Here is a 72,089-nt window from a genome sequence, read left to right as displayed (position 1 = left end):
AAAGATAAAGCAATTACACTATGAAGAAATAAGAATGTAATCACAGTACAATAGTCATCCAGACAATAGAATATCCAGACAATAATGTAAATATTGAATACCAATTTAATAAAAAAATTGTATTATAATCAAGAAAGGATGCTGTATTTTGTCAAATGCTTTTTCTGCATCAATTGAGAGGATCATATGGTTCTTGTCATTTCTTTTATTAATATGATGTATCATGTTGATTGATTTGTGAATGTTGCACCCTTGCACCCCTAGAATAAATCCCACTTGGTCATGGTGAATAATACTTTTAATGTACTGTTGGATCCTATTGGCTAGTACTTTGGTGAAAACTTTGGCATCCATGTTCTTTAGGGATATTAGTCTGTAATTCTCCTTCTTGGTGGGGTCTTTGGTTTTGGGATCAAGATAATGCTGGCCTCATAGAATGAGTTTGGAAGTTTTCTTTCCATTTCTATTTTTTGAAACAGCATTAGTAAGATAGGTATAAATTATTCTTTAAATGTTTGGTAGAATTCCCCTGGGAAGCCATCTGGCCCTGGATGCTTGTTTGTTGGGAGATTTTTGATTACTGCTTCAATTTCCTTGCTGGTTATTGGTCTGTTCGGGTTTTCTATTTCTTCTTGTTTTAGTTTTGGTAGTTAAAAATTTTCTAGGAATATATCCATTTCTTCCATACTTGTTCATATGTTCTTATAATTGTTTATATTTCCTTGGTGTGGTCATGATCTCTCCTCTTTCAGTCATGATTTTATTAATTTGGGTTTTTCTCTTTTCTTTTGTATTAGTCTGGCTAGAGGTTTATGGATCTTACTAATTCCTTCAAAGAACAAGCTTCTAGTTTCATTGGTCTGGCCTACTGTTCTTTTGATTTCTATTTAATTGATTTCTGCTCTAATCTTTATTATTTCTCATCTCCTGCTTTGTTTAGGCCTTACTTGCTGTTATTTCTCCAGCTCCTTTAGGTGAAAGGTCAGATTGCGTATTTGAGACTTTTTAATTTTTTGAGAAAGACTTGCTATGTACTTCCCTCTTAGGACTGCCTTTGCACTATCCCAAAGGTTTTGAACAGTTGTGTTTTCATTTTCATTTGTTTCCATGAATTTAAAAAATTCTTCTTTAATTTCCTGGTTGCCCCATTCAATCTTCAGTAGGATGCTCTTTAATCCCCAAGGATTTGAGTTCCTTCCAAAATTCCTCTTGTGACTGAGTTTAAGTTTCAAAGTATTGTTGTCCAAAAATATGCAGGGAATAATTCCAATAGTTTGGTACCAGTTGAGACCTGATTTGTGACCCAGTATGATATGATCTATTCTACAGAACATTCCATGTGCACTTGAGAAGAATGTGTATTATGTTGCTTTCAGATGGAATCTTCTGTATATATCTGTGAAGTCTATCTGGTCCAGTGTGTCATTCAAAGCACTTGTTTCCTTATTGATCTTCTGTTTAGAATATCTGTCCATTTCTGTGAGTGGGGTGTTGAAGTCTTCTGCTATTATTGTATTATTATCAATATGTTTCTTTAATTTTATTACTTATTGGTTTCTATACTGGCTACTCCCAAGTTAGGAGCATAAATATTTGGAACCCTCTTCCATCACTGGTGGGAATGCAAGCTGATACATCCACTCTGGAAAACAGTATTGAGGTTCCTCAAGAAGTTAAAACAGAGCTACCCTATGCCCAGAAATTGCACTACTAGGTATTTACTCCAAAGATACTAATGTAGTGATCTAAAGGGGCACCTGCACCCCAGTGTTACAGCAGCAATGTCCACAATAACCAAACTGTGGCAAGCTGGGGTGTCCATTGACACATGCACAAAGAAGATGTGGTATATATATATATCCAATGGAATATTACTCATCCATCAGAAAGGATGAATACTTACCATTTACATTGACATGGATAGAACAGGAGGGTATTAGGCTAATCAAAATAAATCAATAAGAGAAAGACAAATATTATATGGTTTCATTCATGTGGAATATAAGGAACAGCACAGAGGGTCATTAGGGAAGGGAGGGAAAACTGAATGGGAAGTCACCGGAGAGGGAGAAAAAGTATGAGACTCTTAACTACAGGAAACAAACTGAGGTTGCTGGAGAGGAGGTCAGTAGGGGCATGGAATAATTGTGTGATGAGCATTAAGGAGGGCATGGGATGCGATAAACACTGGGTGTTAAACACAACTGATGAATTACTGAATTCTACATCTGAAACTAGTGATGTTCTATATGTTGGCTAATTGAATTTAAGTTAAAAAGAAAAACACCCTGTATTATAACTCTACTGGGAAGATGGGGAAAAAAAGAAGAGAGGATGGAAGCACAGGAGAGCTAAATCTTCACTACCATTCCTATTGACCATAATAGGAAGTCAAAGGACAGTGTCAAAAATAAATTAATGAAAAAGATATTTAGAAATTTGTAGATAGGTAGAGAGATATATGAAAGCCAGAAGACATAGATAGAAAAGGAGTCCAAAATTTTTGCCTCTGGGGAGGAAGACTTGAGGAAGTAGGAAGGAATGGAGTAGAAAGCCATTATATTTATAATAAGACTTCTTTTTTTTTTTTTTTAAGACTTCTATTACTACTTGATTTTTTATTCTTACTGCATGCATTACATCAATCAAAATCCAAAATAGTATTTAAAATCCCTGGGTTCCAAGAGCGGCTATAATGCCTGATTTTGGCCTATATTTAAATTAGATATTCACTCTGAATACCCAGTTTTATCTCCCTTTATAAATGCCCACAGTTTATACCACCCTCCGTATTTTCTAAATGCACAATGAAATCTCATGAACATAGAATAGGGACAGGCAAACTATAGCCATCAGGCAAAATTGGCCTATTTTTCTATGAGCTATGAATAAAAATGGCTTTTATAATTTTAAATGGTTGAAAAAATCAAAAGGAGAATAATATTTTGCGACACATAAAATTACATGAAATTTATATTTCAATGTCCATGCTCATATGTTTACACTTTGTTGATGGCTGCTTTTGTGCTACAATGGCACAGTCAGTAGCTGTGACAGTGACTGTGGCCAGCAAAGCAAAGAATATTTGCTATCTGGGCCTTTATAGAAAATGTTTGCTGACTCATGACTTAGAAGCTTAGTAAGACAGGAGACCATCTCTCCTCTGTTACCACCTTTCTGAAATCATATTCTGGAAATATATGTACATATAAGCAAATGCACACTCCAAACTATCAGAAAATCATCTCCCCTAGCTTCACCATCAAAGTTTTTTTTTTTTTTTTGTCAGATTTCATTATAGCAATTCCCTGGCAGTCCCTACTTCTCAGCACTATGATTTCTGAATTAACTTGTAGCCTGTCATCTTCTCAATAAGAAACAAAGAAAAACTTACTTAGGACCTGACTATAAGAAAATTGAGGACACCATCTTCCAGTCTCTAGCATTGCTGTTATCAGAAAGAAAAGGAAACTAGGAAGGTGAATGATCTAGAAAAGAAGAAAGTAATTAGAAATAAGCAATAATATTCTATTTTTCTTTACAAGAGGGTTTATCTCCTCAAAGGTAGTACTATATTAGCAACCATAGGAAAATGAAAACTGAAATGTATTTTTAATGTTTTTTTTTTCATTATTGATTTGAAATCCAGATCTGTTCTCCATAAAATTGATTCTAGAAAGACAGTCTGCCTTCAAGACCTTCTGTTGCTTGGCCATAGGGTGGTCCAAAATTGAATTTGCATTTCAGAAAGTGAGATTAAGAAGTTTGGGGTAGGGGGAGAAGGATAAAGGGCCTATGCTGTTTTCTGTCTTTACTGGGCTTAAACAACTGAGACATTTCTACTCTCTTACCTGGGCCTTCCCTGTTCCTCTAACCTGGGATACAGATATTGTGATGCCTCCTGTTAGGGAAGGTCTTCAAATTATGGTTTAGTTTTTTTGTACTAGGAAAGTCAGTGATGTCAACTCTACCAAAAGAACTCCCTGGTCCTATTTCTGGATTGAGACTTGAATGCTGTAGCATTTCAGGGTAAAGACTTCTTAGAAAGCTTGCTTGAGTTATGCATAGACCTGAGGAATAAGAGAAGGGGAAAGAGAAAATAGAGTCCTGTTTTCAGGGATTATTAGGAACATTAAATATTCCAAAAGATTCTGACCTAAAGATAAAGCTAGAATCTACTGAAATACAGGGTACTGAGAGTTAGCAGAAGTACCTTCTAATATCTCCTAAACTTTGTTTTGTTATCCTGTATTATCCCTTTATTTTCATGTTATCATCATGCCTCTGCTATGCTGATGTAGTTAATAACTACAAACAGAGACAAATTAGTATTAGAGGTATGGAGACTTAGGAAAGAATTGCAAACTTCTTCTCTGAAAGTATTAGAAGCCCAAGAAAAATATAAATCTTTATAACACAAAGGAGGGATACTGGCCCAAGGACACATAACCTCCTTCCTCACTGCTGCTCATTGTTTTCCTTTCTGGCAGAAAATCTTCAGTATTCCACATACTGAATTTGTGTGTGTCCTTATGGGAAATAAAGAAAGAGGAAATGAGCCCCAATCCTTCTCTTCAACTCTGCTCTTTTAGCTTCCCTCCCTTCCTGATCAACCAAGTGCCCCATCTTACCTACTATGTAAGCTTCTAGGCTTTTTCTGCCAAGTTTTCTCTTATGTCATGGTTACGCATTCCTCATCATTTTTTGTATTCTGCTACTGAATGCAGAACTAGATATCCTTGGGCACAACATTAAGAATTTGATTCTGTCACTCCAGGATCTGTTCCTTGGTGTGGTTTTGACCTCAACCCCGTAAGGCATAGTTGCCAGAACTGAGTCAGAACTAATTCAAACAAGCTATGGCAAGAAACCTTGGGCCAAAAGAGTTCCCACTTAAGTTGAACTCCTGATCTAGGGAGGATGTTCCTGAGTTTCAACACAGGGTACTCTTATGTCTCCAATATCTGGCCATTGTCTAGCTCAGAGGACAACTTCAGGCCAGAGGGGAAGTCAGTTTTTAAGAAAAGACATACAGACTTTCAGAAATATATCCTGGTACATACAGGAGCTCTATGGAAATTAAACACCATCTTAATCTACATGCTGGCATTCCAAATTTTGGTTATATACCCCCAGCTAACCATTCCCTCAGTGAAAAAAATCTTCCCCAGAACTTCCTCTAAACAATTCTATTTGTGTTTTTTACTTTTCTAGTTCTCCAACTATAATTCAGGGACATTTGGGGACTGAAGCTCAAAACCCTTGAAACCAGTGGACCCTTTACCATGTGTTAAATGTTTTACTTTGGTAAAAATCTCACTTGTGTTCTAACACAGTCCTATGAAGTATCAGTACCCCATTTATAGATAAGAAAGCTCAGAGAAATGACTTGCTTATGTTAGATTCAATGATAAAGCTAGGACTTGAATCTAGGCTTTTCTAAAGCTGGCCTCTGCTCTTTCCAAATCTTATGCTGCTGGTCATCATTCAATTAGTAATTCAGTTTCTAAAGGTATCTAAGAAGAAAAGAGTAAAATCCTCTAACTCCATCATTTCACAGGTTCGCTTAGAACTGATAATAATCACTACAAGAAAGAGGGAACATGAAAAGGATACTATAGCTTAGGCTGGAGCATAGGATACAACTGAATATGTCTATCAATTTCAGGGGTCCCAGGCTCCTTACCACTGGAGATCAAACAGTTATTCCTCACCTCCCAAAGCTCACAAGAAGGGTAAACTTGTTTTGTTTTGTATAGCCAAACTACAATGGAGAGTCCCTGGAGCAAGAGACATCCACTTGTTCAGCTAGAAAGGCCAAAGCTCTGGTAACGCCTTTTCCTGGCACTGCCTCCCTCACCTATAACCACCCTCAGAGGTGTGAGAAGCTGATATCCACACTCCACTGGCTTGCCTGTAGGTGAATCATTGGAGAACAAGCCCTGGGTACTAATTTCAATGCTGTTGCTATGTACCGGTGGGACCTTGATCAGGGCTCTTTATCTCTCAGTTTTTTTCTTCTGTGAAATGAGGGAATGTTCAAGATATACTATGGGGAGCCTAATGAGCAAGGACAGACCCATGGATTCTCCAACCCAAACCATATATTTCTTTCTCTCAAGTCCCTACCCCACAATGGGTAATCTAAGAGCTCTTTACCATGTTAGATTCAACACAGGCCATATACCTACCTACTGGCTTCTTTGTGCCAGCACTGTCCTAAGCATCTTCCTCAAGCTTTCCCATTAGCACTCTTTGGGAGAAAAAACAAACAAACAAACAAACACAATCCCACTCCTTCACTCCAACGCTAGGTGACCAAAAGTTCTAGTCAGATTCTGAAACCCTCGTTTCAAAGGAGGAGATGGAAGGAGATGAGAGCCTGTTTAGGGTGAAGTTTAGGAAGCTGCCAAATTCTATGCCAGATTGCTTTTAGCTATCTTCTCACAGATTTCTCATTTTTCTATATCTCATTAATAAGAAGCCTAACAGCCTCTTCCCTCTGAGGCAAATGAGTAAGACGGCATCTTGGGGCAGAATGGCCTCTTAGCCCCATCTTAGACTAGGGACCCAGAAGCCGCTTAGAGTACATTCCCCACAAGACACCTCTCTGCTTCCAGTCTTCCAATTTTCTTCTTAGGGGGCATGCATGCTCTGACCATTAGTGCAAGATCCCCGCGATTGGAGTACAGGCCAGGTTACACCCACTCAGCCTTCAGAATATGGGAAAGTACTCAAAAGAAAGGCAGCGTGGGCTTTTACCCATTCTGAGCACCCAATCTTTCTTCAGCATCTCTTGCAGTAGCCTCGGGATGCCGCATGGTTCCTCAGTCTAATGCCTGTGGTCACTGGAGGACAGGAACCCGCTGCGTGTGTCCCCTTAGCTTTAAGGCAAGAAGGAACCAGAGCCCCAGAAAGGGACTTTGGCGAAATTGCAGATAAATTATTCGTGCAGCTTGAATAATTTTAGTTTTAAGTGTAGTAGGCAGGGAGAAAATTGTGAACAGGAGTGAGGCAGGTGGTCAGTTTCTTAGCCAATCATAAAGCACAATTGATGTTGCAACCTGAAAACCCCGCCCCGTTGCCACGGCAACAGTCCAGGGACTAAAATTTCTGGTTTCTTTCATTCTCAGATCAAATCTTAAATACTTCGGTAAAGGTCCACCAAATAAGATCTGGTCTTTGCTCTCCAGTAGATGAAGTAAGGAGGGCAGTCGATAAAAAACTCCTACAGTGTAGGCAACATACTAGACAATAAGGTTAAAACAAACGCTGCCCTTGCTTTCAAGCAAATTTATCTAAGACAAAAGTGATGATTGCTGTGATGTATCAGGACAAAATACAAAGACTCCTAACCCAGACTGTCAAAAAGGAGAGAACGAAAGGTGCCCAGAGAAAGTAATGGGTGTGAATAAAGTCCTAAAGTGTCCTAGATTTGCATAGAACTTCAATCCTCATTATCTGCACACAAATTTAAAATCCAATTAGATTAAAGAATGAAATATTTAAAAAAATAAGTTTTAAAAGAAAATATAGGATACTATTTTTATGACCTAAGGCAGGGAACTAAGTTACAAAGCTAAGAAGCTATAGAGGAGACTGATAAAACTGACAACATAAAATTAGCAACTTATTAATAGAAGATACCATAAACAAGATTAAGAGATAAGAGAAAGGGCAAAATATCTGCATTGTGCTTGAGAGCAATCAATATTTAGATGTCTATGCCCACCAGCCCAAAGTGCCAGGAAACATACCTGTAGGCAAGCAGAGTTGGGTTTTACAGGTTGTAACAAAAAAGACTATGTACCATGGAGAAATCTTGGACATCTCATAAGAGGTGGTTAAGAAAGAATTGTCTTTTAATTTGAGCTTGTGTTAAGTTTGGGGACAGTCTGCCAGAAAGTGAGGCAATTCCATGATTGGATAACTTAATTATTATCTAGGACATGGTAGCACTTGAATGGAGCTAAAGTTGTACTTGATACAGCAGTAGCAGGCCGTCATTTGGCTGGGAGAATATGTTTGGTCATTTTTTTGGTAATTTTCACCATGTTCTTGTCCTTATCTGTGCTCAGATATGATTAGAATGGTTGCATTTTTGTCTTGCTCCAAAAGAGTCATGAATAGTTTTGTTTGATGCTATTGTTCTCTGAAATTGTTTCTGTTAAGTAGGGAACTTCTGGGCCTAGGTTCTAGTTACAGGCTTGCTCTTATCTGATACCTGCCATATTCTCTCTTGTACAATATATAAAGAGTTCCTACAAGTCAAGAATAAAACAATATAAAACATTATGGAAGGATAGAAACAACAATTCACAAAAGAAATACAAATGAATAATTAAACTCACGGAAAGATGTCCAGCTGCACCAACAGGAAAATGCAAATTAAAACAGTAAAACACCATTGGCATTAATTTAAATTGGCTCAGCCTCTTTAGAGGGCAATTTGACAACATCTACCAAAACATTATATGCATATACTTTAACTAGGAATTCCATTTCTAAAGATGTCTTCTAATGAGTTATATGCACATATACACAAAGAGGACTATAAAGAGAGACTTACTGTAGCATGTTTGTAATAGTAAAAACTGTCTAAAGCGAATAATTAAACTCTGGAATATTATGCAATAGTTATGTCAACAGGCACTAATCCAGACTAGCTGGCTTGGCTAAATGAGTGTCAAAATATAGTACTTATACAGAAAACAGCTCATATGGGAAAACAGGATTTTCCGAAAGTACTCAGACTCTGTAACCCATTTTAAAATTACAGACGGTTTGCAGGTAGGAGTCTGCCAACATTCTAAACTGATTTTTGTGACCTTAGTGACATGTTAATATTCTTTAAAAAGCTTTTGTTATTTTTAATCACCAAGCAATATGAGCATCAGGCCCTTTTATTTTATTCCTGAGTCTTATTCCAATTCTGGGCTTTGCCAGAGAGGGTCAAGGTTTGGGTTTTGAAGAAGAAGGTCAGGGAGGAATGTATTTAATATACATAGGATATATAATCTATTCAATAAAATATTTAAACTGTTTCTATAGACCTAGCTTTTATTAAGGTTTACTTTTATAGTTCCACTTTCTCCTGGAATATTTCCTTTTATTAACTCAAATGTAAAGTGCTCTAAACCAAGCATATAATTTCCTCTCACAATGAGCCATTATTTAATAATTAACACAGAACTTTCAGAAAAAATATGATCAAACTCAAGGCCTATTCCATCTCACTGTAGAAAGACCAAAGCATAACGAGCCTTTTTAAATCTTGAAAAAAGTTTATCCTATAGTTGCAGATCTTATCTGACCTTATCCAAGTCGTTCCACCTTAAAGAAGAAAATGAAAAATGAAACTAAGAAGCAAGTTCAAGGAGGCCCAAGTGCTAAAGATGAGTTAGAGCAGGACTCGGGCATATCTCAAGGTTATGATGTGGTAAGGATCAGGCTCCAAGTGAAATTGCCATAGACTTTGAAGTGGTTTTGTAGAGAGATAAGAATGAGGGTTTCAGTGGCTTCACTGAAGGAGTTCACTGTAGAACACTGTGGTGACAGATTTGATGATGGAAAGCTTATGAATATACCCAAGAGTTTAGAACAAATTAGAAGATATAAGCAAAGCACAGCTACTGTAATATGATTATATCCAAATAGTATTATAACTAGATTGGTATTACAGTTCTAGAGAATGAGAAAATGGTCCAGCCTCATTGGGTAATTTCATTTGGGCTTCACTTTAATCCTTAGGAGAATAAAAATAGTGATAATAATAATACATATAAGAGCCAAACTTTTTGCGTGTTTAATATGTTGAAAGGTCATAAGTGCTTTATATTCATTCATTTAACCAATATGTATTGATCACCTACTATGTTCTTGTCACAGTGCTAGTTGAGAATAGAGTGGTTAACAGACAAGATTCTTGCTCTCATTGGGCTTTTTCTTTTTTTTTTTTTAGTTTCAGATGTAGAATTTAGTGATTCATCACTTACATACAACACCCAGTGCTCATCACAAGTGCCCTCCTTAATACATATCATAACCCATCCCCCTACCCACCTCCCTTCCAGTAACCCTTTGTTCTCTATAGTTAAGTGTCTGTTTTCTGGTTTGCCTTTCTCTCCCTGCCCCCATTGATCTGTTTTGCTTCTTAAACTCCACATGAGTGAAATCATATGATATGCCTTTCTCTGACTGACTTATATTACTTAGGAGAATACACAGTAGCTCCATCCACACTGTTGCAAATGTTAAGACTTCATTCTTTTTTGATGTCTTTTATATTCCACTGTATATAGAGACCACATCTTCTTTATCCATTCCTCAGTTGATGGACATTTGGGCTCTTTTCATAATTTGGCTATTGTTGATAATGCTGCTATGAACATCAGGATGCATGTTATCTTGCTGAATCAGTATTTTTGTATCCTTTGGATAAATATCTAAAAGTGCAATTGCTGGATCATCTGGTACTTCTATTTTATACAAACACACACACACACACACACACACACACACACACACACACACATATTTTTAAGTAGTCTCCATGCTGGGCATGGAGCCCAACACAGAGTTTGAACTCATGACCCTGAAGAGTCAGGCGCTTAACCAACTAAGCCACCTAGGCACCTCTCTTCTCCCCATTTTTAAACTGGATTATATGTTTTTTGGGTGTTGAGTTTGTGAAGTTTGTTGTAGACTTTGGATACTAACCCTTTATGATATATGCCATTTGCAAGTATCTTCTTCCATTCTGAAGGTTGCCTTTTACTTTTGTTGTTTCCTTCACTGTGCAGAAGCTTTCTACCTTGATGAGGTCCCAACAGTTTATTTTTGTCTTTGTTTCCCTTGCCTCAGGAGACATATGTAGAAAGAAGTCGCTATGGCCAATGTCAAGGAAGTTACTGCATATGTTCTCTTCTTCAGGTCTCACATTTAGGTCTTTCACTCATTTTGAATTTATTTTTGTGTATGGCATAAGAGAGTGGTGCAGTTTTCCCCAGAACCATTTGCGGAAGAGACTGTCTTTTTCCTGTGGATATTGTTTCTCTGCTTTGTTGAAGACCAGTTGATCATATAGTTTTGGGTTCATTTCTTGGTTTTTCTATTCTGTTCCATTGATCTATGTGTCTATTTTTGTGCCAGTACCATACTGTCTTGATGACTACAGCTTTGTAATATAACTTGAATTCTAGAATTGTGATGCCTCCAGCTTTGCTTTTCGTTTTCAAGGTTGCTTTGGTTTTTCAGGGTCTTTTGCTTACATAAAAATTTTAGGATTGTTTGTTCCATCTCTGTGAAAAATGCTGGTGATATTTTGATAGGGACTGCATTAAATATATAGACTGCTTTGGGCAGTGCAAACATCTTAACATTTGTTCTTCCAATTCACAAGCATGGAATATTTTTTCCATTTCTTTGTGTCATCTTCAATTTATTTTTTTTATTTTTTTATTGGTGTTCAATTTGCCAGCATATAGAATAACACCCAGTGCTCATCCCATCAAGTGCCCCCCTCAGTGCCCGTCACCCAGTCACTCCCACCCCCCACCCACCTCCCTTTCTAACCCCCCTTGTTCGTTTCCCAGAGTTAGGAGTCTCTCATGTTCTGTCTCCCTTTCTGATAGTTCTCACTCACTTTTTCTCCTTTCCCCTTTATTCACTTTCACTATTTTTTATATTCCCCAAATGAATGAGATCATATAATGTTTGTCCTTCTCTGATTGACTTATTTCACTCAGCATAACACCCTCCACTTCCATCCATGTTGAAGCAAATGGTGGGTATTTGTCGTTTCTAATGGCTGAGTAATATTCCATTGTATACATATACCACATCTTCTTTATCCATTCATCTTTCAACAGCCACTCTGGAAAACTGTGTGGAGGTTCCTCAAAGAGTTAAAAATAGATCTGCCCTACAACCCAGCAATTGCACTGCTGGGGATTTACCCAAGATACAGATGCAGTGAAATGCCGGGACACCTGCACCCTGATGTTTATAGCAGCAATGTCCACAATAGCCAAACTGTGGAAGGAGCCTCAGTGTCCATCATCTTCAATTTCTTTCCTAAATTTTCTGAGTACATATCTTTCACCTCTTTGGCAAGGTTTATTCCTAAGTCTCTTATTGTTCATGGTGCAATTGTAAATGGGATTAATCCCTTAATTTCTCTTTCTGCTGCTTTATTGTTGGTGTATAGAAATGCCACAGATTTCTATATGTTGGTTTTGTATTCTGTGACTTTAATTAATTCATGTATCAGTTCTAGCATTTTGGTGGTCTTTTGGATTTTCTTCAGAGTATCATGCAACTAGTGAGAGTTTAACTTCTTTGCTTATTTGGATGCCTATTATTTCTTTTTGTTGTCTGATCCCTTTGGCCAGAACTTCCAGTACTATGTTAAATAATAGCCACAAGAGTGGATATCCCTGTCTTGTTCCTGGTTACAGAGGAAAAGCCTTCAATTTTTCCCCATTAAGGATTATAGCAACTATGGGTTTTTCATATATGGCCTTTATGATGTTGAAGTCACTATCCCTAATTCATTAAGGATTTTTATCGTGAATTGTTGTCATACTTTGTCAAATGCTTTTTCTGCATCTATTGAGAGGACCATATGGATAATATTTCTTTATGTGTTTCAAAGAGTTCTTACACTGTTCAAAATGCAGTAACTTCTGAGGGGAGAAGAAAGGTCCCAGTCACTACTCAAAAGGAAAACTTATTCTTAGGTCTGAGATTGATTAGAGAGCCCTTCAACATTTGTGAGCCTGAATTTTATTTTTCAACACCAAGAGCAAAGAAAAATTACCTTTCATAATTCTTAAATGAGAAACATCTAATGTAAGGTTTCTACAAATGGAATGTAGTGAGAAAGAAAAATAACTATCTCTAATAACTAGCAACTGATTTGAAACTTATAGCTAAGCTATGTTGTTTTTTAATCAGACATAAATGATCTCAAAAGAACATCCACTTCAGACAAGAGCATTGTACAACCCACAAAATGCCAAAAATTTCTCTATCAATTAAATGGATGAATGCTACTTCTTTACCAATTATATCTTTGCCCTTACTCTAGTTTGTTTTCTCTATAGATAAAATTTACTTAGATACCCAATCACAGTGTTACTTTGTGAGATCATATTATGTCTTTCTCTGATTGACTTATTTCACTTAGCATAATATCCTCTAGTTCCATCCATGTCATTGCAAGTTGCAATGATTTCATTTTTTTTTTGGATGGCTGAGTAGTAGCATATATATATAGAGTGTTTGCCAAGACTAGAGGAGGCAAATGGTACCTAGTTTTCTCTTTGTAGTGTTAACAGCTATTGATGCATGATGAATCAATCTCTTAATTTATCATGAGTTGCAGAATGGTGATATTCTAGTTTTTTTTTTCCATATGTTAGTTGGGATACTTTTATATAAAGAGATACTTCATCCATTTCACGTACTATTTGGGTATGCAGTGGTATGGTTCATATGGGAAAGGCCAGATGAATGCTTGATTCTTTCATTTACCAGGTAATGAATTGGTTCCTATTATCTTCTGTGAGTGGCCAATTCTTTCCTTTTTAAATACCTATTATGAACTCACGGTTTTAAACATATTTCATGGGTTTCAATCTATGCTTTTCTTATCCTTATTGATACTCGAATTATCCATTCTTTGGCTAGTGTATTATCTTCAGGTGGCTGCTGGGGTCTTTTGATATGACCCTAGTAGTCTTTGAAAGCTTCATAACTATCCCATGTCTCAAGATGTTCCAAGCTTATCTTGTACATTTCCTGCTTAAGATTGGAATTGGCTACTTCTATAAGAAGCCTTGGTTTCAGGGACACTTGGGTGGCTCAACTGGTTAAGTGTCTGCCTTAAGCTCAGGTCATGATCCCAGGGTCCTGGAATTGAGCCCCTTGATGGGCTCCCTTCTCAGCGGGCAGCCTCTTCTCCATCTCCCTCTGCAGGTCCTCCTGCTTGTGCTCTCTTGCTCATTCTCTCAAATAAATAAATAAAATCTTAAAGGAAAAAAAAAAAGAAACCCTAATTTCTTCTAATGTGAAGTGGTATTTCAAGACCACAAATACAGACACTAGGGATACTCACGGTGACTGTTCTTTTTATTTTCTTTTCCTTATTGTTTTTAGGCATTTCCAGTGGATGTAGCAGCTATATATTTGTATTTATGTTTATATTTGTACCTTGTGAATTCATGCTGATGTTTCCAATTCAAATTCAAGACTACGGAGTTTTTAACTCAACTTTTTTGGTATTACATCTATACCTCCTTTCTCCTACGTTAGTAATCCTGATTATTATTAAGGATGAAGAGACAATAGAACTAGAAAATGTCATAATTATTCATTTGCTTTATCCCACATCAATACATTCTCAGAATAACAATGCTAAGACTACCACCATAATAATTGCTGAAAACACTAAACATTTTGGGTTTATATTATTGCTTAGTTTTGCCTGTTTTGAACTTCATATATATGGGATCATACAAAATGTATTCATGTCTCTTTTCTTCACTCTATATAATGTCTATGAAATTCACACTAATTAGAGGCTTTTCTCCATTGTTAGGTAATGTTCTATACAATTCATAGGAAATGAATAATTATTTAGAAAAATTTATCTGGTTCAAGTGCAGTGATCATTTATCATTCATAATAGAAGTCCAAGAATTTGGCCTCAAAGACCACATATCTTGTGCTCTCTTTGAACTGGTCTCCAGATACCAAAAACTGCACTGCATTTTTCTGAACTCCATTTTTACTTCTAATTTCTGTTTCATCTCTGGGCAAAGTAAAGAACCAGAGATATCGATGGCATTATCCTACACACTCAAGCCTCAGTCAGTCCAGTTATGATTGATGTAGTACAAGTTTCCATAACCTTATGTCAGCACTGTGCCTATAGGAAGCCATACCTTCAGAGAATCATATATGTTAAGAGGAAGAACCTTGAAAATCAACCATTTCTGTGGTGTCAAGCCTGTGGTCTCTAAACCTTTAGGAGTTAATTAACAATTTTCAATATTTGAAATGTTGTAACAGAAATCTCATAACTACCCATATAAAATCTTGTTTTTCTGCCTTTGCCTGACATCTCAACTCAGGGTGGCAATCATGGTTCAATCTAGTGCTAACCAGAAACAAAAATGTCTTTAATTAATAAGAAATATAAAACAAATAGTTTCATAGCAAACACAGTATTATGCAAGACACAATCTTTCAAAGCATGGGACCCACAGAGGAAAAGTAGCAACAAGTTAGGGTTCTTGATGGTCTAACTGCTGTAGTCCAATATGCCCATGTTGAAGAGAGGTGAAATGATTCACCCACAGCTACTCTTCTAGGAACACAGTTCAGTAAAGGTACTAAAATTTTTTTAATTGGGTTAAAATAAACATAAAGCATACTATCTTAACCATTTTTTCACTGTACAGTTGATTGGTATCACATATGAATATATATATATTCATATTGTTGTGCAGCCATCACCACCATCCATTTCCATAACTCTTTTCATCTTGTAAAACTGCAACTATACCTATTAAATAATAATTCAATATTATCCCTTTCTCCTCAGCCCTGGCCACCAACATTCTACTTTCTGTCTCTATAGTTTTGATTACTCTAAGTACTTCATATAAATGACATTGTATAGCTTTTGTCTTTTTGTGAATGGCTTATTTCACTTAACATAATTACCTTCTTGTTTAAGGCTGCGTAATATTCATTGTATGTATATGCCACATTTTACTTATCCTTTCATTTATCAATAGACACTTGCGTTGCTTCTAAATTTTGGCTATTGTTGGGACGCCTGGATGGCTCAGCGGTTTGAGCGTCTGCCTTTGGCTCAGGGCATGGTCCCAGGTCTGGGGATGGAGTCCCACATCGGGCTCCCCATAGGGAGCCTGCTTCTCCCTCTACCTGTGTCTCTGCCTCTCTTTCTGTGTCTCTCATGAATGAATGAATAAAATCTTTAAAAATAAATAAATAAATTTTAGCTATTGTGGATAATGCTGCTATGAACATGGGTGTACAAATAAATCTCTTTGAGATGCTGCTTTCAATTCTTTTAGCTCTATACCCAGAAGTGGAGCTGCTGGGTCATATAGTAATTCTATTTTTAATTTTTCAAGGACCATCACACTGTTTTCCATAGCAGTTGTACAATCTTACATTCCCACCAATGGTGCACAAGGGTTCCAATCTCTCCACATTCTTCCCAACACTTTATTTCTGTTTGTTTGTTTGTTTGTTTTAATAGTAGCCAAACTAATGGGTGTGAGATGTGATACTGAGCATCTCATATGTTTTTTGGATGTTTGTGTAGTTTTGGAGAAATGTCCTCTCAAGTCCTTTGCCCATCTTTGAATCAGGCTGTTTCCTTTTTTGTTGTTGAGTTTTAGGGGTTCTCTATATACTTTGGATATTATCTGGATACCCAGATAAATGATTTGCAAATATTTCCCCTCCATTGTACAGGTTGCCTTTTTACTCTGTGAATAGTGTTTTTTGACGTATAGATTTTTAAAATTTTCATGAATACCAATTTGTCCATTTTTTCTTTTGTTATCTGTGCCTTTGGTATCATATCTAAAAAATCATTACCATGTCCAATGTTATGAAACTTTATCCTATGTATTTTTTCTGAGAATTTCATTGTTATAGGTCTTACATTTAGGTCTTTGATCCATTTTGAGCTAATTTTTGTATATGGTGCTAGGTAAGGTTCCAACTTTCTTTTACATGCAGATGTCCAATTTTCCCAGCGCTATTTGTTAAAAAGACCATCCTTTTTTCTATCAAATGGTCTTGGCACCCTTGTCAAAAATCATTTGACTGTATAAGTGAGGGATTATTTCTGGGTTCTTTATTCCATTGGTTTGTATGCCTGTCTTTATTAGCAAAGGTATAGCACAAAAGTGTTCTCTCTGCCTGCTTATTCTTTAGATCAAAGAAGAATATGAAGCTGGGGTCCAGCTTGAGGGTGGAGTGGTATGTTTTTGTAAATTGCCGGCTTCTCTAAGAATGAGTAATCTCAGTCATTATCCTCAGCCAAGTTTATTCCCTGTAAAGAAATATTAACCCCATCTGTTACAGTTTTGATAAGAATTGCATGTAAAATAAATCACTCATTTTAGTTCAGTGCCTGAACTTTGGTAATTTTTTTCTTTTTAGATATGCTAGTCCAGTGGTTCTCAAAATGTGGTCCCCAGAACAGCAACAACAGCATCAACTGGGAACATATTAAAAAGGCAAAATCTTAAGACATACAGATGGCCAACATGAAAAAGATGCCCAACATCACTAATTATAAGGAAAAGCAAATCAAAACCACAGTGAGCGATCACCTCATACCTATTTTGATAATAGCTATTATCAAAAAGACAAGAAATAATAAGTGTTGGTGAGGATGTGGAAGAAAGAACACTTTCATGCCAATGTTAGGAATGTAAATTGGTGCAGCCACTATTAAAAACAGTATAAAGGTTTCTCAAAAAACTATAAATAGAACTACCATATGGTCTAGCAATTCCACTTGCAAGTATTTATCCCAAGAAAATGAAACTCAAAAAGATATCTGCACCTCCATGTACAGGCAGCATTATTTCAATAGCCAAGACATGGAAACAGCCTAAGTGTCCACGGATGGATGAATGGATAAAGAAAATGTCATATATATTTATTCAGTAGATATTATTCATCCATAAAAAAAGAATGAAATCTTTGTGTTCTATCTGTGACAATATGGGTGGAACTTCTTCAAGTTCCATGATGCTAAATGACATCAGTCAAAGAAAGATATATATATCACTCATTTCTGAGATCTAAAAAAGAAGGAAAAAAGCCCAACTCAGATACAGAGAACAGATTGGTGTTTGCCAGAGGAGGGGAGGTGGGTGAAATGAAGGAGGTCAAAAGGTCTAAATTTCCAGTTGATAAGTCATAGGAATGTAATGTATAGCATTGTGAGTATAGTTAGTAACACTGTATTGAGTATTTGAAATTTGCTAAGAGTATATGTAAGTTCTCATCACAAGAAAAAAAATTTGTAACAGAATGATAGCAAGAGAGCATGGTGATTGTTTCAAAATATATACAACTATCTTTGTGTTGTATACCTGAAACAAAACAAATAAGTACAAATTCTTGGGCCTCATCTTAAACCTACTAAATCAGAAACATGGGGTAGGATCCAACAAGCTCTTTTCTTAACAAGCCCTTCAGGTAATCCTAATATGCACAGCCAATGTTTCAGAATGAAGTCCCACCATGACAAAAACAAAAACTGACATTCTCCTGGAGGTATCTTATTCACATGTATCTTGGTGTGTTTATCATTTACACATCTTTAAAGGCATAAACTAGCAGTAACACTGGGAGGGGTCTTTTGTTGTTTGGTTTGGGTTTTTTTCTTTTCTTCTTCTTTTTCTTCTTTTCTTCTTTTCTTTCTTTCTTTCTTTCTTTTCTTTCTTTCTTTCTTTCTTTTTTGAGAGAGAGAGAGAAACAGAACATGTGGGCCGGGAGGGACAGAAGGAGGAGAGAGGGAATCTGAAGCAGACTCCAAGCCCAACTCTGAGCAGGAGGCCGACTCCCATCTCAGGATGGAGAGATCATGACCAGAATCAGAAATCAAGGGTAAGAAACTTAACCCATTGGGACGCCTGGGTGGCTCAGCGGTTGAGCGTCTGCGTTTGGCTCAGGGCGTCATCTCGTCCGCAAGGGCTCCTGCAGGGAGTTGCCTCTCCCGCGGCCTGTGTCTCTGCCTCTCTCTGTTTCTCAAATAAATAAATAAATAAATAAATAAATAAATAAATAAATAAATAAATCTGTAAAAAAACCAAACCAAAACAAAACCCACTGAACTGCCCCAGCTCCTTTTGTTGTTTTCTTTGGCTTTTTTGTGTGGTTTTTGTGGGGGAGGGAGTTAATTTTAATAACATGTCTGAAAAAAAAAAATAATAACATGTCTGGTAAAAAGCTTGCTAATGGGCAGGAGAATGAGGTAAGCAGAAAGGCTGAGCGCTCAAGGCTGCTATAGCACTACATGGAGCCCACAGTAGGAAAGATCAGAAGATGAAGGAGACACAGGAAGAAAAAGGATTTTTTTTTTTTTTTTTTTTTTTTTTTTGTGAATTATCCAGAAATACGTGTGGTCTGTGTACAGGAGCAAGGATGTCTTGTGGCTCTGCCCATGCCACCCTTTCTGACCAGATGTTTTGTTCCCTGTTCTCTGCACACACCAGACCTTTCATGAGTCGCTTCCTCACCTCCAAGAGTCTCGTGGCCGTCCCCTTGGCCAGCACCTTCCTCCCCCCAACCCCGCAGAAACAACCTTCATTCTCAGCGTTCCTTTCGCTTTTTGGACTTACCCTGCCAGTCGCATTTCTCCCCTGGACTGCCACCTTCCTTTTCTCGCTCCCGCTATTCCCCGGGGGAGGTGCCCTGTGAGCGCCCTCCTCGGGGCTCTGAGGAGCCGCGGGTCTCCGGCCTGAGAGAAAGGGCGGGAAAGCCCCTGGAGCAGCTGCTCTCATTGGCTAACGTTTGCCGTCGTCATCATGAGGGGCCTGCTGGGAGCTGAGTCTGAGGCGGTGTGGGGGTTTTCTTTCTCTTCCCACATGGTAGCTCCGCCCTAATGACTGGGCTTGGAGGCGCCTGGGGGTGTGAGTTCCCGGCCTTCACGGCCAATCCGTTATCTTCCTCTGTGGGCCGTGGCGCTGTGGGAGGCTCTGCCCCTCTCCAAAGAGGATTCCCTGGGAACCATCATTTTATTTATTTATTTTAAAGATTTTCTTTATTTATTCACGAGACACACACACACACACAGAGAGACAGAGACAGAGACACAGGCAGAGGGAGAAGCAGGCTCCCCGATGTGGGACTCGATCCCGAGACCCCGGGGTCACGCCCTGAGCCAAAGGCAGGCGCTCAGCCGCTGAGCCTCCCAGGCGACCTGGAACCATGTTTTAATCTGGACTCGTCTGGCCTTCTAAGGGCCCCTCCACCTCCCAGGCAAGCCCCTGCCTGTGTGCCTGATAAATCTTAACTGTTGTGAGCCTTCATTCACTTCTGGAGGTGAGGAAGAGGGCGAATTTTTGAAGGATAACTTTAGAAGACCCAGAAATGGAGATTTTCTGAAGACAACTATTCTACAGCAAGGAAAGAGGCAGGAGACTTAGGTGATCAGGGCAGGTAAAGTGAACAGGACTAAGGGAGAGTAAGCAGGGAAGGTGCTGCCCACTACATTTTCTTTGGAAAAAACTTCAGCCCACAGCAGAATTGCTTTAGATATGCAGACATAAATAAAAATAAATATAAATTTTAAAATAACTATTTAAATATAAAATATATAAAATAATTATTTTGCTACTCAGAGTTTTAAAAAGAAGGATACTCAAGGATTGAAATTTAATAAAATTATAATTTTCATGGCTTCATCAAAGGTATTTCAAGTAAAACTTGTTTCCTTCCCTTCTTTTCTATCAGCGTTTAGCGGTAAAGAATATAGTGTCTTCTAGTACAGTTTGGTGCCACTGCTTTAACTCACGCTCAGAGACCAGCAGTTTTACCTGCTATTGGGTTTTGCACTATTGAAGTAAATGTCAACACAGGTAAATAATGTCTAAGGATTATTTATGAAAAGTTTTTACCTTGTGATAGTCCCTTGAAAGGCTTGATTACAGTTTGAGAATCAGTGCCCTAGGGAAGAGTAAGGCCTTTTCTTTTTCTCTCTAAACCTCATTCAGAGAAGGTGATACGCTTTAGTAAATTATTCAGTACCTCCTTTTCATGTGTACAGTTGTTCATCTAATTACATGCAAATACCAAATTCAATTTGCCACCCACAGAAGAGATTTTAGAAGCCATTTGGACCAACAACTAGTCATTTTAAAGATTATTTTATTTTAGAGAGAGAGCGCCTCTGAGCAGGAGCAAGGGGAGGAATGGAGGGGGAGGGAGAGAGCAGGAAAGAATATCAGGCGGATTCCCTACTGAGCCCCCACTAAGGCTCAATCTCAGGAGCCTGAGATTATGACCTGAGCTGAAACCAAGAGTCTGATACTTCACTGACTGAGCCACCCAGGTGCCCCAATAACAAGTCATTTTTAAATGTTCCACTAATTTCTGGCCTGACCACCATCATTTGACTGTTTACTTAAATGTAATGTCTTGTATTTCTTTGTCTGCTTTTAAGATTTTTTCTTCAGGGGCACCTGGGTGGTTCAGTCAGTTATTCAGCTCAGGTCATGATCCCAGGGTCCTGGGATCTAGCCCTAAGCCAGGCTCCCTGCTCAGCAGAGTGCCTACTTCTTCCTCTCCCATTGCCGCCTGCTTGTGCTTGCTCCATCTTTCTCAAATAAATACATAAAATCTTCTTTAAAAAAAGATTTTTTTCTTTCAATTTTAAGCTATTTGATTATGATATGCCTGACTATAATTTTAAGTTCATCTGTTGGGTTTTGCTATGCTTTTGGATCTGTAAATTTATACTTTTCACCAAATTTGGATAGTTTTCAACCATTTTATATGTATGTATTATATATTTTTTTCTGCTCCAATCTTTTTTTTCTTTCCCTCTGAGACATCTGTGACATGTATATTGTTCCTTTTGATATTGTCCTACAGGTCTCCAAGACTATTTTCAACTCATTTCATTTTTTTTCCTTCCCTTATTTATACCGAATATATTTATCTTCAAGCTCAATGACTCTTCCTTCTGTCATCTCCATTCTGCTGAGTCCCTACAGTGTTGGTATCCAGAATCTGCCACTGCTGCACAGCGGGAAGGGGGAGTAACTCTGCTCTTTTTTTTTTCTTTAAGATTTTATTTATTTATTGGAGAGAGTGAGTGGGAAGAAGAGGGGGAATCTGAAGAAGATTCTGTGCTTAGTACAGAACCTACATGGGGCTCAATCTCAGGACCCAAGATCATGACTTGAGCCAAAATCAAGAGTTGGACACTCAACCAACTGAGCCATCTAGGCACCCCTAGTTCTACTCTTTATTAGCACTTCCCTGGTAGAGAATAGAAGCCTGAAATAGGGCTTTGGTCTTCAGGAGCTACATCACTGCTGATGGGGAGGGGAAGGAGTGCTGCTAGTTTGGGGATAATCGCCTGGAGTGGGATGGGTATAAAAATCAGAAAGTTTCCATCCCACAGTCCTCCCTTGCCAGTCTTTTTTTTTTTTTTTTTTGAGAGAGAGAGAGACAGAGAGAGAGTACATGCAAGAATAGATTCTTCTCTCTCTCTCTCTCTGCTCTCTCTCTCTTTTTCCCCTGTCAGGGCCATTGGAAGTTCTGGGTTTTTAGGCTGCACTAGCATCTAGGCAGGAATATTTATATATATATATATCCTATGCCTAGCTCAAAAAAGAAAATCCAAGGAACTTGCAGCTACTTTGTCCCCTAAGTCCTGAGACCCTTAGCCTGCTTGCATCTGCTTTTTGGAGTCTTCTGGTAGTTGTTTTACATATTTTAGTCCAAGGTTTTTAGTTGTATGAGAGGTTGAATGGAGTGTGATTAATCTGTCTGATCTAGAAATAAAAGTCTCTTATCTCTATGTTTTTATTAAAAAATAATCTTTGTTACTTTGATAGGTCAAAAATCATTACCTATTTTGTTGTTTTATTATAGTCAAAGGAAGAGCTTATTTTTCACGTATTAGTCATTATTTTCATGACATTTCTTAATTTGGAGGTTTACTCTTAATTTTGGAATAACTAATAGAGTTTTGGGGCAGATTTTTCCTCAGTTTACTTTTTTACTCTTCTTTTACTTTTTTAATGTACAAAATTTTAAGATTTTTATATAATTATGTCAGAAATTTCCTCTGTGAATTCTTCCATTAACTTAATGCTTAGAAAATGTTTCTTCTTAAAATCAGATAAATATCTGAACTATTCCCTGCTTTCATTTTTCTATATTTAACTCTTTGATCCATATTAATTTTATTCAAATTTGGTGAAACAGGAGTATTTTGTTGAAAAAAATGTCAAGTTCTTAACTATTATATCATATACATTTTTCTCATTAGTAGTTACTCCTAACTTGTTAAAAGTTAGGTCTAATGACAAAGAGATAAAAGCTTCAGGATCTTTTTTAAAATAGTGAAAGTGATTTTAAGGATTGGAATTTTACTTATTTATTTTTAAATAAGTTCTACACCCAATTTGGGGTTTGAACTCATGAACAACAGTTTCATGCTTAGGGAACCTGGGTGGCTCAGTCAGTTAAGTGTCTGACTCTTGATTTTGGTTCAGGTCATGATCTCATGGTCATGAGATTGAACCCCACATCAGGCTGCATGCTGGGTGTGGAGCCTCCTTAAGATTCTCTCTCTCCCTCTCCCTCTCCCCGCTCCTCCACTGTGCATGCATGTACTCTCTCTCACTCTCTCTCTCTGTCTCTCAAAAAAAAAAAAAAAGTTTCATCCTCTACAAACTGAGCCCTCCAGGTGCCCAGGTTGGAATTCATTTTAAAAATATAAATGTATTTTTCAGTGCCACCAGTGGAGAATTCAGAACTGTATATGTGGTCCTAGAGAGTGGTAAGACATGGCCCAGGCCAGGGAGGCATACGTTGGGAGTGGAGCATGAAGTAGAACTAGGTACATTTTGTCTTGTTCTCTGCAGCTAAAAGTGCTAGTCCACTTGAGTTGTGCCTATAAAGCCACACAAAAATAGGCAGCAGGCTGGTTTGGGCCCATGGGCCAGTTTTTCAACCTCTGCTCTAGAAACCTGGTAAAGAACAGAGAACCAGAACTAGAAGGGAAAACCCTCTTGTCCCGCAAAGTCTTTCTAGTACCCTTTACTACAAAACTTAACATGATCTTAGCTGAAAAAGGAGAAATATTTAAAAGGCCCAGACGAAATAAATAAATAAATAAATAAAATAAATTTAAAAAAATAAAAAATAAATAAAAGGCCCAGATCCATTTTCACATTCAGATAACAAAAGCAATAAATTGGCAACTGGCATAACTAGTATATTGCTGAGGATCCAGGATAGTTGGAGGCAACCATGTGAAGAAAGACTGAGTCTCACTGAATTTTAATCTGAGGGACAGGGGGACCAAGACTCAGACTCACCACTAGCATAGTGGCCATAGGAATTATTAACTTTGGGAAGCAGAGGAAAAACATGTTGACTTGAAGAGGTAAATGAATAGGCCATTGACTCAAGGAGTAGGGAGTGGAGGAGCTGTATCTAGAGAACCATGTGGTCAAGAGTTGTGTGCTGACTCTGGACCTCACCTATCCCCAGTGTGCTGAGGACTATGAGATTCAGTTCTCAGATAGGCTCCGTAGCTGGTTCTCCACAGTATATGGTAGAAATTATAGTGAGGAAGGAGAATTGGAATTGCTTGCTCAAAGCTTTGATTAGTGAAATGATAGAAGAAAAGAGCTAGTGTGGCAATTCCCTTACTCTAGGTTGAGGATGAAAAAATAGGAATCCTTTTTGGGTTTACCTGTGAGGTATAGAGAATTCTCATTCCAGACTTCTCCTTTGGTACACCATTTACCTTCTCATCTGTAAATGTGAATAATATTATCCAATTTTCAGTGTTGTTGAAAGAATTAGTGATAGTTTAAACACAATACCTGATCCATTGGCCTTCAATAAGTAAATAGTAGCTTTTTTTCCCTAAAGGATCAAAGGCTGAGAAAAAGCCAAGAGAGAAGAGTAGGTTTAAGATAGAAAATTAGATGTGATTTTTAACAGGAAATGGAGAGGTAAATGTGTTTGAAATGAAATATTTAGGACTGCAGTTTTGAAGGAAAAAATTGGGAAAGTTATGCAGTATAATTCCAGAATGTGTATTGTGAATTGAGAATGCAAATTAGGCTTGCTCTTGTTCATATTCCTGAGCATGGACATTTATTTACACCATTTAATTTGAAGGAAAGCAATTTTTAATTAGTGAATTTGGATTTTCTGGTATTTTAGATCTGTAGAGATTAAGATAGAAATAAGCTTCTCTGTAGTGAGTTGTAGTTCTGGGATATTTCAATTCTCTGACTACAAGAGTTACATATATATGGTAAATGATTTTTACTCTACCATTGTGTGTGTGTGTGTGTGTGTGTGTGTGTGTGTGTGTGTGTGTTTATGCTTTGGGTTCATTTGTACAATATTCTGGGAATTGACAAGGGCATGGATGGCTGGGAGCAGTTAACTATGACAGAATTGAATGTTGCCCAGAATGTAGTGTTATTGTGGGACTGCAGATTGTCTATCTTGGAATGCCCTGAGCCTCATATTGAAAGTAAAAAACCCCAGAGAAATGGGTTTTCAGTTTTCATATTTAAGTGCTATAGTAGAATGGTTCTTAGAGGTCCCACATTGTGGGCTCATGGAAAGACTTAACTATTAATAATGCTTGATTCAATTTATGAGGGATTTAATTCATATAGGACAACTTTGAGTGGAAAAAAGGTACTTGGGTAAGATTTTGCCGATAGCAAAGCCCTTATTTCTCTCTTGTCATTTTTGGAGGGATGAGTATAGATTTTATATTTGTGAGGAGGGGTGTGTTACACTGGTTTTTTAGAGCTTCTTGGGAGGAGTCAGGGAGACTGGACCTTCATGTTTTCAGGATAATTGCTGAGAGATTTGCCTGATCCTCCAGTAACATCACCTGGATCTAGATTCTCTAGACTCACTTCTAGAACAATTGTGCTGAGGATTAGAAGGATAAATGCCCAATCGCTATTCTGTCTCCATACTTTTATGAAATCTTGCTATTTTTATTTTCACATTCTTTAGTGTAAACCACTTTAGTTCTCACAAAAGCCATGAGTAGACTAGTGGGTTTGTTTGCTGAAATGACCATTGTGGGGTTATTTGCATTAAAGTGGAAGGTATATAGTGGTTCAGGAGAGGAAAAGAGTCTTTTGGGGGAAAACCAATTAGCAGTTTAAGGTTAAGTCAGAGTGTTGTAATAGATTGTAGAATAGGTTTATATCATTTGGTTTTGAGAAAGATAAATTGATCAAATACAAGGTATTTGAGTAAGCAAGACCTAGAAACTTGGGGTCCTAGGTATAGTTTGAAGTTAGATAAAAGTGTGCTACTAAATTTTGCTGTACTCTTGCATGGAGTTATCCTTAATGAAGTTAGAGCTGCATAACTCTATGTGAGGAAGTGAGATTAATAAAACCTCTGACGTTCTTAGAATTTTGTATAGTAATTAAAGGTTGCTATGCCTAAATCAACCAAGTTCCTCTGGAGACCTAACAGTCATGACCACCACAGAAGAGTCTTGTTACCAACAAAGAATAATATGATCTTGAGATGCCTGGGTGGCTCAGTGGTTCAGCATCTGCCTCCGGCTCAGGGCGTGATCCTGGAGTCCCAGGGTCCAGTTCCACATTGGGCTCCCCATGGGGAGCCTGCTTCTCCCTTTGCCTATGCCTCTGTCTCTCTCTATATATATCTCTTATGAATAAAATAAATAAAATCTTAAAAAAAATAATATGATCTTTCCTGGAACTTGAAGCAGAAAGATTTAGGCTAAACATTATCACCAAGTATCCTTTTACCTCCTCTGCCCCCTCCCTTAACCCCAAGGCTTCCAGAAATTAAGAGCAATGGATCTTTCTCACAACAGGGTAGTGCTAGGTGCTTACTTCTGTTTTATAATCATAGATGATTAAAATTGGAAGGGATGGTTCAGTCTTGTCTTTCTGGAGCTGGAGTTGGTATCTCCTGATTAGAGGTATGACACTGGCTTGTTCTGACTCTTTTCCTAAAGAAATTGTTTTTTCTGAAGTATCTTTTTCCTTTGGGGTGTCAGAAGAGGTCTGGCAAGTAGATTTATTCCAAAGGGGAACAAAAGAACTCTGAGGGATTGGTGCAGCAGAAAGTTTCTATCAGGTAGTTGGCTTTTTTGTCTTCTGAGCCAGCTTAGTGGTAGTGAAGCATTTTGTTTCTTACCTCTCATTTTTTGTTATTCTTCCATTACTTATAGTATATTTACACAGAAATGTATAAAGAAATGGTTATGCATAAATGAAAATTTTTTGTTTTGTTTGCCATGTTGTTTTTTTTTCTCCACAAATATTTCTTTTCCTTTGACATCAGCCTTTCCCAGAGACTTCTAATTGTCCTCTTTTGTCATCACAAGGGTATCAATAAACATGGTTGTTTGATTTGGTTTTTTTTTTTCCAGACATGGGGAGGCAGGGTAGAGAGAGAGGGAGAGAAAGAATCTTAAGCAGGCTACATACCCAGTTTGACGTAGGGCTTGATGTGGGGCTTGATTCAGGGGCTTGATTCTTAGTCTCACAACCCTGAGATCATGACCTGAGCCAAAATCAAAAGTCAGATGCCTAACTGACTGAGCCACCCAGTGCCCCTGATGTGGTTCTTGTCTTTTTTTCATGATGGTTGTCCCATCCTACAGCTAGTGGCCTACACAACCAGGAAGTATAGCCAGACCAAGAGACTACACAAATGAGAGAAAACCTGGTCCATGTGGTTCTACCTTTCTGCCTGGTAGCTCTTCGTTGGTGCACTGTCCCTGTGCTGATGTGTTAGTCTCTTGGACTAACACAGTACCTTGCTCTAATTTAAATACTGGGAGAAAGTACAGTGAGTGCTTGTAGATCCTTCTGATTCTGAACTGTGATTGAGAATATAAACTTCTTGCTCTGTGGTGGAGATACATAAAGGTCAATCTTGGAGAAAAGGAAACCTAGCTCCATAGTTAATAATTTAGTCCTTAGAATTAAGTAGACTTACGTATGAACCCACACTCTACCATTTACTGCTATGTGACTACTTACAACTGTGTCATTATGTTACATGTCCTTCACACCTTGGCCCTAATCTACTTTTCCAGTCTAATCCCCTGCCACTTCCCTCTCATTGTCTACTCCTCACTCCCCAACAGTTGTATTTTAATCATATGGAACTACCGAGGAGTTTGTTGGAAAGGTAAAACCTCTGGCCCCACCCCAGACCTAATGTACTGGAATCAGTATTTTATGAAGTACACTAAAGTTTAAGAAGTACTGGCCTAAGCCACTTCCTAGCACTTTGATTCCTAGAAGAAATGATGTCATAGTCCAGCCTGTGACTGCTGAGTATATCGAATGTCCTTTGGAGAAGTATGATATGCTTTTGCAATTTGAAGTATTCTTTGAATAATTCCCAACTAGACTGTGTCCAAAATAAGAAGTCCTTGAGTAACTAGCTACCTTGGTCCCCTTCATTTCAACTCTTTAAGGATCATCCTGCTCCTTTCTCCTGATTCCCTGGGAGTTTCCTTTGAATCCAGAGAAAGCCGCCTTACCAGAGGAGCTTACAAAGACTCTATTAAATGCCTGCTGGGTATAATGAAGGATAGTGTTAGATGCAGCAGGGGCCATAGAAATCCAAAGGCTATTTGGCTCTCTGGAAACTTTATTTAGTTGGAAAGGCATAAGCATTCAGAGTAAAATTAATTTTATGCCTTATATTTGGGTAATCCTTTGTCATCTATCATAACCTCTAATGAACCTCTCGAATAATTCTGTGATGTTGGTAGGAAGGGATTATTGGCCTTTTTTTAAGATAAAGAAGTCAGATCTAAAGATATGGAGGGGTTTATCGATGCCATATCGCTGTTAATGAGCTGAGATATGTGTCCATGTCTCCAGCTCTAAGTCCAGGCTGTTTTCTTTTTAAAACTAGTGTGCTGCATTATACCCTCTAGTACCAAATTCATTTAAATTAAGTAAAATGCAGTGTAGGATTGCAAAAGTTTAATGTGGTAGTTAAGATGAGAGAAATCATTTGAAAGAGTTGAGGAGGCTTCAGTAAGGAAAGGATTTAGCAGGTCTTTGAAAGATAAGCAGGATATATCCGAACAAAGAAAGGGAGTGAGCAATCCAAGAGGAGGAACAAAAGGCAGAAAAGCAAAGTCTGGTCAAAGAATAATGATTAGACCAGAGTTCTTAGTCTGTTTGGAAACTGGTTGGTTTCTATCCACCTAAATGAGGCATCTGAATTTCCCAGGTGTGGGAATCATTGTTTAGGGTAGAGGGAGCACAGTGGCTCTTTCTTTCCTTCATATTCTTGCACAGAATCCACCATGTGGAGAGTCAGGGAGACGTGACTGTAGATCTCTAGCCGGTGAGACCTAAAGGTGGGAGTTTCTAGATCAGGTTTTGTGTGATAGGCTACCACATTTATTTTTTAAAGGCATTGTATTACCTGTTTTAGATAGTTGGGAGCAGCTTCTTTCACTTTAGGGAAATGTGGGTAGATGGTGTTCAGGACCACAGAAAAACAGTGAACTTCAGAAAGTGGTTAAGATCAAGGTCATGAGAAGTGGGAGCATAACAAGGGCAGGGAACAAACCCCGGAGATGATAAAGGTGATTTTTGGGGGGTGCATAGACGCCACGATCTGGATTGGTTTAGACCTAGAAGGAAGTGGAGACTGACGGGGCCCCCCACCTGGGTGGGGTCTGGCGGCAGCTCCCTAGCCAGGACCGGAAAGTCAGGCCTGCCATTGTGACATCCGCAGCCAGCCTCAGCTTTAGCTCGCGCCGCGGCGTGGGAAGCCCACAGCAGCGGCCCCGCAGAGGCGGGAGCGGGGCCATGGCTGAGGTGGCTGGGCCCACTGGTGATCCCAAAGCCACTGAAGTTAAAACCCAGCTGGGCGCCGAAAAAACCCTGCCGCCACCGCCCAGGAGGGGCCCGCGCTCGGTGCTCAAAGTCTCCCAGCTGCTGCTCCGAGCCATCACTGCGCACAAAGGGCTGACCCTTGCTGCCCTCAAGAAGGAGTTTGGAAATGCTGGCTACGAAGTGCGCAGGAAGTGCTGCCGGCCCTCGGGCGAAGCGCCCAAGTCTGATGTGAAGGGCACGCTTCTCCGGGTCAGCGGCAGGGACGCCTCGGGCTACTTCAGGGTCTGGAAGACTCCCAAGCCCAAGAGAAAGCCAGGACGCCCGAGGTTGGCGGAGGGCGCGCGCTCTTCGAGGAGGAGCCTTCCCGGGCCGCGGAGCCCACGGAGGCGCAGCACGCATCGCAGGGCGGCCAAGAAGGCCAGGGAGGTATGGAGACGGAGCACCAGGGCAAACGCGGCGGTGAGGAAGGTAAGGGCAAGAGCCAAGGACTCGGTGCGTTCCAGAGCCAGGGAGGAAGCGAGGGCTAAGGTGATGGAGGAGAGGAAAGGACGGACCCTGAAGGAAGACAACAGGCCTAGGACCCGAGAAGACAGGAGGAGGCCAGGCTTGAAGCCCAGGGAAGAGAAGCAGCAAGACCAGGAGAAGCCGGTAAAACGCACCCTCCAGAAGACAACCTTGGTGAAGACTGACCGCGATTCTAGCAGTCAGGGGAAGACTCGTGAGCCAAGGGCTGCCCGCACAAAGACTTCCACGAAATGTGAAAGTGCTCGGAATGCAGCCGGGTACCTGTAGGGTGGGAGCAATTGCCCTTCCTCCAGGCACAGATGCCTTTCCTGTAGGCTCGAATCAGAGCAGCTCTCACACACTGAAGTGGACAAAACTATATACAAGACCTTTCCACTATACCGTGTCCGTTTTGTCTTTGCCGCACCTGGAAGGGTAAGGGCAAGGGTGGGTGTTGAGGTGAGATCTATAGGCGGGGCAGAAGGGGTGAGGGGACAAAAAGATGTGGTGATTCTGCTCCTGCCTCAGGCCCCAGGCCAATGCCTTTCAGAAGGAAGAAAGAAAACAGGTAGAAGAAAAGCAGCCACTTGAGGGGATTAATGTTAGACACCTGGTCAGATCCAAATTCAGTTTTGGGGAGAAGGGCATGTAAAGAGAGAAGTAGGGGGCATCATTGGGACAAGAGAAGAGTAGGCAACCTTTATAGGATGAGTGGTTCCACTGACCCAAAATGTTCTTAACTGAAATTCCTTTAGGGAAAAAGGCCCTTCTCCCCAAGTGGATTGTAATGGGTTTGTAGTTTTTACCTGACTTGATATTATTTTAACTTTAAAACTTTCTTATTATGTTAATCTTCAGCTAAATGGGTGTGTGTGAAAGCATCTAGCACAGGGCTTGGCACAGGGTAGGTGCTCTTTGATGAGAGTTAAATAAGAGTATAAATAGTTTGTGATGATGTGATAATGAGCTATGTCAGAAAACTCTACTGGATCAGCACTTAATGAGACCAGGATTCTAGTCAAAGTTCCACATTCTGACCTTGGCTGAGTTGTTACTTAACTGTTCATAGTCTTGGTTTCCTTCTCTAAAAAAAGGTTGGAATTGGGCTAGGATGGTTTTAGGGGCTTTTAAGTGTTAGCAAAATAAGGACTTAAAGTATCATGATGTCGGCTTTGACAAAATGCAGTGAGGGAATTGTCAACGGGGAAAGTACTACTAACGAGAGGAAATTATGAATATTTATAGGATGCATATCAGAAATATAAGATGAGAAGGCCAGGTAATGAATAGCTAGATCTTTTACTTTTCTTAAAAAACAACATGTATTGAGCATCATATGCCAAATATAGAGCAAATGTATGATTTCTTTTAGCTCCGAATGTAGAGATTAAGAACAGAATGGGAATGATTCTAATGCCATAGGACAAGACAGAACACAGAAATGGTTCCTAGAGAAGTAAAAACATCAGAGTAGTTGATTCAAGGAAATGACTTTCTGTTTCCAGCTGAATCCAAAGGAATAGGAAGAAGGGAGACACTGGGAAGGTGCTTTCATTCTTGTAAAGAGGTGAGAGTGATGGTGGGAGGTGGAAATGTGTTTGAACAAGGTGGGGAGCTTTTTCAGTGTATCTGACCAAGCTTTTCAGAGAGTGTGGTATCTTCTACAAGGGGGGAACAGGTATGTGTATTTACACACAGAAAGAAAAGGAAGGGAGGATGGAAGGAGGGAAGAAGGGAGGAAAGGAGGGAAAGAAAGCTTAAGTGATGCTAATATTCACCTTCTCACACCCTTAAATGAGAATCACTGCTTTAAACCTATGCAAAGCTAATAGCAAAATGCTTGCTGTTGTATCTCATCTATAGATGATCTGAACTTTGAAATTTCCCCCTGCTATAATTAGATTTACTGTGCACTTGAATTGTCTTTGAATAGAATGAAGCGACCAGAATCAGAGACGAGGGAGCCATCTGAAAAAAAGGTAGTGGGAAACTTTGTTGAACACAGTTAGAGCAAAGTTAATCAGATGTCCTTATGATAGCCAGATGTATTGCCCCGTTATAGTCCTGGGAGGTTTTTACCTAAAGAATCAGATGGTCAAGAACTAGAAACCTTTTCTCCTAAAATGGGATGAGAAGGACACTGGCAAATTTTTTTTTAGATTTCCTAAGAATCATCACAGTTCCATTTACATTATGATGATTTCTTCATTTAAGCAAAGTTCCAGTCATTCTGGTCAGTAAATTTGACAAATGTATTAAGTGTCAGGCCCTGACCATATGTAGCTATATATGGTCATTTCAGGTTATTTTTCATTGGTAAATATTAAGGTGGCTATACTCCAGTAAAATACAGGAAATGACTTTAGCTCATTAGCTATCCACATTATCTAGTTTGTAATGCTAGCTGGGTACTTCTCTGAAAGGAATTCCCAAGAATAGTTCATCTTATACCCAGTATTCATTAATGATGAAATGCCTGCAAGATTCTGGGCACTTTGCTGAAGATGGATAAAGCATAATCCCCACTTTTCACTGCTCACATTCTAGTGGCATATTTGGGTATTTAACTTTAGTCAGAGCAAATGGAACATCTCTGACCTCAATTCTTTGCTCTCCTTTGATCTCAACTGCCTAGTGCGATGATCAGAAAATTGTTGGACTTTAGATTTGTAACAAAGTTCAGATGCCCTCTAGCATCAGATATTCAATGGTTGTTGATAAAACAGTTAACAGGAATGCAAATGGCCCTTAAAAATATGGAGAAGGTACAATTTTACTCATAAGAGAGATGCACACTAAAACAGTAAGATAACATTTTTTAAAATCAAAGGTTTTGAGAACCTACTCCATCAGTGAGGCTGTGGAAGATCAGACACTCACACACAATGCTAGTGAAAGTGTAAATGGCAGGAATTTGTCTTTCACAATTACAAATCCAAATATCCTTTGACCCAGCAGAACCACTTTATCTTTCAGATGTAAGTACATTTATGAAAAGACTTATGTCCAAGGTATTCAGTGCAGCACTGCAGTAGCAAAAAAGGAAATAATCTAAATATAACTAGGGGACTGGTTAAACAAGCTTCTGTATAGTGAAACTGCATGCAGCTGTAAAAAGGAGGAGTCTCTACGTATTATGACAAGCTCCCAAAGATAAGTGAAAAAACAATTCCGGATAAGGAAGTATACCATACTACCTTTTGTGTAAAATGAAGGAAAATATATGTCTTTGTAATTGTATAAAACTCTGGAAAGATACACAAAAATTAACTGGTTCTGTATGGAGACGGGAAGGTGATGGGAACTGTAGAGGATATAGAGAAATGAGACTCTTTACTATCTCTTTTTTTTTTTTTTTTTGGTATTTGTTTTCAGAATCATGTAAATTGTAACTTGTTAAAAAAGAAGGTAAAGAATTCCACATAATTGTCAGTTGCAGCTTTTTCATTTATAATGTGGTTTGTACTTTTGCATGCATTGTTTCATTTTCACCTCAGTCCCTTAGATCTCAAGTGAAAAAGCTTAATGTTTGGAAAATGTGCACTTTGGAAATTGACTTTTAACTGTGCTCTCTTGTCTACATGCCGAATGGGGCCTCACCATCTACTCAGTAACTCTCCAAGACATCTTTTCTATGTAGGTAGAGTCAGGAGTTAGAATTTATGCCCACATTGAGTGTTGTAAAAATTTGAGGTTTCTTGTGGTGGATGGTGTTCTCCAACACATTACAGGCTCTGTTTTCAGAGCACGCAAATGTCTCCATGTGTCAGTGGTCTCAAAACAGTAGTTCTCTCCTATCCCCTATTTCTGGGGAGCCCTGTGGAGACAAGGCTTTGTGGTTGGGCTGGAGATAACTCCACCTACAACCTAAACGTCTAGAAGGACAGGAAGACATTCTGGGAAATTAATATAGGGGCACCATGTCTGAAAGGGAGCTTTAAAAAGAGAAAAAGCCAAAGGATTTGAAAGAGAGAAACCAAAGACTGAGGGGGTGTCAGCATGAGGCCTTGGATGAGGCTGGGAAAAGCACTGATAGAAAGGAGTAAGGAGAGGAGGTCAGGATTTCAATAGACATCAACTGGAGATGGCAGAGAGAACAGGGACCTCAGTGAACAATGACAGCTGTGTTTCTTTTCCCCCTTTTGTCAGCTCTTTGCCGCCGCCTCCTTTTTGGTTAGGAGAAAGACCAGATTTGTCAAGAGTATTACTTCAGGTGACTGGAGGAACTAAGAGTGAACACATGAGAACAGGGAAACATGAAGCACCAAGGTAGGTGCCAGAACAGCCGGGCTGGTGTTCATGTTCAGGAAGCTGCACAGGTGGATCATCCCTAAACAGTAGGCTCCAAGCTCCATTTAGGCAACTCGCATGAAGGAAGAGCAAAGCCTTTGGGTTGTACTCAAGGCCTGCAGAGGGGTTCCTTCCCCTCTTCCCCACACTCCATGAAGCTCCACAGGTGGAAGGCGGTGTCAGTGGATTAGAGGCTGGCAGTTTCATGCCAGCTCCCCATGTTTTCTCCCATACTTTTTTTCTCTTACTTTATTCTTTTGATTCCCTCTGCCATGTGCCCATCCTCTTTATCTACAAAAGTATGTCCTGGTGGACCCAGCTCCTGCTTACCCCCATCTGTGCATGCCTCTTCTAGCGCCCCCATCTCCAATTGCTGTAAATTTGCCTAGGGGTCAAGTCACATTCGCCACCATCACAGTCTCTGGACTTACCACTTTAAGGGTATCCCAAGAGTGGCATCTTCACTTGAATGACCCTGAGATAGAAGGCCTCCTTAAATTTGCTTCCTAGGCCTTTACCCACCTTACCCTAGGCCCGGTCCTGATCAGCACTCTGCTTCCCCCATTTCCAGGTTGGATTAAGACCAGCTAGCTTGGGAGGGACATCTGGAAGCCAGGACACCAAGAGGGAAATGGGGAAGCCAAACTTGTGGCATCTCAAGGTTTATGTTTTGGGGAGTGGCAGTGAAGGGGCTCACGCATGGCTCTGTGACTTCCTCTAAAGCTATCTGGCGTCTCCCCAGCTCTGCTGCAGCTTTTTGATCAAGAGAAGAGCTGAGAATGAAAGAACATATTAGAAACCGCTAAGGATACAAACAAAGGTCCATCAGAGAGAAATTCATAGTCCATCAGAGGGAACCAAGTCAGACAACAGCTAGAAATCTGGCAGGCACAGAGCAGTTGGGCTGGATGGCATGTGGACACAGACCTCCAAAGTTTCCTGTATGAGGGTGCCTTTGTGACAGTATCATGAGGCATGGCAGAAAAGTGGTGCCAAGGAAGGGCTCAGCTGAGGAACATGCTGAGTACAGGGCCTGTGGCTACACTTGATCTCCCAGGCTTAGAACAGACAGTGTCTGGCATGTAATGAGCTCTCCAAAAATGGCTTATAGAATTGAGACTGATTCTCAGAAGCAAGAAGCAGCAGGAAGGGACTGGGTAAATCAAAGTAGCAACAAGTAGAAATCCATTTTGGAAGCTACATCAAGGGAAGAGCCTGCAGGGAATGGAGTGCAAGGCCTGGACTTGGCGGTATAGACAATCCACTGGCCACGTCAGCATGTGGGGAGGGGTAAGACAGAAAGAGAGGAAGAGACGCAGAGTAGTGGGATGGCAGCTGAGCTGCTAGAGGGATTTTAGGGAAGAAAGTAGGAAATATGAGTAATTGATCCTGCTTTGTAGGCTTAAAGCTGACAAACTGGACAACAGGCAGAGGGACAGGGGGCTCATGATGGAACAGAATTGACTAGAAGCCTGAAGAGAGTAACTATGATGGAAAGAGGGTAGGGAGGAGAAGAACAAATATCCCCGTGAAGGTGAGGCATTCCCCAGGCAAAACACAAATTCCAAACCATCAGAAAAAGAGAAATGGGAGAGAAGAGTGGAGAAGGAGCTCCATTTATCGGGAAATGGAGGTAGTGATTGGAAAGGCAAGAGAGAGACACCCTGAGGCCTGGAGTTGAAAACTGTAGCCTTGGGGAGCCTTGGGGAGAGGGGCTGATCACCTCCCCAAAGTCCAACCTTTTGACTTTGGGAGAGCTCCAGAGGTGGTAGGTTTGTAAATATCAGTTCAGTATGTCCTCATGGATTTGGTTAGGAGAGGAGCTAGAGAAGGTAACAGAACCAGGGCCTGCAAGACAGGTTCCTTCCTGCAGCCTGAACTGAACAGTCTTCAAAGCAGGAAATGCATTTTTGACATAGGTGCTATGGTTTAATTGATTATAACTCTACCTGGTAAATAGACTCTGGGTTCAAATCTCACTTGTGTCACATATTACTAAATGAGCCTGGTTGTCTCGTGTCCTGGGGACTCTCCAATGCTTCTGTTTGCCCTTGCCCATAGGGTAGGCCAAATCATAGTTGGGAATCCCTTTCATGGTACCTCATTGTCTCCAATACAATTATGAGGCTGGAAAACTTGGTGCCTTAAGGGCTGGGGAGAGCTGGCCTTACTCTCTATTCTGTGCTAAATGTTCACCTTGCATGCCTCCAGACCAACTTATTAGACCTTGAGAAGGAGCAAGTAACTAGCACAGGAGGACTATTTCCTTGGATGTTGGTTTTTCAGTTTTACATTGGATTTCCCTTCTTTGAGGTGTTTGCTCCTTTTTGGTCCTTTAGATTTCTGTACCTATGAACCCTCTATGTCCACTGTAGAAGCTCTAGCCCCAGTCAGTCACAATAGCTAGGTGCCCTACCATGGTTTTTAAAATTGTTGACTAACCCAGTCCTTTCACAGATTTAAGCGTGGGGACTCAAGCGAACCAGAACAAGGAGAAACTAGCCTTGAGGGGTTGCAGAAAATAAACCTGACAACAGGAACACAAAGATTCCCCTCCCAATTTGAAGAGGATAAGGTACTACTGATTGAATCTCCTAGCAGTGATTCTCAAACTTTGGCATACATCAGATATTCTGGAAGGCAAGTGAAGACTGATTCCTGGGCTCCACTCCCAGAATTTCTGATTCAGTTTGTTTGGGGTAGAGTCTGAGAATTTGCATTTCTAAAACAAGTTCTCAGGTGATGTTGATGCTGCTGGTTCAGAGAGCACATTTTGAGACCTAAGATCTAATATAGCACTCCAGGAAATTTTGCCAGCTCAGGATCACTAAAGACTCTAAAGGAATAGATTTCTGTTACTACCCAGCCCCACTCATCCCTGTCCAGTGCACTCATCTGAAGAGAGGTGGAAAGAACACACGTCTTCTGGCATTTCTGGTTCTGAGTAAGGGCTCACCTTGCCCTTAATGGAAATAAGGAAACAGTGGTTTGAGTCCAGAAATGTAGGAAAGGAAAGGATTTTGTCACAAATTATTACCCTTTTAGCTCCCTGAAGATATAACATCATTTTGACAAGGGAAAAATTTTTCCTTCACTTCTATCAGAGTTAAGGCTTGAAATGTAAGTAACTCTGGGAAGAGCTACCACTTTGAGTTATATTATCTGGTATAAAGGGATTCTTTGCAGACATACTTCGATGGGATAAAAAGGGAAGAATATTTGGGCCCTGAACAGGGTAAAGGCACCACAGAAGGAAAAGGTGATAGGTTTCTAAAGATGGACTTCCCCAATTTACATTTGTCCAGAGAGAACACAGACACAGTTGTGTGTTTGGTTTTTTGTTTTTTGTCTTTTTTTTTTTTTTTTTATTTAAAGGGAATAGGGTGGACATGTGGCAAAGCCAGCTAGGAGAAAGATGGGAGTTTGAAGCTGATTCCCTGTGGGAAAAATCTTCCAAATCTATTCACCCATCTAATGGCTGTTGCTTATTTTATTTTTCGTCCAAGGGAAGTGGTGTTGGACCGAGGTAGAGAAGACAGTGGTGTACCAGAAATGGCCTAAATGGATGTCCTTTCTGCAGAAAGCTCTTAGACTCTATCATGCCTTTCATTTGGATGCTATGGCTGCACCCACACTTTGGGGACTTCTCTTGCTATCCTTATAATTACTAAAACAGACCGATTGCTGGAGGTTAACATTTGGTTATTAAGATGTGTGATCTGACAGTACAGAGAGTCACTTCCCACAAGTCTTTAAAACAAGGTTTGTGAGGAGCTCAATTTGTCAGCATGTCATCTTTTTTTAAAAAAAAAACAACAAACAAACAAAAAACAGAGTAGAATGTCAGCAATACTCTCCTAGTCATTAAAGACTAGACTCTGTCTTTATACCCTACTGCCTCTGATATCTTAGTCCTTAAAATATTTAGTGACCCTTGCCTTGTAATTCTTGACACAAATATATAAATGACCATGTTGGGTCAGAGTAACTCCCTATGATCCTGGTTTAGTGATTCCATGGATGGGCTCTGAACCTGCTAAATGTGTATATAAAACAGAGTGAATTTCTAATGCCCGTTTTTCTTAAAAGTGAGCTTCTGATTTTTATCAGAGTCTCATAAGGGTCTCTGATCTAAGACAGGTTCTGAACCCCTGCTTACATAGAGCTGATCTGCATTAATGAATGAGGCATAGTGGGAGGGTAAAAGAAATGGCATAGTCCAGTTTTACCACTGGAATCCAATACTCTCCTATTCCCTGGGGTACCTCCTAATATTAATCCTAAAATGCTCCTATTTCTGAGGACCTTAAAAAGGGCTGGCCATTTTGCTCTATTCGTACGAACTTAAGCAAGAGAAGTGCATCCCAGGCAAAGAAGAAAGGCTCCTCTGTGCGGCAAAAGGGAGGTGGCAGCTGGGTTGCTCAACTCATATCCACTCTAAGAAGCCCGGTCAACAAGATGACCTTATTTTCAGCTCTATTTAGGTCCAGAACTCTGAGGAGCTGTGATTCACCCAGTTTTTCCTAAGCAAATGGGATAATCACTAAACTAGATTGTTGCAGCTTACTTCCTTTTGCCTCAATGGTTAATTCCACCAAATTGTGGTTAAGAAATAAGTATGTTAAGGAAAAACCAGAATGTAAGCATTAAAGAGAAATTATCCCACTTTTATCTGCTTTGCTCCTCTCCTTCCTAACCCCAAACTGCTCTTACATACAAGATAATTTTTAAATTATATGATTGGTATTAACACATTATCAATAATGCGAAACAATGACCAACTCATCAACCAATAGATACTAGAATACTTATGCAAGTCCTGGAGTTAAGAGTCTTAGTGTGGATACCTTCCCAGAACTGGGAAGAAAACCCAATGCACTACCTCCCCACCACATCAGCTGAAAAGCTAAACCATAGCCATTTCCCCTAACGTTCCGTTTCTGGGAGAATGAGATCCTTAAGAAAAACTGTCTCCTTGATGAGGCAATCAAGGTCAAATAAGAGTGATGACAACAACCTGCAAGCACTGTGATTCCTGTCCTAATTTTCCAGCACTAAAACAAGACAAAGAAACCCACTCAGCACAAAGCTTCTATAAGCACCTTACTTGAAATCAACAAGAAACAGCTCACCTCACTGAGGATGTGTCTGTCTTTCTCTCTCCTCCTAGGCAAAAAGAATCTGTGGCCCAGAGATTCAGACCTATACATATATATCCACAGTTGTCTTGATCTCAGTAATACAGGGGTAAGCTTTATACCTCAACTCCCACAACTTAACCCATCACTTAATCCTTTCCATGAGGGCGCCCTTAATCGCTCAGCTTACTTCCTATCTTGAAACAAAAAAAAATCCCATACAATCCCTACTACCCTCACCCCCAGAAAACAGCCCCTAGAAAATCTAGCTTGTACAGTTTGCACATTGCATGCTCTCTTCAAAGACCCTGCACACAGATACACATAGACACATAAAGACACAGTCAAGAGGAGAGGGGTCTGTTCAAGGGGATAAAGTTTTTTTCTTCTGTGTGGGCCTGGGTTCCTTTGGGAGTGTAAGTCCATCTCAGCATTGTAGTGTGATCCCTCAGCTGGATATATGTATGAGGAAGATGAAGGGAGTCTGAATAAGGGAGTGAAAAGGTTCTTGTTTCTATTTTTCAATAGGTGGGGGTAAGAGGTGTGATGTATATTTGGATGATCAGGGTAAGAATGAGAATGGACCCACACAGGAATGAGGTCTGCCCCTCAGCTTTCATCTGGATAAAAAAGGAGGACTCTGGGTGCCTGATCACTATCTCTTTCCCGTTTCCTCATTACTCCCTAACCCAGTGTTCACCAGAGTGTGTTTCATGGAGTCACCAGTTCTGCGGGAGGTGAGATAGCAAGGACTCTGAGGTCAAACACATTTAGGAAACACTGCAGTAAAAGAGGCCTGACAAGTCTTTGCACACATAAGTTCTCAGAGCCTTCAATATGCTAATATGGTCTTTCTCTCTATATACAGAGAGGATATAATAGTTACAGTATACAAAGGTGTTATTCAAATATTCAACTGGTACGGCATAGGCTCCAACCACTCAGGATGGACCGCAGCCATAAACTGCTGATTCTCAAGTGGTACCCCTGAGAATGGGCTTCGGCTGAATATCAGCATCGTTTCCTAAAAGTTTTGCCCAAAGAACTCCATTTTATGTGGAATCTCATAGAACTGGTGAGAAATGTTTGGCCAATGTTGGAACCTCATCTTTCTAAGGATGGAGCCAGGGTTCATGATTCTGGCCACTGGGGTGCAGGAGAGGGGCAGTTCTGGCAGAGACTCCTGGTAGCACCAGCTGCTGATAGATGTGACCACAGCTGTAGCAGAAACAGATTTCAAAAGATAGATGTCCCTCTGTCCCAGCTGCTCCGGGGACTTTGTCCCTGGTGGGTCAGCAGGTGCCTGTCCAGGTGATGTTTACGGCCAAAGCTCTTTTCACAGCGAGGGCACTGGAAGGGCTTCTCCCCAGTATGGGTCAGCCAGTGTCTCACCAGGTGGTGCCGTCGGCCAAAGCTCTTCCCACACTCAGTGCACACATGGCACTTTGGCACTGGGGGGGCACGCTGCCGTTTCCTAGCCCCCGGGCTCTCTCCAACCTCTTGGCCCTTGCAGGACTTGCCTTCCGCATGCACTCTCTGGTGGCTGGCCAGATGGGAGTTGCATCGGAAATTCTTGCCACACTCAGAGCACCTGCTGGGCTTGTCATGTAGGTGTGTTTTCTGGTGCCGGATCAGATGGTGTCTTCGCCCGAAGCTCTTTTCACACTTGAGGCAGCTATAGGGCCGCTCCCCAGTGTGTGTTTGCTGGTGCCTGGCAAGGTGGGAGCCCCACACAAACTGTTTCCCACACTGGGGGCATGTGTGAGGTCTTAACAGGGAATCCATCTCTGTGCTACATAGAAGGTTTGAGAAGCTATCTTCCTGAAGAAAAGGTGGGCCCAGGAGCATTCCTCTGGAGCCCCTGGGCATGGAATCCCAGCTCTCATCCTGCTCTGGGTTCCAGAGAACAGTATCTTCAGACACACTAGATAACATTCTGGGAGGTTCTGCTTCTAGTTCAGGGGTATCACCCTCGTGCTCACTTCCATCTCCTGTGGAGAAGGGAAAATACCAACCCCAAGAGGGGAGTCACAAGAGAGTACCCCAGGACCCAAGTCACAGGTGAGGTTGTCTGATTCCTGTTAGGGCCTAAACCTCACCCCACAAAGGCTGGAAGAACAGATTCTAATATTGTTCAAGACAGTGCAAGAAGTGTAGAAGTTAAAAGCCTAGGCTTAGGAGGCAGATTCCCCAATTTTGAATCTCAGCTTTCCCACTTAGCTTCTGTAAGCCTTTTCTCTTCTGTAAAATGGCAATGATTATAAGATAGATGTTATAAGACAGACAGTATAATACCTGCACATAGTGAGCATTTAGTAAATGGTCTATGCTATTGTTATTTATTTATTTATTTATTTATTTATTTATTTATTTATTCATTCATTCATTTATTTATTTAAATTACTTCCATCTTCCTGTCTAAGCATAGATGGAAAGAGTTAAGAAATGTGCTGCAATCTTCATGGGCTGAGTGACCATCTGTCAGCAATACTAGAGGCACCCTGGAAAGCATCTCCACAATGAGTGGGATGTTGAATAATAACATCAATAACAACAACAACAACTAACATTTATATTGAGTGCTTATTATGTGCCTGGTACTGTTCTATTCTGTTAACATATTTAAGTCTCTTGATAATTTACCAATGAGGAACCCAAATGCGAGCTAATTACATTTCCAAGATTCCCAGGTGTGGTCCTGGTTTCAAATCCACAAAGTCTGGTTTTAGAGCCTGCCTTCTAAACCTTTCTGCTACACTGTCTTGCCTTTGAAGAAAAAGATCTCAACTTTTTTGACTCTGTAACTCACTGAGTGGAGGAGGGATTGGATGGACACACAATGATGACTCTCCAAGAGGGTTGAAGGCAGTGGCTGAAAATGTATTCTAGGTGTTTACCTGTGTATGTGACCCTTAGGATGTCCCTCTCCTCCAAGTCCTGGGGGTCAGGGACCCATTGTTCTTCCCCTCCTTCTAGTTGAGAAAGCATGTCCAGTTTGGGAATTGGAAATCCTGTCCATGGGAAAGGAAAACAGAGATGTCAGTGAGTTCAACTGTAATTTTCTATTTCTGGAAAAAAGCTGTTTCCTAGATTATTCCTTGGAACTGGAGATAAAAGGTCAGATATAGGCCTCTCTCCTGTCCCCATTTCTGTTAAGTTCCTCTTCTTTCTTTTAGAAAGTCATATTCTCTTCCCTAGTGTGTCTGTTCTCTTCCACTCAGATTTCAAATACTTCCAGCCCACCTGTCCTTAACTTTACTTAATTAGCCCAACTACAGCTGTCCTACTTCCACTCCCATTTTACCCTAGATGGCTTGCTGAGTTTCCAAGGACTCAGTTCTATCACTTAAATGTCCTTCCCCCTCTTAATTCCCAACCAAGAAGAGCCCAAAGTTCCCTTCTCCACAATTCAGCATTATTTTGTTGTTGTTTTTAAGAAATGACACTTCATTTCTATTCTCTTTGGATTAGCCCTAATGCTCTTTCTCTGGTAAAAGTGTAGACAGACTTCCAGCCAAGGAAAGAACCCTAGATAGATACTATCTGATAGCTCTGGAGCAGATGACCCCATCTTCCCAGAGTATAATCTTTTAAAAGTGGCTAGGGAAGATCATGCTTACTTAGAGAGACCACTATCCCACAGTTTTCCTGCATGACATATTCTCCATAAAAGTCTGTCTGAGAAGGGTCCAGGCTCCGCCATTCTTCCTGAGAGAAGCACAAGGACACATCCTTGATGGTTACCAGGCCCTGAAACAAAATGTAGCATCATCTGTTAGTAACTGTTCCTTAAGGAAAATGTGATCCCAGTATAAAAGGCTGAAGTAGTAGAAGAGAGGGCATGAGAGCATTTAGGGAAAGAATTCCCCCAGAAGTCTTTGTGTAAGGCACATAGTTTTGGTGAAAGATAAATGGAGCCGAGGGGCGAAAGTAATGGTGAGTGAGTGAGGAGGATAATGTCTCTTGAGGAGTTTCCCACTGGAACCATGAAGTTGGAGGCACCATGAACTCATTACTCCCTCTGATTAACTACAGATGTCTGCCCAGTCTCACCTCACTTGCCTCGTTCTTTTCATTGCAGAAACTGGGTACTAGCTTCCTTTTCCTCCACTTGACCTTTCCTTTTCTATCAGTACAAAATCATATAGATGAAACATTCTTTTTTGACTTCTACCCATCATGCCATATCTTTATCTTTGGAGACAGTATATAGTATAGTGGTTAGGATTCTTAAGCCAAATGACTCCTAGCTCTGCCATTTATTAGCAGTTTTGTCCTTACACAAGTGCCCTAATCTCTTCCTACCCTATTTTCTCACGTGTAAAATGAGCATATTTGGTTTTCTCTCAGAGTTAAATGGGTTAATATACATAAAGCATTCAGAGAGACACAAGCATGGTAAGCACTCTGGGAGTATAGCTACTACTACTATTATTATCTTTCCATGAGTTTCCTATTGCCTTCTGAATCTAAACCTATTTTCTCTCTCTGGCTCTGCCCCTCTTTACATCTTTCTATCTTCTCTCCTTTTCCATATGCTCCATTACCCACCCAGTCCTGCCTACTCTATGTTCTATCAAGCTTCCCTCAGGTCCTCTTTTCCTAGTCTTTCCAGATTTTTTTCTTAAAGAACATTAATAAATTGTTCTTAAAATCCATATAGGAATGGCACAGCCGTCCATTAAAAACAGCTTAACCTCTAGGAATTCCCTTTTCTTGTCATGCCTTCACTCATTTATTCAAGGGTATTATGAGCCCTTTGGAAGGGGAAAGAATCTGTCCAGTTATAAGATGAAGATACCATTGGTGATCATGTGAGATAACAAATCAATAGGATGATGGTGAGCCTACAGAAAGGTAGCAGTGATGAGACCCTGGGAGAGGCCAAGGAAAACAGCCCACCTGTGATCCTGCTGCAAGAAGTGCAGCTGCCATCTCCCAATCTCCGGTGCTCCCCTCCTGGGGAATGGCAGGAACCCAGGGAGCTGACTGAGCTGGAGAGAAAAAAGAGGAACCACTGGAGATGGACCATCCACCCTTTCCCAATAAGGGCGCAATGGACCCCATGTCAGAGGAACTTAAGGGTCATATTTTCCTGAATCTGTATCCATTGGTAAAATTCAAATGCATACATAGAGTGGAAGAGATCTCCACTTAACATATTTTGCAAAGGTGTTAAGTGGTTTTTAGTAAAGCTTATATGTCAGCCATCTCCACTAGACTAGTTGTGGTTTGAATTTATATTATTTGAATGTAATTTTCACCTAGTAAAGTGCATCTTACTGGGTGTGTTCTCAACAGTAATAGGAGTTGTCACTTCCTTTGTCTCCCACATTCAATACCACTAACCATGCACTTGCAGCATGTGGAGGGAGTAATTATGCAAGAAATAGGAGAAGTGCAGTTTCATGGTTTACAGAACCCAGGAACTCCTTATATTCCTGTGACCAGAGCCCAAGAAGAATAGACTAGTCCTGGTACTGGTTACAGTACTCAAACACACATATACATTCCAGGCTCTCACCCTTCTCCTGAAGGGACTGTGGATCCTCTTCAAGGTCACAGCACAGGTGCTCCAGTGGCCCTGGTGCTGTTCTCCATGGCCCCTCTTCTTGGCTTCCCCTTTCCACCTGAGGCTCTGCTCCATCCAGCTGGACATTCATTGACTCCCATCCTGTACCCAGGACTGCTGTCTGTTCTGAAAGCATTTTTGCTGCAAACCCAAATTGTGACCTGGAACAAATTCATTATCAGCTGTGCCCATTAAAAATGGAAAGAGGTGATATTCCTAAGGGAGTTACGGAGAACAGCCTGAGGGATAAAAGATGAAACCAGATAAGGGGAGCTTGATGGAAGATGAACTTTAAAGTTTGGTGTGTTCCAATCAACTGAGCCTGGGCCAAGCTTCTTGGAGGAACTAAGAAATGAGCAGGTGCTAAATAGCAAAGTCACTAACAGTTATTTTGGGGACCTCATGGCAGAAACAGAATACTCTTGATGGCTGGAAGAACTTAATTTTTTTTAAAAAAGATCAATCCTGGAAATTCAAAAGGTATTCATTTAATTTCAACCACTCAAAATACAATAAAGTAAGTAATCTGGACACATGTAGGAATGGAATGTGCACAGATTTACACTCAACAAAAATGGATATAATCACATAGAAGATTTTCTGCCACAAATCTCATTCTCATCAATTAGTTCAGAATGAAATGATTACTATAGATAGAAGTCCTAGCCAAGGGTGTATGTGTGTGTGTGTGTGTGTGTGTGTACAAGGAGCACACATCCCCTTTATAAGACTGAACCAAATGACACCTCACTTAAGCCTCAACAAAGAGACACAACCTGGCACTCTGATGCAGAAAATAAGAACTGGTAATAAATGTGGTAGAAAGACCAATAACTCAGAAAGCATGTGTTAAACTCCAAAGCAACCCTAACAGGAGAAATTGTTGGTCAGTAAGGAGTTGATGTCTAATTGGGAAAAGTATAAAGGAAAAGAAAGCATTTGAACCAGAGTGGATAAAGGGGAAATAACTGATGCTGACATGACCTCAGTGTGTGAATTAACAGTCCTGTGAGCTGAGACATAGGAAAGAACCTGAGACATAGGAAAGAACCAGTCAGATCTCATTAGAAAAATATATTCAGTTTTAAAGAAGGGTATGAAGAAACCAGAAACCAGTATGGTTCATCAGAAGAAATAAAAGTGGAGAAAGGGATGGGAAACATGGCCATTGGGTATAAGTTAAAAACAATAGACATAATTTTCTCCTGTCTAGGGAAAAAAGCTGATAAATGATGCTACTAAGAACAAGAAATGGTTTATATCTCTTTATAGATCTATTTATTCTCTTGATTGCCAGAGAAGAGATTTAGGTTATACAAAAAAAAAACATTTTTTTTAGATATTTTATTTAGTTATTTGAAAGAGACTGAGAGTACAGTTGGGGGGGGGGGGGGGACAGTGGGACAGGGAGAAGCAGACTCCCTGCTCAGCAAGGAGATCGAGATGGGTTTCAATCCCAGGACCCCAGGATGGTGATCTGAGCCAGAGGCAGATGCTTAACCGACCAAGCCACTGAGGCATCCCTAGATTAAAAAAAAAAAAAAAATTCTTAACAATAATCCTGTAGTGCATGGGACCAGGTTGTGGGCTTTTTTTTCCTCCGGACATCTTGGAGTCAGAACAGGTCTCATGTGTTGTGACAAGGGGACTTCCTTGACTTCTGGCAGAGAAACAGTCTATGAGACTGCACAGAGTCCTTTCTGCTTGGCAACATCTTGTGTGTGTGTGTGTGTGTGTGTGTGTGTGTGCGCGCGCGTGTGATTTTTATTCAGTACTCAAGCAGTCAGAGCTAGGGAAAGCCTTCCAAAAACAAGTCAGAACCTTGGTTAACTATCCTGGCTCACTCATATCTATCCAGTAACACTTGCAAGAACCCAGAAGCCCACGACAGGTTAATGACCGATGTCAAGTTGTTGATTTTCTTGCCTATTTGTCTTTGACAAAAAGAGGTAGGTGGCAACCCTAAGCCCAATGCACAGGAAGGGAACAAATTATGCTTTCATCTCAGAAGTCCAAAGAAGTCTCGGGGCCTCATGGGAGCCTCCTGGACCGATTCCCAGCTTAGGAGGTTTCCTTTTCAGAGACTTCTCATGAGAAAGGAAAATTCCCAGTAAAGCAATAAAGGGAAACTTCCATTTTAGCGCTCTCTTCTGATTTCCAACCCCTGTGTTTGCTTCGCTTTTAACATATAAGGCACCAATTCCCCTCTCTTCACTGGAGGTCTTCTTTGTTTCTCAAGCTCCCTTTGAACTCCTCCCTCAGGGCTTTACCTACAGTTAATGTCTGGACACCTGTCTCAGGCTCATTTGTCCATCTCCCCAGCAGCACCGTCCCCGGATGGGAAGCTTCTTTCTGTGGAGCCTACAGGGCTCGCTGTGAGCCTCTCCAGGCCACTGACAGAAAACCTGTGGAAGTGCTGGCAAAAATCTCAGCAACAAGGGGGTGGGGACTTATCCTCACACAGCGTGTCCTCAGATGTTCACGCTCTCGGAGCCAGAACCCGGGCAGTCATGGGTGTCAGCCTAAGCAGGTTTCTCCTGGCTCCAGGATGTTCCCAGGCCTACTGGAGTCTGGCTCCTAGGGCTTCCGCTTCCCACTTTTCCTCACAAATCCGGGGGTCAAGGCACCTGCAGAAGGAAGTTTGTGCAGCGGCAGCTGTTGGACAGGGCCAAGGGGGTGTGTGACATGAGAAGCCCAAGGGCACAGGGACGAGTCGCGCTCCGCGGAGAACCGTGCCCTGTGCCCCGGGTGGGGCTGGGGCGGGACGGGTGCCTGCTCCGGAGTAAGGTGGCTTCTTCCCCTCTTCTGGTCACAGCGCCCCTGGCAGGGTCAGATTTCAGAGAATCCGAGGGAGGCAGAGCTGGGGCAGGGGAAGTGAGGTCAGGAAACAGGCTTCCCGGGGGCCGGGGCGGGAGCGGGTCAAGAGAAAGGAGCCCCGGGGTGACAGCGGCGGGAACCCGCGGGGCCTGTCAGCGACGCCGGGGACGGGGAAGCCAGGGCGCGGGGCGGGCCCGCGATGACAGCGGGGCCGACCCCCGGCTAAGGCGCGCGACCCGCAGGCCGCGTCGGTCCTCCCGGCGCCGCGTGGGGGGTGACCGGGCCCCCCGCCCGCCGCCCCGGGAAGCCAGGCGGCCCTCCCTCCAGCCGCGACGCCCTGCGGCCCGGCCCCACTCACCCCGGTCGGCTTGGCCTGCGGCCCGCGCCTCCCTCCTGGGCGCCGCCTGCCCCTCCCCTCCGCCCTCCGCTTGGTGGGAGCCGGCGGCCGCGGAGCCAGCGACGGGCGGGGACGGCGGCCGGGCGGGCGCGGGCGGGCGCGGGCGGGGCGGGCACAGGAAATCCCCGCCCGCTTCCGGGGCTCGGCGGCGGCGGCGGCGGCGGCGTGGGGGAGGGGGAGGGGGCGGGCCGCGGTCCCCACGGTCCCCGCGGCCCCCGCGGCCCTGCCCGCCCAGCCCGGACCTCGGCGCCCGCCCGCCCGCCCAGGACGCCGCGGGCCCAGGCGTCGGGATCCCACCTTCGGCGCCCGCCCGCGCCTACCGCCCAGCTCCGATCCCGGCCACTCGGCCTCCCACCGGCCTCTGCACACGGGATCCGGAGTTACCCCGACATCTCGTAACCGCTCGCCCTATGCCAGACAGTCGCTGCGAGGGCGAAGCCCAGGCGACGCGGTGGGTTCCTCAGAGCCGGACCCCTGGGCGTCCCGACGGCGGCGCTGAGGGAGCGGGCGCCGCTGAGGGGCTGAGGAGAGTGAGTGCTTGACAGCCGGGTTAAGTCCCTCATGAAAACTGATTTCACCTACTTCCTTGCACTTTTCATTATTATTTTTTAAATCTTTTTTTACTTATTTATTTATTTATGATAGTCACAGAGAGAGAGAGGCAGAGACACAGGAGGAGGGAGAAGCAGGCTCCATGCACCCGGAGCCCGACGTGGGATTCGATCCCGGGTCTCCAGGATCGCGCCCTGGGCCAAAGGCAGGCGCCAAACCGCTGCGCCACCCAGGGATCCCTTCCTTGCACTTTTTAAATTTGGCTACTAAGATTATTAGATTATATATGCGGCTTGCATTATTTTTCTATTGGACAGAGCTACCTCGAAGCATTAAGGTGAATTTGACTGAAAAAAAAAATGAGAAGGGCCTACAGAATACAATAAACCGTGTTACCATTAGCATCTGTTTAGAATCTACAAATCACATTATTTCATCATCACACTGATTCACAATCAATCATTATAATGATTTCATTATATCATTATCATCATCAAATTCGGTGAAATTTTAAAGAGTTCAAAAATAAGGGACTCACTTAAGCTCATAAGTGACAATCATTCCTTTAATATATATTTATTATTATTTATGTATTTATGTATGTATTTATGTATGTATGTATGTATGTATGTATTTATTTATTTATTTTTGCTATGTGCCAGGCACCATGACTAAATGCCGACAGTCAGAGATCCCAAAGGAATTGTCTGTGGATTCAAGGACTCGGTCTTTGGAAACCCAAGCTCAACAAATATTTGCAATCAAATGTAATAGATGCTAAAATGGCGGGATAGACCCTGCACTAGGAACAAAGACATACACATGGGAGGGAAGTCAGAGAGTGCCTCACAGAAGTCTTGAGGCAGAGGAGAGTGGAGAGGGCTCCAAAAAAGAAAGAAGAGAATGTGCTAGACATGCAAGTGGTAAAGGGTATAGAGCGTATTTTGGAGCCAATCATAGAATATGTGCGGAGAGTGGTACAGCCAGGATTTATCTCTCAGGTCCTGGAACTAAGTCTGTGGGTTCTTCTCATTTATGTGACCACTGTTGTTAAGTATAAGGTGCGTTAGTCAGGGTAGGCCAACGAGACCAGTATCTCAGTGGTTTAACACAATAAAGGCTTATGCTTCATACAAGTCCCTGTATAGTGGGTTAGTTGGGACCGGGGGGTGGGGTATCTGCTCCTTGCAATTGTGGATGGACATGGCCTCTATCTTGTGGCTCCACCATCACCAGTTGCCTTGGAATCATCCAATCTATGTGCCTCAGATAAGGGAGGAGAACTGTGGTGGGCTTGTTGGAGATATCAGGGGCCAACCCTGGAAGTGGGGTACATAATTTTTACCCCATTCCCTTAGTCTGAATTCAGATGTGTAGTGACATATCCCGCCTGACTGCAGGGGTGGCTGGAAAGTAAAATGCTTGTGCCTAGTAAAAGAGGAAATGAGGGCTAATGAACACTTACATTGCCTCTGCCGCACAATATTACATTCAACTTAACCAAGCACCTAAATCTGACTTTACTTCAAAAGGATATTTGGAGAGAGTTGGCACATTGATAGATGGAAGAGGCAGCCCAGACCCTCCTCTCTTCTTCTTTCGGAAACAAATCAGTGTAAGATTGTATTCTTTAAAAAAAAAAAAAAATGTAGGCGGTGAGGGGAGGCAAAAATAGGCTTTGGCCTAATGGTATGATAGTATTTAGTAAACATGTGCTTTATGTCAGAACCTTGCCTTAAATATCACAGGGAGAAAATAAGTAAAATACCTCTATATTATGCTTTGACATGCCACCTCTTTACCCATGCCTCAACAAACTGAAGTATAGGTATTATCTCAGCATGGGTTCAAGGGTATTAAGTGAGCCAAAAGGCAAAGTTAGGAATACAGCCCTGGCCTTAGACTTATAACCTGGTGCACCAGAATAGTACCTTACTTTTCATAGTAATGTATGGACAAGTCCAAACTCCTATATAATGTTACAAGGTAGAGTAATTAAGTATGAGGTGAGCAGCAGGTAGATAATTCCATCTTTTTTTTAAAGATTTTTTTATTATTTATTTATTTATTTTTTATTTTTTATTGGTGTTCAATTTTCCAACATATAGAATACACCCAGTGCTCATCCCATCAAGTGCCCCCCTCAGTGCCCGTCGCCCAGTCACACCCCCCCCACCTCCCTTTCCACCACCCCTTGTTTGTTTCCCAGAGTTAGGAGTCTCTCATGTTCTGTCTCCCTTTCTGATATTTCCCACTCATTTAAAAATCCATTTGGGGAATATAAAATGAGTGGGAGAATTTATTTATTTATTCATGAGAGACACAGTGAGAGAAAAAGGGGGGGGGGGGCGGAGACACAGGCAGAGGGAGAAGCAGGCTCCATGCAGGAAGCCCAACGTGGGACTCGATCCTGGGACTCCAGGATCAAGCCCTGAGCCAAAGGCAGGCGCTAAACCACTGAGCCATTCAGGGATCCCTGATAATTCCATCTTTTAAAAACTTTCTGGTGGAAAAGTTTCAAGATCAGTTTTGATGGCAAAATGTGGGAAGAACAGCCCGGATAAAATCAGATGGCAGGGGACACTTGGGTGGCTCAGCGGTTGAGCATCTGCCTTTGGCCCAGGGCATGATCCTGGAGTCCCGGGATCGAGTCTCACATCGGGCTCCTGGCATGGAGCCTGCTTCTGTCTCTGCCTCTCTCTCTCTCTCTCTCTCTCTCTCTCTCTTTCTCAGTGTGTGTCTCTCATGAATAAATAAATAAAATCTTTAAAAAGAAAAAGAATCAGAAGGCAGAAATGGATATGCTGTCATGTGCTATGGGATGAAGAACACAGATATGGGGGTGTCTATCTAGAGCAGAGAAATTAAATGGGGAAATTGACAGAAGGATTAGAATAGTTTTTTTTTAATTTGCTATGACAAGTAATAGGGAGTCTTTATACTTAATGTTAAAAGGAAACAATATACCCGATGGGTCTAATTATGTCATTCTAAGAAAACTTGGTGGTGTGAGGCTGCCCTATTGATAGAGTTCACAACAACAGAATTAGATGAGTTGGGCCCATAGCCAGATTCTAATGTATGGAATACAGAGTTCCTCAGGACACAGCAGTGTTCTATCTGAGGCTCAGAGAAAAGTTCCCAGATAGTTAAGGTTTCAAGTTCTCATAGTACTTTGAAAGACCTTAAAAGGCTCAGTCTCTTGTCTATCAGCCTTGGCTTCTTCATTTCTGAGAACAGGAGTTCTGCTGTGGTTTGAATAAGAAAGTATAATGCAGGTGTTCACCAGTTAGGATTGTGTTATAAAAGTTCCTTTATCAGTTGATTGTAATGAATTATCAGCTTGGCTTATAAAAACCCTGTTCAGCCGTAATGAAAGCATACCTTCCATTGCTAACTAGAACCTAACCACTCTAAATGACACTGCTTTTCTTTCATTCAAAGTTTTGAAGCTTGGTGTCAGAGATGAATTTTCCACTAACAGGTCAGTGGAGTTCTTTACTTCCTCTTTGTCCTACATAGGAAAAGAAGAAAGGAGAGAGAAAGGGTGAAGGAAGTTTCAGATTAGGACTCCTATGGGGAGAAAGGGTTAGAGCCCTTGTTCAGTAATTAATAATTGTAACTAACATTTGTAGAGCACTTAAAATTTACAAAGTGCTTTTTTATACTCAACTACATGCAGTACATGCTGTTGATTTCTGTTCTGTTACCTTATTTTAAAAGTCTGCTATTTACTACCCACTAAATTGATTTTACAACCCACTAATGGATTGCAGGTTATCATTAAAAAAGTATTGGTATGCAAGTTGTAGGAGCAAAAATAGCCACTTCTTGGAATGACTGCATGGGGCACATGCTTTATTAAGGGACAGCCAGGTTTTGACTAGATAAAGGAGTAGAAAGAAACATCTATCCAAGAGGTTGAAGGATATAGGGGTGTCTGTAATCTGTTGGGGCTGCTGTAACAAAATGCTGTTGACTAGGTGGCTTATAAACAATGCATATTTATTTCTCACAGTCCTGGAAGCTGATAAGTCTAAGATTGGGGTGCCGACAGCGTCTGTTGAGAATTTGCTCACCGTGTCTTCACGTGGTAGAAAGGGGGAGCTCTCTGAGGCTCCTTTTAGAAGGGCACTAATCCCATTTGTGTGCTCTGTCCTCATGACCTAATCCCCTCCCAGAGGCCCTACCTCCAAGTATCATCACACTGGAAATCAGGTTTCAGCATATGAATTTTGGGGAGATACAAACATTCAGTTTATAGAAAGGGGGGTTTTGTTGATGACAGACCCTGAATTCCAAAGGTCACAGTGGAAGGATGTAGAGGTTGTTTTGGGAGTTAGAGTTTGATTCTACTTAGGCAGTGTAGAGGACTGTAATAGGGTAAGAATCTCTATTTTGAGGGATGATCTGGGGGCTAAGGATTCACATGGTGAGTGTTGTAAGCAGAGATATAGGACATGATGGGATTAGTTCTCTCAGGGGGAGGTGGATAATCAGTTGTAATATAGCCTCCTTATTGGGACTGGTCTCTCAGTTTGTCAGTGGTGGGGTGAGGTGTAAGGGTCGGTTGGGGTTGGGTAGATGAGCTGTGTGTGGTAGAATGAGGGTCTCATTCTAGAAGTGTGCTGGACTCTTTTTCAATTCTACTGTGGATAGAGTGACTATCTTTCCAGAAGTGCCAGAGCTCTGAGGGTCCCTTAAATCAGGCTTGGCAGTGAGTGGTAGTAGTTTCAAGGCTTAAGAAGTTCTGTGGCTTACACTTAAATCCTACTGTCCTTGATGTTGAGGGGGAAGAAAGGACTGACCTCACAAGAAGGTAATAGTTTTATTTGTACTCTTTAAGTAGGAAGATTTTAATTAAAAAGACAATGCTAACTTAAATAGTGGGTACAAAGATATACTAGAAATTGGACTAAACTAAGAACCAAAAGATTTGTTTTTTAATTCTGGCTATGCCTCTCGGTGACAGATCAGAGCCTTAACCCCAGCTATCAAATTAGTATAATGTTGTTCTTCTTTTCCTTAAAAGCTGTTCTGAGGAATAAATTAAGTAAAAATATAGACATATGGTGTAAAATTTATAAAGCAGTATTCAAAGGCAAGCTATTGGCAATGGGCATTACTTGGCAGAAATAATTTGTAGTCAGTACAAATAGTGGACCAAGTGCAAGCAGCTGTCAGTTAGTGACAGCTGGTGTTGCAATCAGGGTAAGACTAGATGTTTTATAAGATTTAAAGAGATTTTTGATGGTGCAGTGCAACTCAGACAAATAGATAAAAAGCAGAACTGTTTGTTACTTACAGCTCCAAAGAGAGAAGTCCGTTGTGTGGAGCCACATAGTGGGTTACACCTGAGGACAGGGTAACAGTAGGCTGGAACTGTAGGAGGTGCTTATGTATGGCAAATAGGATAGAGTTAGGTAGGTTTCCCAGGCTAAGAAGAAGCTGTTCCTGAATGTGGGTATCTGGGGGCCTCTGGCAGTTGGGTATGTGTGTATTGTAACCCAGGAGTGTTAGAGCCTGATAAGGGAAGTAGTTGGAGTGGGAGTTTGATAAATTGCCAGTGAAGGGGAATTGAGAGTTTAAGCCATGACATCAAGACTGGGTCAAAACAGCACTTGTGAAATATCATATTACACTGGGACAGCTTTAGAGTTGTGTAATCTCAAACTGTCATTTTTTTTTTATAGTACAGAAACTTACTCAAAGCAGACTTCTCATTGACATAGTATAGTTTCTTAATTTAGCTATTTATTTATAATACATTTTATTTATAAATTACTGAAAATCTAATCTTTAATTCTGTTATCTCTGGCTCTTAATTTATATTTTAAGTAGGCCAGATTGTTTAATCGTTTTAGAGAAATACCTGGCATCATCTAATACCCAGTGGCAGAAAGAGTTAGACTGGGTTAAAAGTTCTTCTGAGATTATAAATGCCGGTAGCATATAATGGCTGGTATAATTCAGGCTCAAAGTTGTTTTCCATCAGGTTAGAGTTATTTTCCTATTATATGGCTGTGGTAGAAAGAATATTAAGTTGTCCCCTAACTTCTTAATATAGTATTCTATAGTCCCTTCCTGTTGAATATGGGTAGGATTTGTGAATATGGTGGGATTTAATTTCCATGATTAGCTACCGAGCAGCTGGCTTTGAGTAAATCAAAAAGGGAGACTATCCTGGATAGCCTTGACCTAAGGAGGTGAGCCCATAGAAATGGGCACTTCCTAAAGTCAGAGAGATCAGAAGCTACCATGCTGTGAGGGGGCCATGTGGCTAGGAACTGACGGAATCTGTAGGAGCTGAGAGCAGTCCCTGCCTGTCAGCTAGCAAGGAACTGGGGACCTCAGTCCTATAAGCTACAAGAAATCGGATTCTGCTGACAACCGTGTCATCTTGGAAGAAGACTACAAGTCTCAGATGAGATCATAGCATGGCTTACACTTTGATTTTAGCCTGAAGAGATTCTGAGCAGAGTACCAAACTGATCCATGCCTGGAGTTCTGATCCACAGAGACTGTGAGATAATAAATTTGTGTTGATTTTAGCTACTAAATTGCAGTAATTCATTATGCAACAATAAAAAATACACTGTGTCCAATTTTTCATTTTTATGATTGTGCATACATAGGCACTACATTTATTTTTTTTCTTTACATGGAAATGAGTTGTTTACACTTTTTTGTCTTCTTGAACAATGCTACTGTGAACACCTTGTAAACTATTTCTGGTGCACATGTTTAAGGGTTTCTCTAGGATTAGGATCATTGAACCATAGAATATGTGAATGTTCACCTTTATAAGATAATGCCAAATGACAAAAGTATTGCAAAAATTGTGTTTCTTTAAAAAATAAAGTTAATATATCTTCACTAGGCTAAAAGAAAAACTGAAAAGACAAGTTACTAACATCCGGAATAAGTGAGTGCCTCACTGCATATTCTTCATAGACTCAAAAGCTAATAAGAGATTGTTATGAACAATCTTATGCCAATGAATTTGACAATTAGATGAATTGGACAAATTCTTTGAAAGACATAAATTATCAAATTATAAGAAAATATTAAAAACCTAAATAGCACTATATCAACTAAAGAAATTAGAGTTGTAACCATAAATCAGAAGGAACCTCAAGGTCCAGATGGTTTTACTGGTGAATCTGATCAAACTTAAACAAAAGGATACTAATCCTACAACAAAACAAAACAAAACAAAACAAAACAAAAACAAACCCTTTCAGAAAAGAGAGAAGGGGACACTTCTTCACTCATTTAAGGAGGCTGTAATTATCCTACTAAAACCAGACCAAGACATTACACATCTAAACTTGTTATGAGACAAATATAAGCTTGATGCCAAAATTGATAAGAACAATACAAGAAAATAAAGTTACAGACCCTCACAGACATAGATGCAAAAATCCTCAGCTAATTTTTAGCAAACTGATTACAGCAATATATATGAACCAAGTGGGATTTATCCCAGGAATGCAAGGTTGCTTTTAGCATTTGAAAATCAATATACCACATAGAGCAAAATAGGAAACTATTATGGTTTCAACTGATACCAAAAAAGCAACTAACAACATGCAACACCCCTTCACAAACTAGGAATAAAAAGCTTATATCTGAAAAGCCTATTGCAAACATAATAATTAATGTGAAAGACTGAATGTTTTTATCCTAAGACTGGAAATAAGACAAAGATGTCTGCTCTCACTGCTTCTTTTCATTATTGTACTGGAGGCACTAATCAGTGCAAAAAAAGGACAAAAATAAAAAACAAAATGCACATAATTTAGAGAAGAAAAGTAACGTTATATACATAGAAAGTTTTGAGGAGTCTACAAAGAAATTCCTAGACTATAGTAAGTGAATTCAAGAAGGTCACATGATGCAAGGTCAATCTAGAAATCAATTATATTTTTATAAATAAACAACAATTAGAAAATAAAAGTAAAAACAGTTCAATTTATGATATGTAAAACATGATATACTAAAAAATGATATACTCAGAGATAAGTTTAATAAAATGTGTAAGACTCTGTACACTGAAAACTAGAAAACACTGTAGAGAGAAATTGAAGAACTTCAAATACCTGGGGAGATATATCATGTTCATGAATTAGAAGATTCACTATTGTTGTCGTTATCTCTGAATTGTTCCTTAGTATCTTTAGAAGAAAACAGGAGGATAGCTTGGGAACACTGAGAACATCTTGGTGAAATAGTACAAATATTTATTTTATTAAATGTTGTATATACTGGAGTATATACGTCTTTTTACTATTCTGTGTAACAAAATGGGAAGTATGCATAAGTCATTTATGCTGCAAACCAGACCATGATGGTTGTCTCAAGGAAAAGCCCCTGTACAATTATTTTAGTTGTGAATTGAAGTAATTACTTTTCTAAAAAAAATAGAACAGCACTTTTACTTGAAAGAATGCCTGGCACTATAGCTTTTGGAACATATTTGGCAGACTTTTTCTTGAAACTAACTTAAATGAGCATGACAGAAAAAGAAAAAACTAACATTATTTGTTGCCAGTGATAAAGTTATGATTAAGATTTGTGGTGATATTAATGCATGTGATTTTTAAATATTGTATAATTAACTATTAATATTTGGAACATCTGTATAATATATCATTAATGTCAATATTTGGAACATCAGGGAACCAGTAGTTTTCAAATGACTAATGCATGGTATTTAAAAAATCATGCCTGGACGAAAGTTCCCCTCAAAGTGCAATAGAGACCAATGAATTTTAACAGAGTATGAAAAATTCATTGATATGGTTTCAGATATGAAAATGCTCCTCCCTTTCCAATAATGTCTCTGGAGCAGGCTATTCTTTATATGCTTCAGTAAAAACAGATTCAACTCTCTTCATTAAGAAGGACATTAAAAAGATTTGCAAAAATGTATCATAATGCTACCTAATCATTTTTTGTTTCAGAAAATATAATTATTTTAATAAAAATGCTACCTATGTGAACTGATAATGGATTTATTATTATTTGTAAATGAAATGATAAATATCTTTAAACTCTAGATTTTATTTATTAGTTTTATTTTAAAATATTTTTATTTTTATTTTATTTTATTTTTTTATTTATTTATGATAGTCACAGAGAGAGAGAGAGGCAGAGACACAGGCAGAGGGAGAAGCAGGCTCCACGCAGCGGGAGCCCGACGTGGGATTCGATCCCGGGTCTCCAGGATCGCGCCCTGGGCCAAAGGCAGGCGCCAAACCGCTGCGCCACCCAGGGATCCCTTTAAAATATTTTTAAATAATAAATTTATTTCTTATTGGTGTTCAATTTGCCAACATACAGAACAACACCCAGTGCTCATCCGGTCAAGTGCCCCCCTCAGTGCCCGTCACCCATTCACCCCCACCCCCCTCCCTCCTCCCCTTCCACCACCCCTGGTTCGTTTCCCAGAGTTAGGAGTCTTTATGTTCTGTTTCCCTTTCTGATATTTCCTACCCATTTCTTCTCCCTTCCTTTCTATTCCCTTTTACTATTTTTTATATTCCCCAAATGAATGAGAACATATAATGTTTGTCCTTCTCCGATTGTATGTGTCTGTTTTTGTGCCAGTCCCACACTGTCTTGATGACCACAGCTTTGTAGTACAACTTGAAATCTGGCATTGTGATGTCGCCAGCTCTGGTTTTCTTTTTCAATATTCCCCTGGCTATTTGGGGTCTTCTCTGATTCCACACAAATCTTAAGATTATTTGTTCCAACTCTCCGAAGAAAGCCCATGGTATTTTGATAGGGATTGCATTGAATGTGTAAATTGCCCTGGTTAACATTGACATTTTCACAATATTAATTCTTCCAATCCATGAGCATGGAATATTTTTCCATCTCTTTGTGTCTTCCTCAATTTCTTTCAGAAGTGTTCTGTAGTTTTTAGGGTAGAAGTCCTTTACCTCTTTGGTTAAGTTTATTCCTAGTATCTTATGCTTTTGGGTGCAGTTGTAAATGGGTTTGACTCCTTAATTTCTCTTTCTCAAGTCTCATTGTTAGTGTATAGAAATGCCACTGATTTCTGGGCATTGATTTTGTATCCTGCCACGCTGCCGAATTGCTTTCTAGAGTGGCTGCACCAGTTTGCATTCTCACCAACAGTGTAAGAGGGTTGTCCCCTACCTTTGCATTCTTGCCTACATCTGTTGTTTCTGAATTGGTAATTTCAGCCATTCTGACAGGTGTGGGTGGTATCTCATCATGGTAATTATTGATTGATAAGAATTTAGTACCATTGTATTACCTATAAAGTAGTTGATTTGTTGATTTTGTCAGTTCCTTTCTAGTCTCTGTGGCAATGTGTTTGGACCTTGTTCAATGTGTGGCATTTTAACTAGGTGTGCTTTGGATTGCTTCTTAAAACAAACCTGATCCTATTTCCACTAGACCTGAAGCTTTGCAGCATTCTATTATCAGTAGACTTGGTGCGTGCAGAGAGTTTGTGCTCCTTTTCTGGGGAAGGGGCCTGCTATGCTGGTTCTCAGGCTAACTTGCCCTAGTAAAGGTGCACTTTGTAGGGTGCAGTGGGATGGGGCTTGGTGTAAGAGGCTGCAGTCTCCACTGAGGGGGCACTGTGTTGCTAACTGAAGTCTGTCCCTGCTGTTGAGGAGGGAAGGGTATGGCATCACCAGACTCTCTCAACCCTGGAGAGGGCAGTTTGCGCCCACTACTGTTCAGGAAGCTCTCACAGAAGAGCAAACAATCTCCCCTCTTGTGTTCCAAGATTCTATCAGAACCCTGCTTTCACCCTGTGTCCAAGCTGTCTGCCTGCCTGGTGGCACAGTACTCCTGTGTTTTATCTCAGGTTTGTGGATGTATTTCAAAAACTCCCAAGTTTTAGGAACCCAGCCTGGCTAGACCCATGCTGATACTCTGGGGTAGGGTCCCGTTGCATTGTGGCTGGTGCCGGTTTGTCCCAGAAAAGAAGTTGCACATCTACAGGAGCTTATGTTTATCATAAGCAGCAGAGCTCAAAGTCTGAAGTTTTAGAAATCTACACCATCGCTGGGGGCATGTCTGGTGGGCTTAAGGGTGCTTCTTGTGATAAACAGCGCCCCCTTTTCCCAGTCAGTGGTTTTGGGGAAAAGTTTTTCTTGTGCAATCCCTTGTGACCTCTCTCTCTCTCTCTCTCTCTCTCTCTCTCTCTTTCTCTTTCTTTCCTCTCTCTGTGATCAGGGCTCCCCTCTGCAGTACTCCCAATTCTTTTCTCTCCCAAATCAACTCTCCACAACTCCTAACTTCCACAATATGGCTGTTTTTCACCCTCTATATGTGCAATTTGCTCTCTCAGTCCTCAGATTTCTTGGGTGTTCAGAATGATTTGATCCAGCTGTGTTTAAGGGATGAGGCAGGCATAGGGTCCCATTATTATTCTATCATCTTAATTTTCCTCCTGGTTTTACCATTTATATATGCATCTCCAAATAGTACAGTTCTGTTTGCCTTTATTTGAACTTTATATGAATAGAAGAATGTATTACCTATCATTTTGTTCATATTGTATTTGAAATTCATTCATGCTATTTCATATGACTAGTTTGTTCATTTTCATTGATTATATTCACTTCACAGTATGTATATATCAAAATTTATCTATTTCTATTGTACATGGCCATTTGAGTTATTTCCTGATTTTGTTTGTGCTACCACAAACATTCTTGTACTTTTATTTTGGTGTAGTGAGTATGAGTTTTTCTAGGATAAATACCTAGTCGTGGAATTCTGGGCTGAAGTAACTTTACCACATAATGGGTAGCTAAAAAGTCACCCAAAATGAAAGTCTTCATTGTTCGACATTATTACCAATGCTTCATTTTATTGGGTTTCTTACGTTTTGCCATTCTAATACTTGTTTAATGGTATTTTTCATTGTGGTTTTAATTTGTATGATTACTATTAGGGCTGAGGAACTTAGAGAATAAATTTCCTCTTCTGTCAAGTTCCTGTTCTATTCTTTTGCTCATTTTCTTATCAGAATAATTCTTTTCTTTTTATTATGTAGTATACTAGGACTTTGCTATTCATATGTGTGGCAAATATTTTTCCTACTTTGTGGCTTGTCTTTTCATTCTGCTGAGATTTTTGTTAAAGTTCATAATTTTAATATAATTGTATTTATATATATAAATTACATATATACACAATTGTATTTATCAACTTTTTGTACTTACTGCTTTTCATATCTTGTTTTAAAAAATCCTTCTTTATCATCAATACATTGCCCTATTATATATTTTTGTATATTTTTTTATTGGAGTTAGATTTGCCAACATATAGCATAACACCCAGTGCTCATCCTGTTAAGTACCCCCCTCAGTGCCAGTCACCCAGTCACCCCACTCTCCCGCCCACCTCCCCTTCCACTACCCCTTGTTCGTTTCCCAGAGTTAGGAGTCACTCATGTTCTGTTGCCCTCTCTGATATTTCCCACTCATTTTTTCTCCTTTCCCCTTTAATCTCTCTCACTATTTTTTATATTCCCCTTTAATGAAGCCATATAATGTTTGTCCTTCTCCGATTGACTTACTTCACTCAGCATAATACCCTCCAGTTCCATCCACATTTATAAAAGATTTATAGTTTCCCTTTTCACATTTAATACTTGAGTCTAATGGGAATTGACCTTTGCATATGGTAGGTGAGGATAAAGTTTCATTAATTCTCTACATGGATAGCTAATCATTCCAACTCTATTGATTGAAAAGTCCACCCTAAAGAAATTAATATGCCTTGCCACCTCAATATATATATACTCCTTTGGATAATACCTATTAGTGCAATTGCTTATAGCAGTGCTATCCACCAAGAGCCAAAACACAAAAAGAGCCCAAATGTCCATCAACTGATGAATGAGTAAAGAAGATGTGGGATAGATAGATAGATAGACGTCAATTGTTCCAAAATTGATTTGTATCCAAAGGATACAAAAATAGTGATTCAAAGGCGCACGTGCACATAATTTTATTTTTAAATGTAAGCCCCCAGGTAGGAGAGTTTAGGGAAAACAAAATAGGCACAATATACTGATTTTCAATTTGGCAATCTATTATTTTTCTTTTTTATGTTTCCCTGCTGTATTGGTCACACTTTTCCAGAAAACAGAATGAATAGAATAGAATAGAATAGAATAGAATAGAATAGAATAGAATAGAATAAGAGATTTATTACGATGGCTTGGCTGGCATGGTTATGGAGGCTGAGAAATCCCATGACCTGCTGTCTGCAAGCTGGGAGACCAGAAAAGCCAGTGGTATAATTCCAGTCCTAACCAAAAGCCTGAACCAGGGGAGCCAGTTTTGTAAGTTCTAATCTGAGTTTGAAGGCCCAAGAACAAGAACATCAATGTCTGAAGGTAGGAGAAGATGGATGTTCCACTTCAAGCAGAGAATGCAGATTCACCCTGCCACTGCAGTTTTGTTCTATTTGGGCCCTGAACAGAGTGCATGATACTCACATCGGTGAGGGCAGTCTTCTTTATCCAGTTCATCGATTCAAATTCTTCTGGAAACATCTTCAAAGACACTCCAGAAATAATCATTTGGTCAGGCATCCTACTCTGCTCCAAATACACCTCATCTGCTGTCTTCTCAGATGAAGCCAAGATCCCTCTCTCAGATTATTTTGTAAAGGGTTGCTAGATAGGAGCCCATACCTCAAATTCTTTCCCTGGCCTCCATTTTTGTGAGAGCTTATTTGCTTTGAAGTCCAGACAAACACTTGAATTTAATTGAAATGCAACTTCCCCAAGTGCTCTAGGCCTATAAAAATCATTCTTCTTTAGAGATAATTTTGTTCTATTTCTGAGCCAAATGACACTGCTTTTTTCCTACCCCAGGGCACACTTTTGTTGCTTTAGCATCCTCTGCAGAGCTGCCTTTACCTCTTGGTTCTTGAGACTGTAGATGAGGGGGTTCACCAAAGATGTGATCACACTGTACTGAATGGAGACCACTCGCTCCAACACCGAGCCTGAGGCAGGGCTGATGTACCTGAATAGAGCTGTCCCATAGAACAAGAGTACCACGGTGAGGTGGGAGGAGCAGGTGGAGAAGGCTTTGGCTTGGCCCTCAGAGGAGCGGATGTTCAGAATGGCAGAAATGATTCTGGAGTAAGAGAAGAGGATCAGGGGAAGTGTCAGCAGTCCCAGAAATGCACATGACACTGCTAGAAGAATCTCATTGACAATGGGATCTGTACAGGACAGAGGAAAGAGCGGAGGTAGCTCACAGCTGAAATGGGGGATAATGTTGGACCCACAGAAATGTAACTTGTAGATGAAAAGAATATTCATCAAGGAAATCAGAAATCCCACTGTCCAAGCTATGCTCACAGTCACAATACAGAGAGGCCTGTTTATGACCATGGTGTAGACCAGAGGGTAGCAGATGGCAGCATAGCGGTCATAGGCCATGGCAGAGAGCAGACAAGCTTCTGTTCCTCCAGAGAGAGTGAAAAAGAAACTCTGAGTGATGCAGCCCCACACCGAGATGCTTTTCTTCTGAGATAAGAAGTTCTGTAGCATTTTGGGCACAGTGACTGAGGAGAAACTGAGATCCAGGAAGGATAAGTGTCCGAGGAAGAAGTACATGGGTGTGTGGAGATGAGAATCAACCCTGATCACCAGGATCATCACCAGATTTCCCATCAAAGTCAGAAGGTAAATCCCCAGGAACAGCACAAAGAGCATAGTCTGGATCTGGGGATCACTAGACAATCCCAGAAGGACAAATTCAGTAATTATACTGACGTTTTTCATGGCTGCTTAGAGATTCTGTCCCTCAAAAGAAATGAATGATTTTTCCACTTGGTAAGACATTGATCTGAGTCTTTCTCAGTGAATAGGAATTTTCTACTCACAGACAATATATCTCCTTACCTATAGACCAAAACAGGAAACTCGAGATAAGAAAGTGTCTTCTCAGATACAATGTCTTCACTTGCCCTTCTTTTCTAACTAGTAGCACTATCTTGTCATGATCTCTATACCTTCACCCTACCTCATCACTCTTTTGATAAAAATACCAGGCACATGCAAGTCGGGTACGTCCTGGAGTCAAAAGAAGGGAGAAAAGCCCCAGTGGCTAAGCCCAAAAAACCTTTTATAGCCAAAATCTACGGGGCCCCATGGGCAATGATTCCTTCTCAGAATAGTAAGGTCATAGACTCACAATAAGTAAGGGTGGTGTCATAGCAGACTTTACAGCCTTTATTTTATACATAAGGAGAATGCATTGCCTCAGGTCTCAGTAAAATGATGTTGAGGTTGGGATTAGAATAGATGTTCCAACTAGTCTGGTTGGTGGTTTTGAATTGATTGTTACAAGCTGAGTTTTGTATTGTTTTGGGGTCACAAGCAACTTTGCTAATAGGGAGTTCACCTAAATTATATTTCAATATGCCTTGGCTCTGATACTTAGACAGTGGTCTCTACAGTTCTGTGTTAGCTGCTACTGAAGTAGAAAAAGAACTAGTCTTAGAGTAGTAACCTTAATTTGAGTCTTAGCTCAAACATTCTAATGGTATCATCAACTTAAAAGTTACTCAGTTTCAGGGTGCCTAGGTGGCTCAGTCGTTGAGCATCTCCCTTTGGCTCAGGTAGTGATCCAGGGGTCCTGGGATTGAGTCCCACTTCTCCCTCTGCCTATGTCTCTGCCTCTCTGTGTGTCTCTCATGAATGAATAAATAAAATCTATTTTTAAAAAGTTACTCAGTTTATTTAAGCCTTATTGTGTTCATTTGTGAAACTGAGTAAATGAAATAAATATTTTTGTAAACCATATAGCTCACACCATATTATGCAATAATAAAATTTTTACCATATGAACAAAAAGAAAAGACTTCTCTATTGGGGAGTAGGCTTGTGGGCATTTTTTCTTTTAAATAGTTTCTCTAATGTAAAATTATTTTCCCATTGAATACGTCTCTTTTTTGTAAAGAAATGACTTGGAGACTTTCAGGAAACTCTCCGCCTAGCTTTGTTTTCTTTAGAGAGGAAGGCAAAGAGAAAATTGGATTGAAGTGAAAGAAAAGTCCCAGGGCAAAGGAAGCTGAACTCCTAAAGAGCAAATTGTTTTGTGGTCTTTTCCCCATCACTGCTGGGCATCTCAGTAGTTTGGTTCTGCTTGGGTATATGGGATTGAACCTAATGCCCCATTGAAATCCCTCATACTTATGATCCCAGAACACTACCAAGGCCATGTTTTCAAAGTGTGTTGAATGGAACCCTATATATTCTGTTGTAGTGCTTTAGGGGCCACTCTAAGTATTGAGGGGTGAGGAGTTAGAGGTGTCTTTGGGCCCTCACATCCACCTCAATTGCCTCATCTCTTCTTTATTTATCATACTTGATTTGGCAGTAGGATTTAATTGAAGCAAAGGGTTCCATTACTAAAAACTTTCTAAAACACAGTAAACTAGGGATTCCATTGCCAGAAGGACTAAGAATCTCTTTCTCTATTCTTCACCATTTTCATTTTCAATCTTCTCGGGAAATCTCCTTCCTACTCTTTATCTGGCTTTGTACCCCAGTAACACATTCCCATTTAAAATGAAAGCCTAACTTTTGTGTGTGTGTCTAGAACCTGATACATAAAGAAACAGAACAGAAAGACTCTACATGGACAAAGAGCAGAAGACTTAATCTTCCAGTTCAGCTATTATCTGATGAGAAGTAGCTATGTCTGACTTTGAGAAAGATACTACCCTAATCTAGGTCCTGCATAAATTAGAGGGGCTTGGGCCAGAGATCTCTCTATAGAAAGTCCCCTGTTACATATATCAATATGCCTCTAAGGCTTTAACCAACCTTACTGAGCAGGACTGCTTTTGTTCTGATGTGTCTTCTGGTTTTCCAGCCAGGCTGCCTGCTACAGGACACTGCTGCTGGAAGGAGATGTGGTTCCAACGGCTGGAGATGAGAGATCTCAAGCCAGGTTCCACGAAAACTGGACTTTGTTTTCCAGCCAATAATATGAGGAGAGACAGAGACAGAGAGGCAGTGGTTAAGAGCCAAAGTATTCTGGTGTGGATCTTTCTGGAGGTGGATCTCTTAAGACTTGGATTTTTCTCTTCTTCTTTCCCTTAAGTACTGAGGAGAGCTCCTGGCCAGTTTGTGTGACTTGTATTTCTTCTCTCATTAAATCTCCAGGATCTTGTGCCAGGTGGCCCTGGGGAGGAATGGTGAGAAGAGCCTCCAGAGAGTCAGGAATTGTTCACTGCCCATGGGAAAGGCAGCATTAACCAGAGCCAAAGGGGCCACTGGTCATAGGACAAAGTGACTACTGATATGGCTATTGCCAAAAGAGGTCTGGCTGAGGGTATACAAATGCAGAAAGCTCCTGGCCACAAATTGCTTTACTTAGAAGCAGGAGATCAAGAAGTTCTGTAAAGGATTTGTCTCGTCTCTGACAGGTCTTGGATTTTGAATGTGAATATGTACACACACACACACACACACACACACACAAACACATACAGACACACAAGGTCTACACAATTTAAAAATTCATTACTCCTATGAAGACACTCCCTTCTCAACACTTGCTTCTCTAGCTTTCAGCTCAGGCTCTTGACTCCTACTTCACTGAGAAAATGTTCATTTCTCTAATTTTGTTGTATTGCTCTCTATTGTGCTTTAGCACTGTTATTGCTCAAGTTTTTCCCATTTTAAAACATAATGGGCAGAATTCGTAGCCTTATCTCCTCCAGAGAGAGTCAGCTTCCCTAGGGCCAGCATTGTAGCAGAAAAGGACCTACTCTGCTAAGGAAACAGGTGGTGAGTACAGACACAATAAAAGGTGAAACCAAAACTTTGGCTTACTTCCACAAACTAGAATTTACTCCTCTGTAACAGAGAATGAGAGAGAAACCATCTGGAGTATAGAAGAAAGCATATCAGACTCCAGGCTGGTGGAGTTCCCAAGAACTTCCTTGTCTTTCTTTCTCTTTATAGCCAATTTTTCTTTTTTGAGGGGAGAGGAGTATACTCTATACTGTAGTCTCCTCCTCATTCACTTCTCAGTCCACTGTCATCTCTCTTTTTCTGTTACCTCTAAAGACTGGTTGATTGGTGAGCATTGATGGATTCAGTGAAGGCTTTCCCTTGACTCCCAGAAGACTAGATGCCCAGCATGTTCTGGACGGGGTAAAGAGGCTTAGCGATATGTTCGGAGCCCCACAAAAGGAAATAACCTCACAAAATTTACCTGTTGACAGTAAGATCTATACTGGATGAAGGAGGAGTGGAGCAGCTCAGAGTTAAAGAGTAGCTTATAGATCTACAGAAGGGGAAGTTGAATGTATCAGTCAGCTTAGGCCACCTTCTGCTGTGATAACAAGTGACCCAAAATTTCAGTGGCTAACAATAATAACGATTCACTTCTCCTGCTACATTTCTACTAAGATAGCTGTGGCTTTGTTACTACACAGTCTTTACTTCAGGATCTAGCTTCATGGAGCTATCTTTATTTTTTTTTTTTTTGATTTTGTGATTTTATTTTATATGATTCATGGGATGTTTAAGAAGTACATGAAATCTATGCAACTGTTTGAGAAACAACTATAAAATCTTGAGGAATTATGTTTCATATATCTTTATAAGACTAACTAAATCATACTTTCTTTTTAAAAAGTTTTTACTTAAATTCCAGTTAGTCAACATAATATCAGTTTCAAGTGTACAATATAGTGATTCAACACTTCCATACAACACCTGGTAGTCAGTTTAATGCAACCCCTATCAAACTACCAATAACATTTTTCACAGAGCTAAAACAAACAATCCTAAAATATGTATGGAATCATAAAAGAGCCCAAATAGCCCAAAGCAACCTTGAAAAGGAAAAGCAAAGCTGAGGCATCACAATAGTTTATTTTTGCTTTTGTTTTCTTCGCCTCAGGAGACAAATGTAGAAAGAAGTTGCTGGGCAGCCTGGGTGGCTCAGCGGTTTAGTGCCACCTTCGGCCCTGGGCATGATTCTGGAGACCTGGGACCAAGTTCCACGTCGGGCTCCCTGCATGGAGCCTGCTTCTCCCTCTGCCTGTGTCTCTGCCTCTCTCTCTCCCTGTGTCTCTCATGAATAAATAAATAAAAATAATAAAAAAGAAGTTGCTATGGTTGCCCTCAAAGAGGTTACTGCCTGTTTTCTTCTCTACAGTTTTGATGGTTTCAGGTCTCACATTTAGGTGTTTCATCCATTTTGAATTTATTTTTGTGTATGGTGTAATAAAGTGATCCAGTTTCATTATTTTGCACATAGCTGTCCAGTTTTCCCAACACCATTTTGTGAAGTCACTATTTCCCATTGGATATTCTTTCCTGCTTTGTCAAAGATTAGCTGACCATGTAATTGTGGGTTCATTTCTGGGTTTTCTTTTCTGTTCTATTGATCTATGTGTCTATTTTTGTGCCAGTACAATACTATTTTGTTCACTTCAGCTTTGTAATATAATTACAAGTCCATAATTATGATGCTTCCAGCTTTGTTTTTCTTTTTCAAGCTTGCTTTGGTTACTCAGGGTCTTTTGTAGCTCCATACAAATTTTAAGATTATTCTAGCCCTGTGAAAAATGTTGGTGGTATTTTGATAGGAATTGCATCAAATGTGTAGATTACTTTGGGTAGTATACACATTCTAACAATATTTGTTCTTCCAAACCATGAGCCTAGAATGTTTTTCCATTTTTTGCATCATCTTTAATTTCTTTCATTAGTGTTTTATAGTTTTCAGAGTACAGATCTTTCATCTCTTTGGTTAGGTTTATTCCTAGGTATCTTATAGTTTTTAGTACAACTGTAAATGAGATAGATTCCTTTATCTGTTTCTTCTGCTTCATTATTGGTGTACAGAAATGCAACAGATTTTTGTATGTTGATTTTGTTTCCTGCAACTTTACTGAATCCATTGATTAATTCTAGCAGGTTTTGGGTGGTCTTTCAGGTTTTTTACAGACAGCATCATGTCATCTGCAAATAGTGAAAGTTTGACTTGTCAATTTGGATGCCTTTTCTTATTTTTTTAAAGATTTTATTTATTTATTCATGAGAGATACACAGAGAGAGGCAGAGACATAGGCAGATGGAGAAGCAGGCTTCCTGCAGGGAACCTGATGCAGGACTCCATCCCAAGACCCTGGGATCATAACCTGACCTGAAGGCAGATGGTTAACCACTGAGCCACTCAGGCATCCCTGGATGCTTGCTTGTTTTTCTTTTCTTTTCTTTTCTTTTCTTTTCTTTTCTTTTCTTTTCTTTTCTTTTCTTTACTTTTCTTTTTTTCTTTCTTTTTTCTCTTGTTTTCTTTTCTTTTGTTTTCTTTTCTTTTCTTTCTTTTTTCTTTTCTTTTCTTTTTTCTTTTCTTCTCTCTCTCTCTTCTTTCCTTCTTTTATTCTTTTTTTTTTTTTTTTTTTGGCCTGATTGTTGCAGCTAGAACTTCCAGTATTATGTTAAAAAACAGTGGTGAGAGTATACATCCCTTTTTCCTGACTGTAGAGGAAAAGCTCTCAGTTTTTTCCCATTGAGGATAGTATTAGCTGTGGGTTTTTCATATATGGCCTTTATTATGTTGAGGTATGTTCCTTCTAAACCTACTTTGTTGAGGGTTTTTATCATGAATGGATATTAATCTTTGTCAAATGCTTTTTCTGCATCTATTGAAATAATCATATAGTTCTTATTCTTTCTTGTATTAATGTAGTTTAGGGGATCCTTGGGTGGCTCAGCGGTTTAGCGCCTGCCTTTGGCCCAGGGCGTGATCCTGGAGTCGGGCTCCCTACCTGGAGCCTGCTTCTCCCTCTGTCTCTGTCTGTCTCTCTCTCATGAATAAATAAAAAAATGAATCTTAAAAAAAAATGTAGTTTATCATGTTGATTGATTTGCAAATATTGAACTACCCTTGCAACCGAGGAATAAATCCCCCTTGATTGTGGTGAATGTTTTTTTAAATGTATTGTTGGATTCATTTTGTTAGTATATCAAGAATTTTTGCATCCATGTTCATTAGGCATATTGTCCTATAGTTCTCTTTTTTAGTGGAGTCTTTTTTAAAAAGATTTTATTTATTTATTCATGAGAGAACAGAGAGAGAGGCAGAGACATAGGCAGAGGGAGAAGCAGGCTCCATGCTGGGAGCCCGACGCGGGACTCGATCCCGGGACTCCAGGAGCTGAAGGCAGACTCTCAACCGCTGAGCCACCCAGGTGTCCCTTTAGTGGAGGCTTTATCTGTTTTTTTGTTTTGTTTTGTTTTTTAAGATTTTATTTACTTATTCACTACAGACACACAGAGAGAGAAAGAGGCAGAGACACAGGCAGAGGGAGAAGCAGGCTCCATGCAGGGAGCCCGACATGGGACTCAATCCCGGGTCTCCAGGATCACACCCCGGGCTGAAGGCGGCGCTAAACCGCTGGGCCACCGGGGCTGTCCTTTATCTGGTTTTTGTATCAGGGTAATGCTGGCCTCATAAAATGAATTTGGAAGTTATCCTTCCTTTTCTGTTTTTTATTTGGTAGAGTTTACCTGTAAAGCCATCTGGCCCTGGACTTTTGTTTTTTGGGAGTTTTTTGATTACTGATTCAATTTCTTTGTCGGTTTTCAGTCCATTCAAGTTTTCTATTTCTTCATGTTTCAGTTTTGGTAGTTTATATGTTTCTAGGAATGCATCCATTTCTTCCACATTACCCAATTTGTTGGTATATAATTTTTCATAATATTCTCTTATAATTGTATTTCTGTGGTGATCATTGTTATTTCTCCTGTCTTATTTGTGATTTTATCTATTTAGGTCCTTTCTCTTTCTTTTTAATAAGTCTGCCTGGAGGTTTATCAATTTTATTATTTTTTTCCAAAAAACTAGCTCCTGGTTTCATTGATCTCTTCTATTGTCTTATTGTTTTGTTTTTTAGTTTCTATATCATTTATTTCTGCTCTAATCTTTATTATTTCCCTCCTTCTGCTGACGTTAGGCTTTGTTTGTTGTTCTTTTTCTAGCTCCTTTAGGTGTAAGGTTAGGTTGTTTGAGATTTTTCTCACATCTTGAGGTTGGCCTGTATAGCTATATCCTTCCCTTTTAAGACCACTCTTGCTACATCTCAAAGGTTTTCATTTTCATTTGTTTCCATGTATGTTTTTAAATTTTTTAAAATTTTTTATTTATTTATGATAGTCACACAGAGAGAGAGAGAGAGGCAGAGACACAGGCAGAGGGAGATGGCACCGGGAGCCCCACGCAGGACTCGATCCGGGGTCTCCAGGATCGCGCCCTGGGCCAAAGGCAGGCACCAAACCGCTGAGCCACCCAGGGATCCCTCCATGTATGTTTTTATTTTCTTCTTTGATTTCTTGGTTCTTTCATTCTTTAGTAGCATGTTGTTAAGTGTCCATGTATGTGTGGTCTTTCCAACTGTTTTCTTATGGTTGACTTCAAGTTCATAGCGTTGTGGTCAGAAAAAGTGAGTGGTGTGATTTCAGTCTTCCTGTATTTGTTGAGGTCTGATTTGTAACCTCACATGTTGTGATCTCTTATGGAGAATGTCCCATGTATAGTTGAAAAGAATGCATATTCTGTTTTAGGATGGAATGTTCGGAATATGTATGTTAAATCCACCTGGTCCAGTTTATCATTCAAAAACATTGTTTCTTTTTTTTTTTTTTCCATTGTTTCTGTGTTTATTTTCTGTTTTGGTGATCTGTCCATTTGGTATAAATGAGGTGTTAATGTCTCCTAATATTGTATTACTATCAACGAGTTCCTTTATGTTTGTTATTAATTGTTTTATACATTTGGGTGATCCCATGTTGGATGCATAAATATTTACAATTGTTATATCTTCTTGTTGGATTGTTCCCTTTATTATGATATATTGTCCTTCTTTGCAAGAGACTCATTTTAGACCCTAAAGACATCTGCAGATTGAAAGTGAGAGGACGGGGAAACATTTATTATGAAAATGGATATCAAAAGAAAGCCAGAGTAGCAATACTTATATCAGACAAGCTAGATTTGTAAAAAGCCTTTTATTTATTTAAGTAATCTCTACAATGAAGGGCTCGAACTCATGACCCCAAGATCAAGAGGCACATGCTCTTCTGACTGAGTAAGCCAGGTGTCCCAAACAAGATTAAAACA

The 72,089-nt window shown here is 40.4% G+C and overlaps 3 protein-coding genes across 3 annotated transcripts; 1 reads left to right on the top strand and 2 right to left on the bottom strand.

The window, feature by feature from the left end:
* The first annotated feature begins 27,151 nt into the window (after positions 1–27,151).
* On the top strand, positions 27,152–31,306 carry H1-7 (H1.7 linker histone). Its single transcript, XM_072765425.1, has one exon. The coding sequence runs from the start codon at positions 29,622–29,624 to the stop codon at positions 30,438–30,440; it is 819 nt and encodes a 272-aa protein (XP_072621526.1). The 5' UTR covers positions 27,152–29,621; the 3' UTR covers positions 30,441–31,306.
* A 6,461-nt stretch (positions 31,307–37,767) lies between these two features.
* Positions 37,768–48,534, bottom strand: ZNF641 (zinc finger protein 641). The gene is made up of 7 exons (XM_072765424.1): positions 48,328–48,534; positions 47,613–47,779; positions 45,105–45,313; positions 44,483–44,574; positions 43,201–43,330; positions 42,478–42,591; positions 37,768–41,571 (listed from the first exon to the last, which is right to left on the bottom strand). Exons 3-7 carry the CDS (start codon positions 45,286–45,288, stop codon positions 40,817–40,819), a joined length of 1,275 nt encoding a protein of 424 aa, XP_072621525.1. The 5' UTR covers positions 45,289–45,313; positions 47,613–47,779; positions 48,328–48,534; the 3' UTR covers positions 37,768–40,816.
* Positions 48,535–62,791: 14,257 nt separating this feature from the next.
* LOC112921226 (olfactory receptor 5BS1-like) lies at positions 62,792–63,721 on the bottom strand. The gene has a single exon (XM_026000472.2). The coding sequence runs from the start codon at positions 63,719–63,721 to the stop codon at positions 62,792–62,794; it is 930 nt and encodes a 309-aa protein (XP_025856257.2).
* Between the last annotated feature and the right edge of the window lie 8,368 nt (positions 63,722–72,089).

This window comes from Vulpes vulpes, chromosome 8 (genome assembly GCF_048418805.1).
Source record: "Vulpes vulpes isolate BD-2025 chromosome 8, VulVul3, whole genome shotgun sequence".
Classification (NCBI taxonomy): domain Eukaryota; kingdom Metazoa; phylum Chordata; class Mammalia; order Carnivora; family Canidae; genus Vulpes; species Vulpes vulpes.
Note: the sequence above shows the minus strand (reverse complement) of the source record. Positions and strands in the feature narration are given on the sequence as shown.

Coding starts and splice junctions, on each gene's coding strand:
- H1-7 (XM_072765425.1), top strand. CDS start 29,622: ATGGCTGAGGTGGCTGGGCCCACTGGTGATCCCAAAGCCACTGAAGTT.
- ZNF641 (XM_072765424.1), bottom strand. CDS start 45,288: ATGCTTTCAGAACAGACAGCAGTCCTGGGTACAGGATGGGAGTCAATG. Junction 44,575..45,104: donor ACAGTCCCTTCAGGAGAAGG/GTGAGAGCCTGG, acceptor TTTTCTCTCCAG/CTCAGTCAGCTCCCTGGGTT. Junction 42,592..43,200: donor TGGGATAGTGGTCTCTCTAA/GTAAGCATGATC, acceptor TCCCATGGACAG/GATTTCCAATTCCCAAACTG.
- LOC112921226 (XM_026000472.2), bottom strand. CDS start 63,721: ATGAAAAACGTCAGTATAATTACTGAATTTGTCCTTCTGGGATTGTCT.